Source organism: Silene latifolia, chromosome 11, assembly GCF_048544455.1.
Source record: "Silene latifolia isolate original U9 population chromosome 11, ASM4854445v1, whole genome shotgun sequence".
NCBI lineage: Eukaryota > Viridiplantae > Streptophyta > Magnoliopsida > Caryophyllales > Caryophyllaceae > Silene > Silene latifolia.
In genome coordinates this window covers 96,567,568-96,639,656 of record NC_133536.1, presented here as the reverse complement: position 1 = coordinate 96,639,656, position 72,089 = coordinate 96,567,568, and the positions used below count along the sequence as shown (strand labels likewise).

The 72,089-nt window shown below is 35.6% G+C and overlaps 3 protein-coding genes and 1 long non-coding RNA gene across 4 annotated transcripts; 2 read left to right on the top strand and 2 right to left on the bottom strand.

Annotated features, from left to right (window-relative positions):
- Positions 1-25,660: 25,660 nt before the first annotated feature.
- LOC141614991 (uncharacterized) lies at positions 25,661-27,288 on the top strand. The gene is made up of 3 exons (XR_012529527.1): positions 25,661-25,868; positions 26,042-26,366; positions 26,494-27,288. It is a non-coding gene; the product is annotated as an uncharacterized LOC141614991 (long non-coding RNA).
- Positions 27,289-42,041: 14,753 nt separating this feature from the next.
- LOC141613695 (uncharacterized) lies at positions 42,042-42,899 on the bottom strand. Its single transcript, XM_074432440.1, has one exon. The coding sequence runs from the start codon at positions 42,897-42,899 to the stop codon at positions 42,042-42,044; it is 858 nt and encodes a 285-aa protein (XP_074288541.1).
- Positions 42,900-42,932: 33 nt separating this feature from the next.
- LOC141613694 (uncharacterized) lies at positions 42,933-50,252 on the bottom strand. Its single transcript, XM_074432439.1, has 9 exons — positions 50,204-50,252; positions 49,177-49,268; positions 47,499-48,358; positions 46,871-46,939; positions 46,693-46,728; positions 46,489-46,559; positions 45,607-46,356; positions 45,477-45,521; positions 42,933-45,373 (listed from the first exon to the last, which is right to left on the bottom strand). Exons 1-9 carry the CDS (start codon positions 50,250-50,252, stop codon positions 42,933-42,935), a joined length of 4,413 nt encoding a protein of 1,470 aa, XP_074288540.1.
- A 10,533-nt stretch (positions 50,253-60,785) lies between these two features.
- LOC141613693 (protein FAR1-RELATED SEQUENCE 5-like) lies at positions 60,786-61,922 on the top strand. Its single transcript, XM_074432438.1, has 2 exons — positions 60,786-61,330; positions 61,436-61,922. Exons 1-2 carry the CDS (start codon positions 60,786-60,788, stop codon positions 61,920-61,922), a joined length of 1,032 nt encoding a protein of 343 aa, XP_074288539.1.
- The last annotated feature ends 10,167 nt before the right edge of the window (positions 61,923-72,089 follow it).

Genomic DNA, 72,089 nt, shown 5'->3' with positions numbered 1-72,089 from the left:
ACCCATCACCCTGGTTTTAAGAGGTTGTGATGTTACAAAGACTTAGGTGGAATTGAGTGGTGGAATCGAAGGTGTAAGATTGAGAGAGTAAGTAAGTTGAATTTACGATTGGCTTTCGTAATCACTTTGGATATGAGGGTTTTATAAGGTATATGTTACCATATGAGAAATACAAATTTTGGGATTATTAGTTGGTCTAAGTGAGTGATCTTAATTACTACTTGAGGTATGGAATGAGAGTGAGACTAAGCTACATTGTTGGGAAATCTTAGCACTTGTTTTAGTAACTAGAAAGGATAATGGTATGGTTGACGCCAATTGTTAAGTTGAAGGACATAGTTTTAATTTATGGTGTTAGAATGTGGGAATTTAGAGATTGGAATTAGGACCCTTGATTGAAGATTTTATCATTTTGAGAAACCCATGGTTGACACTAGTTGGATATGAGTATAGCTTTGTTGGAAACCCTGACCTTGATCTTGTGGAAGTTGTTTGTGGATGTTTGAGGGTTTGGAGTGATGATATCACACTTATAGTGGAGTACCTTATTTCACGGAATTGCTTAGGATGAAGTAACATGAGTGTTTTGAGGAAATCCTTGGGAGTGTTTTGGTCATAAGTTTTGTTGTTGGGAAGTTTTCGGAACCGTTTAGGCTGATGTTGTAATTTGGGATTCGAGTACCTGGCGTTTCCTTGTTGTCTAATTTCCTTTCTTCTTTGACCATAAGCGTTACCGTTCATACCTCCTTTCCTCGCTTCATCTTGCTCATGATCTTGAATTAGCCGCCGTGGTACATGCCTTGAAGACATGGAGGCATTACCTTATTGGAGTTCATTGCCGCATTTATACCGATCATAAGAGTTTGAGGTGTATCTTTACCCAGAAAGAATTGAATATGAGGCAAAGAAGATGGCTAGAGTTGGTGAATGATTATGATGCCGAGTTGATTTATCATGAAGGGAAAGCAAATGTGGTGGCCGATGCTTTGAGTAGGAAGACTAGTCACTCTTTGAGCACTATCCGCGTGTTACCTGATGAACTTACCACGGAATTTCAAAAGTTAGGGATAAGCCTTGTTGGGAAGGGCTTTGACTATCTTAGTGCCTTGAGTGTAGAACCCGACTTTTACCGTGAGATTCGTACTTGCCTGCCTACCTGAGGATGCTACTTTCAAGTCCATTCAAGCAAAAATCCAACTTGGGCAAGCTAAGGATTGTGTGGTGGATAGTGATGGATACCTTCGTTACCAAGGTAGGATGTATGTTCCGAGAGTAGCCGAGTTGAGGAAGAAGATCCTTGATGAGGCTAACCTTTCTCGTTACTCTATTCATCCTGGTGGTGACAAGATGTATAAAGACTTGAGATTACAGTTTTGGTGGCCTAGGATGAAGATTGATGTACTAGAGTATGTTAGCAAGTGTCTTACCTGTCAGAAAGTGAAGATTGAGCATCAGAAACCCGGGGGTTTGCTACAACCTTTGGATGTCCCCCTTTGGAAATGGGAGTCCATCTCCATGGACTTTGTGATGGCTTTACCTAAGACTGCTAGCGGAAAAGATGCGGTTTGGGTGGTTGTAGATCGATTGACCAAATGTGCTAGGTTTATACCTATCAAGGAGACGTGGAGATTAGATGTCCTAGCTGAGGCCTATGTGAGGGAGATAGTACGCTACCATGGAGTGCCTAAGGATATAGTTTCAGATCGTGACCCTAGAATCTGTTCCCGTTTCTGGACTGCTTTGCAAGAGGCCATGGGTAGTAAGCTACTGATGAGTACCGCTTTTCATGCCGCTACAGATGGACAGATTGAGAGGACTATCCAGACTTTAGAGGACCTCCTCCGTGCTTGTGCTTTAGACTTCCACACTTCTTGGGAGAAATGTTTACCTCTTGTCGAATTCTCCTACAACAATAGCTATCATTCCTCTATCAAGATGTCACCTTATGAAACTTTGTACGGTAGGAAGTGCCGTAGTCCTGTCTGTTGGGATCAAGTCCAAGATGCTCATGTGTTGGGACCCGATTTGGTGACTGAGACCATCAATCAGGTTCAGATCATTCGAGAGCGTATGAAAACCGCTCAAGACCGACAGAAATCTTATGCCGATGTCCGTCGTCGATCACTTGCCTTTGAGGTTGATGATCGAGTATTCCTTAAGGTGTCACCTATGAAAGGGGTGAAACGGTTTGGCGTGAAAGGAAAGCTGAGTCCCAAATACATTGGACCTTTCCGTGTGCTTGAGAAGATTGGGCCCGTTGCTTACCGTTTAGAGTTGCCCCCGAATTTGAGCAAGGTTCATAATGTCTTCCATGTATCTCAGTTGAGGAAGTACATTAGTGATCCGAGCCATGTTACTCAAGAAGAAATCCCAGATTTGGAACCTAACTTGACTTTGGAAGAAAGGCCAATCCGAATCCTCGAAAGAGCAAACAAGTAACTTAGAAACAAAGTTGTGCCCCTAGTTCGTATCCTTTGGCGTTGTGGAAATGTCGAAAAAGAAACTTGGGAGCCTGAATCTTCTATGTTAGCTAAATACCCCGAACTTTTCTCGTGAGGTAATCCTCTTTCCTTTATCTAATTCTTGTGAGTTTTAGCTATCCTTTCGAGTGTTCCTCTCCTTCTCTTAAATACTCTCCGCGTTAGTAGTCCTTGCCTAGTTGTTTAAAAGTCGTAGTTAGAGTTTGGTCATAGCTAGTGGAGTTATTATCCTTATTATAGAGGTTCGGACTAAAGATTTTTGAAAATGTTTTAATGTTTTCCACTGGTTTTAACGTCAATGAGTGGTAAAGTTCGTTATTGGAGACGTCCGATAATTGGTTTTCTCATTTGTTGGTGTAAAAATATATATTTTTATGTCTTTGATTTGGAATGTTGATGTTCTTGAACGGCCGACGAGGATTTTCCGTTCCATTGAAAAGACACTTATACTTCATACGTCCATATTTTGAAGATTTTGTTTACTTGATTTTAAGGAGATAGACCTACATATATACAATGTTCCTTCTTCTAAGTTTCGGGGACGAAACTTCTAAAAAGGAGAGATGATTGTAACACCCCGTAAATTTGAAGACCTTTATTATATTTTAAGAGTAATATTTTAATCTATTTTAATTTAATATTAATTTATTTGAAATAAAATTTATTTGATAAAATATAACCTTATTTTATTTTGAAGAAATGTAATCATTTTTGATAGTTTAGAAATGTTTAAAAGTGATTTAAACTATATTTAAACTTTTTCCTTTGATAAAATAGATTTCGGATAAAAGTCGTAAAATTGGGATTTTCCCATTTCTTACGGTCGTTGGGTAAACGAGTTTGGATATTGGGCATATGAGTACTTAATCTTTTAGTAAAATCGTGTTTAAGAACTTTAATTTTCTCGGAAATCGCGTTCGACGAATATTTCTAATTTTCGTCGAAACGAACCAAAACATAAACAAATGACCCATCTCCCCATGCCTTTTGGTTGGCCACCTACCCTCCATTTGTCCCCTCTTCCAATTTTCATTTCCTCCATAACTCAATCTATCTCCTCCTTCTCTCAAACACCAAAAACCCACTAAAAATCCTCCTTACAATCCCTAAATCCACCATAAATCCTTAATTTCTCCACCAAATCTCATAAAAATTATATATTTGGAATCCTCTCTTCAATCATCATCTACTAGTAAGCTTTATTTTCATTTCCCCCAATTTTTGTTTAAGACACTTTCTTTTAGGGTTTCGAATTTAAGCTTAATAATTGTGTTTTTGTTGTTCTTATCGGTGAAGAATTTGAAGATGAGTTAGGTGACTCATATGTTGTTGAAGATGAAGAGTAATTTTGTGTTTTAGAAGCTTTCTCAAGTTATTACTTGTCTCTTTGCTAGCTTAAGGTAACTATTCCGAGTTACTCTACGAATTAATGTCACATTAGTAGTTGTATTTGTTGTTTGTTGTTGTTTGTTGTTGTTTGTTGTTGTTTGAGACGATCTTGTTGATAAATGAATGAATGGAGTAAGATGAGTATGCTTATGTTTAATTTATGTTACCCATTTGTATATTATTGTTTGGAACAAATTTGGATGAGGAATTATGTGTTGTGACAAATCCGCGTGTTGGCTGGAACGCGTCAGTACCGGACCGAGACGGTTTCCAATGTTTCCAAAAATATGACAGATTGAACGGCATCGAAAAATTAGATGGTTTAGCCACTTGAATCCCTCAATTCGGAGTCCGTCTGAGAAAATGGCGTCGTTTTATCGATTAAAATTTATAGAAAAGTTTACCCTTGTGTGAAACGGTTATTTATGCTATTTTATTATTCGAGAATTTTATGGAATTAGTTATTTTGTAAGTTAGAATGTTTTCTTTATGTTGATAGTGTTCACATGATAGAAATTGGAAATAGCATGAGAATGATATTGTGATGAATTTTGTGATTTGGGCCAAAGTAGGCCAAGACTCTGAGCTGGGCCAGATTAACCGAACGAGTTTGGTCAAACTAGGTTTAAACCGGTCAGCCTCGATTTGACCGATGACCCGTCGCGGGACTCGGGTCGAGGGTTTGTCTTTGAGGTTAGATTGGTTGTTATTGGATGTTTTATGTTTATGCCTTGATATTTGTAATTATCATTTCACATGTTGGTTGTTGGATGCTTTGGATGCCTTATGCTTGAGTCTTATTGCCTCTTTGCCATTTTAGCTTGTTCTCATGGATTATGGTACTGTTGGTTAGCTGGAATTTGGATTATTATTGATATTGGAGATATTGTTGGATTGTCAGCTGAATATGCTCTTGCGTAGTCTTTCATATGCTAGGGTGTGTATGATCATTTGTGTGTGTGCAAGTTTGGACTCTTTGCCCCTCTTATGGTTAATTGGGTGTCCTACTTGTCTTGTGTGGTGTGGGCTAAAGTATTCAAGCTGGGACTAGGTCCTAGGTGAGTATTTCGGCCTTCGTCATAGATAGGCCCTTATAGTCTTTGACGAGTGTATGTTCACCGCTTAATAGCCTTTGTGTCTTAGCTTGGTGGGCTTATATCCAAGTTAGGGCATGACCTCCTGACGTACTCTTAGAAGTATGTGGTCAGCTTAAGTACTAGCCAACCCTTTGGTGGACTCCTTAGGGGTACTCATGTGTGTGATCATGGGTCTTGGATGCGGTATTTTCCGCATGTCGCTAGGTCTCAAGCAGGTTTAGGACTAGGGTGTTTACCTTACTTCGTGGTATAGACTCGAGTTCTGAGTGACTATTGACCGTCCTAAGAACTTATGCCTGTCTCTAGATATATTGTCCTTTCTTGTTTGATGATTCTATGAATCATAGAAGGTGAGATGCAAGCCGGCTATGGTTGATAGAGTTTGGATTCCCGGATGTTATGTGATTCACATGATAGTGTAGTATGAGTCGGTCTAGTATTCACATGCTAGGACTATGTGTTGTTATATTGTTGTTCACATGATAAGCACGATTGTCTTGCATTTGTATGCTAAGGCTATGTGTTGTTCATATTCATATTCTTATGTTTACATGTTATATTAACTATGACATTTCGTGGCTGGGAGAACTCGGAGTTACTCCCCACTGACTGTGGCTTTCGTATTTGTATAAAATGCAATTGACAAGTAGGTGATGCTTATATGGGGTACATGGACGAGCTAGCGAGCAAAGTAACCTTGGGACCTAGATTGGCTTTATTTTATTGTGACCCTTAAACACTTTTTATGTCATATATTTTTTTAGGGACATATGTCTCCCTTTTTCATATTTGGGTTGTATAACTTTGTTTCGCGACTTTAGCGATGTTTTATTTATGAGATTTATTTTAGACCTTGCATGTTTGACACCTTCCCATTTGGATACTTTTATAACAGGTTCAGGTTTTAAAAATTACAGGTTTTTACTCAAATGAACCTATTACAAACATATCCATGCAGTTTTATTCTAGAATTACGTGTTTATTTTTCCGCAATGAATGAGGGTGTCACACTGTTCCCATCAGAGTCAGTAACCGTTATAGCAAGGGGACCCTTTTGAATAATGACCCAACACTTATAATCCGTACTTTTGACGTAGTGTTCCATACGGTGCTTCCACCAGGAGTAGTTATCCCCTTTGAAGATAGGGTACTTAGTATGTTTCTCGTCCATGACTATAGGATCAACTCACTGGTAGTTAACCAGTTATCAAGAGCACAAGGCTCTGATACCAATTGAAGAGTCACGGACGAGGGCACCTAAGAGGGGGAGGGAGTGAATTAGGTGTCTATTTAAAATTTAAGCTTAATGAAAGCTTCTTTTAAAACTCTTAAACACTTTAAACAATGCTTAGATGAAAGGAGAAGTCGATACTTAGAACTAGAGAGTTAGAAGTATTCAACAACGATTCAGCAAGCAGAAGTTACAGTGTACTCAACAGTTGATTCTGTAAATAAAAACGTGAGTAGAGTGTGCAGCGGAAATAAAACGAAATAGACACGACAAACGAGGTTTTTAAAAACTGGTTCGGTCACTACTCCGCGACCTAAATCCAGCGCTATTTTATTAAACGTCTCAGAAGTAAACTCATACAAACTAAGACCACCCTGAATAATAAAACAACTCCCCAACCTACTCCGGTTGCTAATGCTTAAAAGTTACTCCGCTTCCAAGACTTTTGCTTTGGGCTACTCCGCCGAAAGACTCCTTGCTTAAAGCTACTCCGCAATAAGACTTTTGCTTTGGGCTACTCCGCCGAAAGACTTCATGCTCAAAAGCTACTCCGCTTCGAAGACTTCATGCTTAAGGATAACTCTATCCTAAGACTTTTTGGTTCTACCCGTTTGTTACAAGACCACTTATCTCAATGTTGTTCACTTAATTGAACGGAGGAGATAAAGTTTAAGTACAAAACACGGGATCCTTGAACACGACTAAAACGACTAGGTGCAACAACAAACTCAAGTAAAAGACTCAAAAGATAAATAAACAAACTTGCAAAAGATTCAAAGATTTTAAAATGATAAACGGTTTTGCAAAGTTAATTTACTCGATTGAAAGCTTAAGTCTTTTTCAGTTTAAAACTCGTTTGTTGCACACTTGTAAAAATGAATTAAGCAAGCTATTTATAATGTTCAAGTAGTATACTTCACATTAAAATATCTTACACTCATAAGCATAAGTGATTAAAATATTGTAAGTAGTTTGCTTGGGCAACATGCAAAGCCAACCGAAATCTTCTCCAAGAAACCGAGTATTCTTCCTCAAGAAATCGGTGCCTAAGATTGCAAGAAATCAGGTTGTGCACACACACAAAAATAGGTTGGGTTTTTCAACAAGAAACAAGCATAAATGGTTGTGTTTATGGGAACCATAAACATTTCCATAAATGTAAAAGCAAACAACCTATTTATAGTAAGTGTCTTATTGTGCAAGCAAACTCCTTAACAAGTCATTGAAAGCTCAATTTTCTTTAAAAGACTTCAAAATATTTCTAGAAAATATTTGTGAACATTGAAAGCATATTAACAAAGATTCAAATATTTTCGAAATATTTCTTTCAAAGACGAGCCTTAATTAACTGTTGACTCAACTGTTGTTTTTGCACCTAAACGTAAATTCGTGTTAAACGATCACCTTACAACACATGACTTTAGCACTAATGACAATCTTCATCTTTGATCTTTATGATGACATTCTTGATAACCTTGAATTGACAATTGGAGCTTCATGCTACATGGTTAAACTTATGAGGCACACAATTAAATAACAATGAGATTAATTTGTCTTAAGGCATCATCAACACTAACTAATCAAATTGGGTCTCTTCAATAAGTCTCACATAAATTCTTCAAAAAGAAAGGATTACCATCATTCGAAGTAGCAGACCCGAAACAACTACCAGACGAAGGCGATTCCATAGGCCGAAGAATCGCACTGATGATCACAGTTCAACATCATTATCACCATCTGAATCATCACTACTGCTACTACTACTACTCTAAAGCAATTCCAATATCTCATCACTCTCAGTCCTACTGAGCTTTCAATTGCTAGAATTTAACTCCTCCTCTGAAGCATTGTCTAGTGCTGATTCCGATTCGTCGTCTCGATTGAAGAAATGAACGGCGGTTGTCTCGGCTAAGCTTACTCTTCTTGCTCGTTTATTGTGTATCGTTTCTTCTTCCATTTCGTTGTTATCATCGGGAATTTTTGCCAACATTGTCGGTGTGTTGAGTGATTAGGGAAGAAATGGAGTGGAAATTGGGGATTTATTCAATTGGGGATTAAATTGGGGTTTAGGTTTAGGATTTAAGATTTATTTAATTGGAGATTTGCCGACATTGATGAATAAACTTCAAGGATTTGTTTTGGATATTAATTGGAGATTTGCCGACATTGTTGAACTCCAACAATACACATGTTTATTTTTTTATGGTTTTCTTATGTTTAGGATGACTACCCGTGTACTGTTGGGCCGTGTTTGGTTTTTTTTATATAAATCTGAGCCATCTTTTCATCTCATCCAATGGCTGAGATTAGTGAGCAGATACTCACCATAAGGACCAAACTCACGAGATCCCGCCTATATATATATATATATATATATAAGGGTTCTCATGAGTCCTTCATATCATATAAGTCTTTAAGTCCTTATAAGGGCTCTTGGATGAAGGGAATGGAGGGATGAGATTACATCTCAATTAAGGGCCATAAATCTCCCTCCCTAATCCTCCATACCTCCTTCCTAATCCTGTATAACTCCTTCCTCATTCTAATTTCCCTACTCACTTTCATTCTCATTATTCATTCTCTCACACTTCTCTCATCCCCTCATTCTCTCAAAAAAAAAACCAAACCAAAATTAACTAAAACAAAAAAAAAACCAAAAACCTAAACAAATCAAATCTAAACAAACCAAAAAACAAAAAGAGGACAACATCATTCATCCTTCTTCCTCTAGCCGGCAACAACCACCCCCACCTTCCTCCGCGCGCCACCGCCTACCTCCTCCCCTTCTCCTTCCTCTCGTTTCTCCGGCTTCCCTACAACAACAAAAGCACCGCCTTCCTCTCGTTTCTCAGGCTTCCTCCAACCGGCAACAACATTCATCCTTCATCTACGTCCTCTCGTTTCTCCGGCTACCTCCAGCCGGAAACCACGCGCCTAACACCAGACCACCACAGCCGCCACACCAGACCACCACACGTCGCCACTCCCTGACGTCGTCGACCCCATTAACACCCACAATACCCTCTGCGTCCAGATCTGGGCGCGTCACCACCGCCTGCTGCCGCAACGACCGCCTGCTGCCGCCACTTCTCCTCTGAACCGCACGCACCAACACTCACCACCACCATTTTCGTTTTTGAATTTTTATTTCAGATTTCGTTTGCTTTTTTCGTATTCGTTGATGTCGTTGGTGTTGTAGTGGAGGTTGTCGACTGGTGGTGTCATGGAGGTGGTCGTTGGTGTTGTTATTGTTGTCGGTTTTTCATGGTTTTTAAGATTCGTTGATGTCGTTGCTTTTTTCAGATAGTTTCACTACTTGTGATGACTAAAGTTATATTAATTTGTACTAAAGTTATACATAAACTTGTCTTAAAATTTAATAAATTCACTCTCAAGAAATAAAGTTTTACCTGTAAATTACAAAAGTTATACAAATTTGGACTAAAGTTATGCAAATATGGACTAAAGTTACACAATATTGACTTAAAATTATACAAATTAAATTTATATATTCAAAATCATGTAACTCTAGTCTTTAAGAGTGTAACTTTAGTCCTTAATATACAAATTAAAGTTACACAATATTGACTTAATATTGTAACTTTAGTCCATAATAGTGAAAATTTAGTCCTTTTCTGTATAACTTTAGTCCAAAATTGTGTAACTTTAGTCCAAAATCGTGTAACTTTAGTCCAGAATTGTATAACTTTTGTCCAAATATAAATTCAGATTTGAAACTAACACAATAACAAGATGAGATTGAAGTTGCACAAAATGCCATTAATGCCCACTAAAGTTGCACATAATGCCAGTGAAGTTGCACACAATGTCATTGAAGTTGCACATAATGTGAATTGAAGTTATACATAATGTTAGTGAAGTTATACATAATGTTGATTGAAATTATACATAATATCGGTGAAGTTATACACATTGAAGTTTTAATACTAAATCGGAAAATTTTATATAACAACACGAAATTTAACAAGACGAGATTTTAAATAATTTATAAAACAAGAGGTTGAAGTTATAAACATTGAAATTTGAGAAAATAAATAAATATACATTGAAATTTAAATACTAAACTGAAAAATTTATATAACACAACGAATTTTAACGAGACGAGATTTGAAAAAATAAAAAACAAGACGCTATTTGAAATGACAAAATATGAATTATAGTAACTTTAATATATCTAAGATTAATATTAACAAATAGAAATAAAACAACTCCAAACAACAAATTTAATACAAAATCTGAAAAAAAAAAAAAAAAAAAAAAAATAGAGAAAGACGATAAAAAAAGACACAATCTGAAGGAAAAAAAAACGTTAACTTATTCGCGGTGGTGGTGGGACGGTAGGTGGTGGTGGTGGGTGGTGGTGTCGGGTGGGGTGGTGGTGTATGAGGAAGAGATGTTTTTGATTTGTTTAGATTTTTTATTTTTTGGATTTTTTATTTATTTCGATTTTTTGGGTTTTTTTATTTATTTGGGTTTTTTGGGTTTTTTATTTATTTGGATATTTTGGTTTTTTTTATTGGGGGTTTGAGAGAAGAGAGGAGTGAAATGTGTGAGATGAGAGAGAAATGGGTGGGTGGAAAACAAATATATAGTAAATTATTGATTAATTAGGGTGGATTAGTGAGTGTGTGGGAGAGAGTGTTAATTAGCCTTTTTATGACTTTTGGTGAGTTTATCTAATCCCTCCATCTCCTTCCATATAATGGCTCATAATGGACCTTATGGACTTAAGGGTCGTTTGGTTCAAGACGGTGGAATGGAATGTATTAGAATCTCATACCATATAGGTATGGATTGAGATCCCCACACCACTCTAAACTTGTTTGGCATGTTTATTTTTTACACTATGAGGGAATGAAGTTGGAAACTTGAGTGAATATTTAAGTATGAGATTCTAGGGGGTTGGAATGGAGTTAGAATCCATCAGGTATCTAACTCCATTCCAAAACAAGCCAACCAAACACTAGATTTGCCCAAATCCATTCCTATCCATTCCAAACCCCTCAACCAAACACCCCCTTAATATATATACATGGACTCACTTGATCTCTTCTCTCTCTCTCTCTCTCTCTCTCTCTCTATATATATATATATATATATATATATATATATATATATATATATATATATATATATATATATATATATATATATAGAGAGAGAGAGAGAGAGAGAGAGAGGCCGGATCCGGTGAGGCCGCTAATTATGGCGAGGCGGCCGGCCTCACCATATTCCTTCATGGACTGATTTTCAATGTTTATTGGGCTAGAAACTTAGGGTCATTCATAACTTTTCTTTTGGCCCAAATATTTTCTCACACACAAAAGCCCAAATACTTTACTCTATGTCTCTAAAATATAACAAAAAAAATTCTTAAGCTACAGCTTGTGAGACTACTTGATTTATCTAAGCTTGGACCTGATTTTGTGAACCCTATGCATGTTTTTGTGAATCTTGGACCTTATTTTGTGAATGTAAGACTTGAATAGGTGACTTTAGACATACATTAGCAATGGTAATTATTATATAATAATCGTATATTTATATTTATTCATCTATGTGGGTCTCGAACCCACACCTTGCGCAATAGCACAATGCTCTACCTTTTGATCTAATAGATGATATTGTACCAAAATTAAATTATGCATCAACAAGTAACAAAGACATGAAAACATTAGTAACTTCATGTACATGTGAAACATGACACATTGGCTTATACAAGTATTTCTTACTATGAAATTAACCAATTTAAGTCCTACATTCACAAAATCAGGTCCAGGTTTCACATAAACAAGTTTCACAAAATTAGGTCTCGAGTTCACATAATCATGTCTAGGTTTCAAAAAATCAGATCTAGGTTTCACAAAATGAAATCCAGGTTTCACAAAATCATTCTTCACAAATCAAGTCGAGATTTCACATTATCAGGTACTAAGTTCACAAAACTAGCTTCAAGGTTCACAATATTAGCTCCAATATTCACAAACAGTGAAAATACAAGGTTTATGATTCACAAAATAAGAAAAAGAGCAAAATAGGTGAGTTCGAACATTTTATGACCAAATTTTACAATATTACCTTCTAGTTTCACAAAACAAGCTCTAAGATCCACAAAATAAGGTATATGATTCACAATATAAGAAAAAGAGAAAAATAGGCGATTTTGACCATTTATGACCAAGTTTCACAATATTTAGCCTAGGATTCACGAAACAAGGTCTATGATTCACAAAATAATAAAAAGAGCAAATAGGTGATTTCGACCATTTTGTGACCAGATTTCACAATATTACCTTCTATTTTCACAAAATAAGCTCTAAAATTCACAAAATAAGGTATAGGATTAACAATATAATAAAAGGAGCAAAATAGGCGATTTTGACCATTTATGACCAAGTTTCACAATATAAGGCTTAGGATTCACGAAACAAGGTCTATGATACACTAAATAATAAAAAGAGCAAAATAGGTGATTTCGACCATTTTGTGACCAAATTTCACAATATTACCTTCTAGTTTCACAAAACAAGCTCTAAGATTCACAAAATAAGGTATATGATTCACAAAATAATAAAAAGAGGAAAATAGGCGATAGGATTCACGAAACAAGGTCTATAATTCACAAAATAAGAAAAAGAGCAATATAGGTGATTTCGCCCATTTTATGACCAAATTTCACAATATTACCTTCTAATTTCACAAAATAAGCTCTAAGATTCACAAAATAAGGTGTATGATTCACAAAATAAGAAAAAGAGAAAAATAGGCAATTTTGACCATTTATGACCAAGTTTCACAATATAAAGCCTAGGATTCACGAAACAAGGTCTATGATTCACAAAATAATAAAAAGAGCAAAATAGGTGATTTCGACCATTTTGTGACCAAATTTCACAATATTACCTTCTATTTTCACAAAACAAGCTCTAAGATTCACAAAATAAGGTATAGGATTCACAAAATAATAAAAGGAGCAAAATAGGTGATTTTGACCATTTATGACCAAGTTTCACAATATAAGACCTATGATTCATCAAACAAGGTCTATGATTCACAAAATAAGAAAAAGAGCAAAATAGGTGATTTTGACCATTTTATGACCAAATTTCACAATATTACCTTCTAATTTCACAAAATAAGCTTTAAGATTCACAAAATAAGGTATATGATTCACAAAATAATAAAAAGAGGAAAATAGGCAATTTTGACTATTTATGACCAAGTTTCACAATATAAGGCCTAAGATTCACGAAACAAGGTCTATGATTCACAAAATAATAAAAAGAGCAAAATAGGTGATTTCGAACATTTTGTGACCAAATTTCACAATATTACCTTCTAGTTTCACAAAACAAGCTCTAAGATTCACAAAATAAGGTATATGATTCACAAAATAATAAAAAGAGGAAAATAGGCGATAGGATTCACGAAACAAGGTCTATAATTCACAAAATAAGAAAAAGAGCAATATAGGTGATTTCGCCCATTTTATGACCAAATTTCACAATATTACCTTCTAGTTTCACAAAATAAGCTCTAAGATTCACAAAATAAGGTGTATGATTCACAAAATAAGAAAAAGAGGAAAATAGGCAATTTTGACCATTTATGACCAAGTTTCACAATATAAGGCCTAGGATTCACGAAACAAGGTCTATGATTCACAAAATAATAAAAAGAGCAAAATAGGTGATTTCGACCATTTTGTGACCAAATTTCACAATATTACCTTCTATTTTCACAAAACAAGCTCTAAGATTCACAAAATAAGGTATAGGATTCACAAAATAATAAAAGGAGCAAAATAGGTGATTTTGACCATTTATGACCAAGTTTCACAATATAAGACCTATGATTCATCAAACAAGGTCTATGATTCACAAAATAAGAAAAAGAGCAAAATAGGTGATTTTGACCATTTTATGACCAAATTTCACAATATTACCTTCTAATTTCACAAAATAAGTTTTAAGATTCACAAAATAAGGTATATGATTCACAAAATAATAAAAAGAGGAAAATAGGCAATTTTGACTATTTATGACCAAGTTTCACAATATAAGGCCTAAGATTCACGAAACAAGGTCTATGATTCACAAAATAATAAAAAGAGCAAAATAGGTGATTTCGAACATTTTGTGACCAAATTTCACAATATTACCTTCTAGTTTCACAAAACAAGCTCTAAGATTCACAAAATAAGGTATATGATTCACAAAATAATAAAAAGAGGAAAATAGGCGATAGGATTCACGAAACAAGGTCTATGATTCACAAAAAAAAGAAAAAAAGCAAAATAGGTAATTTCGACCATTTTATGACCAAATTTCACAATATTATCTTCTAGTTTCACAAAACAAGCTCTAAGATTCACAAAATAAGGTATATGATTCACAAAATAAGAAAAAGAGGAAAATAGGCAATTTTGACCATTTATGACCAAGTTTCATAATATAAGGCCTAGGATTCACGAAACAAGGTATATGATTCACAAAATAATAAAAAGAGCAAAATTGGTGATTTCGACCATTTTGTAACCAAATTTCACAATATTACCTTCTATTTTCACAAAACAAGCTCTAAGATTCACAAAATAAGGTATAGTATTTACAAAATAATAAAAGGAGCAAAATAGGCGATTTTGACCATTTATAAATAAGGTATAGGATTCACAAAATAATAAAAGGAGCAAAATAGGTGATTTTGACCGTTTATGACCAAGTTTCACAATATAAGGCTTAGGATTCACGAAACAAGGTCTATGATTCACAAAATAAGAAAAAGAGCAAAATAGGTGATTTCGACCATTTTATGACCAAATTTCACAATATTATCTTCTAGTTTCACAAAACAAGCTCTAAGATTCACAAAATAAGGTATATGATTCACAAAATAATAAAAAGAGGAAAATAGGCGATAGGATTCACGAAACAAGGTCTATAATTCACAAAATAAGAAAAAGAGCAATATAGGTGATTTCGCCCATTTTATGACCAAATTTCACAATATTACCTTCTAGTTTCACAAAATAAGCTCTAAGATTCACAAAATAAGGTGTATGATTCACAAAATACGAAAAAGAGGAAAATAGGCAATTTTGACCATTTATGACCAAGTTTCACAATATAAGGCCTAGGATTCACGAAACAAGGTCTATGATTCACAAAATAATAAAAAGAGCAAAATAGGTGATTTCGACCATTTTGTGACCAAATTTCACAATATTACCTTCTATTTTCACAAAACAAGCTCTAAGATTCACAAAATAAGGTATAGGATTCACAAAATAATAAAAGGAGCAAAATAGGTGATTTTGACCATTTATAACCAAGTTTCACAATATAAGACCTATGATTCATCAAACAAGGTCTATGATTCACAAAATAAGAAAAAGAGCAAAATAGGTAATTTCGACCATTTTATGACCAAATTTCACAATATTACCTTCTAGTTTCACAAAACAAGCTCTAAGATTCACAAAATAAGGTATATGATTCACAAAATAAGAAAAAGAGGAAAATAGGCAATTTTGACCATTTATGACCAAGTTTCATAATATAAGGCCTAGGATTCACGAAACAAGGTATATGATTCACAAAATAATAAAAAGAGCAAAATTGGTGATTTCGACCATTTTGTAACCAAATTTCACAATATTACCTTCTATTTTCACAAAACAAGCTCTAAGATTCACAAAATAAGGTATAGTATTTACAAAATAATAAAAGGAGCAAAATAGGCGATTTTGACCATTTATAAATAAGGTATATGATTCACAAAATAATAAAAGGAGCAAAATAGGTGATTTTGACCGTTTATGACCAAGTTTCACAATATAAGGCTTAGGATTCACGAAACAAGGTCTATGATTCACAAAATAAGAAAAAGAGCAAAATAGGTGATTTCGACCATTTTATGACCAAATTTCACAATATTACCTTCTAGTTTCACAAAACAAGCTCTAAGATTCACAAAATATGGTATATGATTTACAAAATAATAAAAAGAGGAAAATGGGCGATTTTGACTATTTATGACCAAGTTTCACAATATAAGGCCTAAGATTCACGAAACAAGGTCTATGATTCACAAAATAAGAAAAAGAGCAAAATAGGTGATTTCGACCATTTATGGCCAAGTTTCACAATATAAGGCCTAGGATTCACAAAACAAGGTTTATGATTCACAAAATAATAAAAAGAGCAAAATACGTGATTTCGACCATTTTGTGACCAAATTTCACAATATTAGCTTCTATTTTCACAAAACAAGCTCTAAGATTCACAAAATAAGGTATAGGATTCACAAAATAATAAAAGGAGCAAAATAGGTGATTTTGACCATTTATGACCAAGTTTCACAATATAAGGGCTAGGATTCACGAAACAAGAGATGACAGAAATTGTGAAAAAAATAAAGTTCAGGTTTCACATAATCTATTGTTTTATATTATAATATCACCCATTATGCTACACAATATCACAGCTTACAGTATCACACGTTATACTAAACAATATTACAGTTGAAAAAAAAATCGTGATATTATTTTGTAATACAATATCACACGTTATACTAAACAATATCACAGTTTAAAAAAAAAAAAAAAAAAAAAACTTTTTCGAAAAAAAAATAAAAAAAAAATTTCGAAAAAAAAATTTTGAAAAAAAAAAATTTCGAAAAAAAAAAATTTTTCGGAAAAAAAAAATTTCAAAAAAAAAGATTCGAAAAAAAAAAATTCGTGATATTGTTTTTTATAGTGCGTGATATTGTTTTATGGACTCATGGACTCAAATATATAGGTGGACTCACCGGATCTTGCCTCTATATATATATATATATATATATATATATATATATATATATATATATATATATATAGAAATTAAATCATGTGAGGCACCCTTCTTAGGGTGAGGCGGCTGTACCTATTCTAAACCGTCTGATCTAATAACTATAGACTCACCAGATGATGCCACGTGTCCCGATATATTATCCCCCACATGCACAGTTAACATCTCGTTTACTCAACTCATTTTACTGGTTTCTTTCTCTCTCTTCAACTCAGTTCCACCTTCTATGTACCAAAAAAAAAACTCAGCTCCACCTTCTCCCTCTTCAACTCAGCACCAATGATTCGAACTTTGAAGCAAAGGAGAAATAAGGCGGCATTTTCGTTCAAGTTTTGACACGCACCATCGCCATGGACGACTCAAGCTCAATTCTTATCCAAATTTCGACTCTCAAGGATATGCTTGACAAGGTTTACTCTAATTTTCATCTCATTCGATTCCTATGTTGTTGAATGTCGTAAATTATTGCAAATAATCGAAGATTTAATTCTATTTAGGTTAACGATGAAATCGAAACGAATAATCGAAGTTTCTATTTCATTATTGTTAGATGATGAAATCGAAGCAATTATTCGAAATTTTAACCTTATTTGATTGCTACGGACCTACGGTGTTAATGCCGAAGTTTATCATTCCCAAAACATGATCGAAATTCCTTTTTTTTTTTAGGTTAATGATGAAATTGAAGCGAATATTCAGATTACAAGGCAAATTGAGTCCGAAATTATTAAGTGTGAAGAAATTGAGGCCGCGCTTGCTGCTCGAGAGTCGGAGTTAATGAAGCCGGTGTATTTCTCAAAGTTTGAATTGCGCGGTTTGATCGTCGTCACTGGTAATTTCTTTTGAATTTATGATATTTGATTTTATTTGTTTTTTCGTTCTATGATTATATGATACGAGTTGATTATTTGATCTCTGACTGTTTGCATTCATGTGCAATTATGTTGTTTGTTACACACATTTTCACTTCTGTCTAGCCCTAGTAAATGATGTCAATTTGTGAAGTAAACGATTATCATAATTCCGAGGATAGAAAGGTCTAAATTGGCGTCTATTTGCTCTGTTTAAATCATATTGCATCCGCTCAAGCCAATTCCATACGTTTGTTCTATGTGACTGTGGGATGTGTATTTTATCAAACGTATCAAATTCGCTTGAACTGAGAAAGTACTATATTCTCTTGGCTTTCATAAGAGTAACTCTTTTACTCCCTCCGTCCCGGTGAGTGCATATTTGTTCAACTTCTTTTAACGAAAAATCAGATATTCTGACAGGATTACTAATAAGACTTAGCTAAGCAATGTCAGAGTGATAGTGCATATGTGGTTAAAATGCTGAAACATTGTGGTCTATGACTTAAATTTTCAGTGCAATTCATTGCATTAGGGTCTTAAGGTTAAGGTTGAGTACATTATGGAGCCTTATTGATTTGCTTAATGAGTGTTCATACCGTTTTGATCCATTTACTTTGGAGCAGTTTGAGTGCAACTGTGAGGAGAAGGAGCAATTGGGTGCTATATGTCGTAGGATTGTATATGATTGGGTCATATCAGGGCAGGACGAGTCATTACGGGGTTGTATATGATTCGCGCGTGTTACCATCAAAGTTCTTGTCAAATTAGTCAATTGGGTTTAAGGCATTTAGAGCCAAATTCAGATTCACCTGTTTGAGTCTGGATACGTTTGGTCATTCGAGTTGGGTCAGTTTTGCTAGGTCTTGTGTCCGTTTGCCAGTTGAGCTTAGCGTAGTTGATTGTTTCTCCCATAGTACTTAACTTGATTGTTATTCTCTAGGAGTCTATGCAGTTCCCTTAACCTAGTATTTTTCTTTGTGTTGGACTTTTCTTTGTCTAGCCCGAGGGTTACTTCGAGACTCTGAAACCTGAAGATGTCAATCCTCATGTCACTTTCCATCATGGAATTCCATCTGCTGCTACTACGTTAGCTTATGATCCCGTTCAGAAGATACTTGTTTTGTCAACCAGGTTAGTTCCTAACTCCAATGCTTGTTTACTTTATCAAAAATATTCATATCAGTATTGCTTAATTCAATTGCATGAGCATATTGCTCTCTGATCTACTTGTGCTGAAGTTATAATTATAAGCAATTTATTTGTCATTGCTTTTCAATGTGATGCTTGAACACCATTGCCTATGGATCTTATTTTGCTGTCATCTGAGGACAGTTCAAGCCCAATCAAATGACTTGTTTAGTGGATGGTAATTTGCATGCTTTATCACATCGTTCTTATAAGTACTAAGTTGCAGTAGATTTGTTAATTTCACAGGCATGGGCAAGTCAAGCTGCTCGGTAAAGATAACTCGCAAGCGTTATTGGAGTCTGATGATGAGCAACCTAGCAAGTTCTTACAGGTTGCTTTTTTTGCCTTCTTTGCTATCTAGTACTCTTGAAATTTTATATGCTCAGTTCTGTCACTTCGTGTATTGCCTTTCTTTGTTCACCAGTTTCTTATAATAGTGACTAATTCATGGCTTTGTGTAGTTCATTCCCAACTCTGGCGTACTTTTCAATGTCACTTTCGAAGATAGAATTGAGGTAGCTAAAACCCAACGGTTAATGTGTTCTCTTTTTTTTTCCTTGTTTTTTTACACTCATGTATTCTCACCTGTCTGTTTCACAAATAGGTTTGGAACATCGAAAGAAAGATCTTGTGTCACGTTCATAAATCCAATGAACAGATCACATCTTTTGCTGTACTGCGACAGTTCATGTAAGCATTTTGAATTCAAATATAATTTTGAAATGTTGTTATGATGATGCCTGATGTGCTTCATTTAGTGGTCAAAGGAAACTGAGAGCAAAGGAGATGTACTTGGAGTCTTGGACTAAAAGTGAATATTCGCAAGCCTGTTATTGAGACTTAACTCATTAACTGGCTCTTTTATTTTACTTTCTTGACAGATTTGTTGGAGAATCTACTGGTACTGTAACTATATGGAAGATTACTCAAGAATCATTTCACATCGAAAAGATGAAGTACTGCATCCCCTACTCAGCTTCACATGGTGAGTTCCCTGACTTGTGTGATTTTCATCTATATAAATTTAAAGCCTCTCATTTTTACCATATTTTAAGATTAAATACCCAAAAGGGGCCATTGAAGCGAGTGGCAATTGCCTTCACTAGGAGGCTCCTTTAGTTGACTTTTATTCCAACATTGAACGACAATCTAATTAAATTGTAGTATCATTCAACTCTAATCCTCGGGCTGGAATATTGAGCTATGTTTTGCTTTGATGGTAATTAAGGATATGAACATATGATTCATCTACTCAAGGATCGAGAAATGCTACTATATACTGTGGGGCAGAAGTATTGTCATTTGACTGGGACTGTAAATCTGATCGCTTGGTACCCTTTATCTGTTTTTACTTTTTTCTTTCGTTCTTGTTTTTCTTTTTTCTTTTTTTTTCTTTCGAGGGTGGGGAGGGAATGGGTGGGACATTTTTCTGCTGTAGGCTTTCCTTCTCATAATGTTTTCCTTGAAAATTCTGAATGCTTGTTTTCTCCTTGATAAAAGCTTCTGATAGGCACTGCTGAGGGAGGCATCAAAGCATGGAACGTAGATGCAAAAAGATTTGTGTGCGATCTAAGCACTGGTCAAACATATAGAAGGTAGTCACTGCCTTAAAACTTTTCCATTATCCTTCTTGCTTCAACTTTGTGTTGATTTTTCTAATTGTGACGTAGCAGCTGTTGGAATATTAATCTAGATATTTTTTTTTAGCAACTGCCAATATACATTAGCACTTACTAGTGCATTTAGCGGAATTTCTAATCTAGTTTCTTAGGAATCAGATTACCCCTCTTTGTATGACAAGCTTCCTTACTCTCATGCGTTCGAGACGTATAGCATATATGATTTTTCCTTGCAATCTATGTTGTGTTGCAGATATATCTCACTTAGCACAAACTACAAAGGATACAGTTGATATATTACTCAAAGGAGTTGATGACAGAAGTCTTGTCGAAGAAATCAAGCATATTCTTGAAATGGTTTGCATTGCTTCTTTTTAACTTATGCAGTTATACCATCTAGATAAGCCTATATATGAGAATTAATTGATTGGATCATCTCTTAATTTTATTGAAGGCTAATCGCGCGTCACTGAGAAGAGAAATCCTGCACACAAATTTTCTTACTCCTCCAACATTGAATGAGGCTATGGCGGTTTTGAATAAATTAGTTGATGTGAATGTCTAATGGAGGATATCCAGAGGTGAACTCTCTCTGAAAAATCGATTCTGGTCTTCATTGTTGCTGAAGGTCTTCTTCTAACACATTGTTTGCTATTCTGAAATTTGTAGGCAGAAAGGTGTTGACTTTCAGTTGGACACGCAGAAATTCTTATTACACTTCCTGATACAATTGCAGCTTTGAGGTAGGCTGTACTGAACTTAATGTCTTTAACCTTTTTATTTTTACATGTCTCCACAGTTTCTCTACTCAAACCTCGACTATGTTAGTGTATGTCAATAGTTTTTTTCACAATTTCTGTCATTCTAAAGTTTGATTATGTGAAACCTGAACTTTATTTTGTGAAGTTTGGACTAGATTATGTGAAACCTGAACTTTATTTTTTTCACAATTTCTGTCATCCCTTGTTTCGTGAATCCTAGCCCTTATATTGTGAAACTTGGTCATAAATGGTCAAAATCACCTATTTTGCTCCTTTTATTATTTTGTGAATCCTATACCTTATTTTGTGAATCTTAGAGCTTGTTTTGTGAAAATAGAAGCTAATATTGTGAAATTTGGTCACAAAATGGTCGAAATCACGTATTTTGCTCTTTTTATTATTTTGTGAATCATAGACCTTGTTATGGGAATCCTAGGCCTTATATTGTGAAACTTGGCCATAAATGGTCGAAATCACCTATTTTGCTCTTTTTCTTATTTTGTGAATCATAAACCTTGTTTCGTGAATCTTAGGCCTTATATTGTGAAACTTGGTCATAAATAGTCAAAATCGCCCATTTTCCTCTTTTTATTATTTTGTAAATCATATACCTTATTTTGTGAATGTTAGAGCTTGTTTTGTGAAAATAGAAGGTAATATTGTGAAATTTGGTCATAAAATGGTCGAAATCACCTATTTTGCTCTTTTTCTTATTTTGTGAATCATAGACCTTGTTTCGTGAATCCTAAGCCTTATATTGTGAAACTTGGTCATAAACGGTCAAAATCACCTATTTTGCTCCTTTTATTATTTTGTGAATCCTATACCTTATTTATAAATGATCAAAATCGCCTATTTTGCTCCTTTTATTATTTTGTAAATACTATACCTTATTTTGTGAATCTTAGAGCTTGTTTTGTGAAAATAGAAGGTAATATTGTGAAATTTGGTGACAAAATGGTCGAAATCACCAATTTTGCTCTTTTTATTATTTTGTGAATCATAGACCTTGTTTCGTGAATCCTAGGCCTTATATTATGAAACTTGGTCATAAATGGTCAAAATTGCCTATTTTCCTCTTTTTCTTATTTTGTGAATCATATACCTTATTTTGTGAATCTTAGAGCTTGTTTTGTGAAACTAGAAGGTAATATTGTGAAATTTGGTCATAAAATGGTCGAAATTACCTAGTTTGCTCTTTTTCTTTTTTTTTGTGAATCATAGACCTTGTTTCGTGAATCCTATCGCCTATTTTCCTCTTTTTATTATTTTGTGAATCATATACCTTATTTTGTGAATCTTAGAGCTTGTTTTGTGAAACTAGAAAGTAATATTGTGAAATTTGGTCACAAAATGTTCGAAATCACCTATTTTGCTCTTTTTATTATTTTGTGAATCATAGACCTTGTTTCGTGAATCTTAGGCCTTATATTGTGAAACTTGGTCATAAATAGTCAAAATTGCCTATTTTCCTCTTTTTATTATTTTGTGAATCATATACTTTATTTTGTGAATCTTAAAGCTTATTTTGTGAAATTAGAAGGTAATATTGTGAAATTTGGTCATAAAATGGTCAAAATCACCTATTTTGCTCTTTTTCTTATTTTGTGAATCATAGACCCTGTTTGATGAATCATAGGTCTTATATTGTGAAACTTGGTCATAAATGGTCAAAATCACCTATTTTGCTCCTTTTATTATTTTGTGAATCCTATACCTTATCTTGTGAATCTTAGAGCTTGTTTTGTGAAAAGAGAAGGTAATATTGTGAAATTTGGTCACAAAATGGTCGAAATCACCTATTTTGCTCTTTTTATTATTTTGTGAATCATAGACCTTGTTTCGTGAATCCTAGGCCTTATATTGTGAAACTTGGTCATAAATGGTCAAAATTGCCTATTTTCCTCTTTTTCTTATTTTGTGAATCATACACCTTATTTTGTGAATCTTAGAGCTTATTTTGTGAAACTAGAAGGTAATATTGTGAAATTTGGTCATAAAATGGGCGAAATCACCTATTTTGCTCTTTTTCTTATTTTGTGAATTATAGACCCTGTTTCGTGAATCCTATCGCCTATTTTCCTCTTTTTATTATTTTGTGAATCATATACCTTTTTTTGTGAATCTTAGAGCTTGTTTTGTGAAACTAGAAGGTAATATTGTGAAATTTGGTCACAAAATGGTCGAAATCACCTATTTTGCTCTTTTTATTATTTAGTGTATCATAGACCTTGTTTCGTGAATCCTAAGCCTTATATTGTGAAACTTGGTCATAAATGGTCAAAATCGCCTATTTTGCTCCTTTTATTATTTTGTTAATCCTATACCTTATTTTGTGAATTTTAGAGCTTATTTTGTGAAAATAGAAGGTAATATTGTGAAATCTGGTCACAAAATGGTCGAAATCACCTATTTGCTCTTTTTATTATTTTGTGAATCATAGACCTTGTTTCGTGAATCCTAGGCCTTATATTGTGAAACTTAGTCATAAATGGTCAAAATCGCCTATTTTTCTCTTTTTCTTATTTTGTGAATCATATACCTTTTTTTGTGGATCTTAGAGCTTGTTTTGTGAAACTAGAAGGTAATATTGTAAAATTTGGTCATAAAATGGTCGAACTCACCTATTTTGCTCTTTTTCTTATTTTGTGAATCATAAACCTTGTATTTTCAGTGTTTGTGAATATTGGAGCTAATATTGTGAACCTTGAAGCTAGTTTTGTGAACTTAGTACCTGATAATGTGAAATCTCGACTTGATTTGTGAAGAATGATTTTGTGAAACCTGGATTTCATTTTGTGAAACCTAGATCTGATTTTTTGAAACCTAGACATGATTATGTGAACTCGAGACCTAATTTTGTGAAACTTGTTTATGTGAAACCTGGACCTGATTTTGTGAATGTAGGACTTAAATTGGTTAATTTCAAAGTAAGAAATACTTGTATAAGCCAATGTGTCATGTTTCACATGTACATGAAGTTACTAATGTTTTCATGTCTTTGTTACTTGTTGATGCATAATTTAATTTTGGTACAATATCATCTATTAGCTCAAAAGGTAGAGCATTGTGCTATTGCGCAAGGTGTGGGTTCGAGACCCACATAGATGAACAAATATAAATATACGATTATTATATAATAATTACCATTGCTAATGTATGTCTAAAGTCACCTATTCAAGTCTTACATTCACAAAATAAGGTCCAAGATTCACAAAAACATGCATAGGGTTCACAAAATCAGGTCCAAGCTTAGATAAATCAAGTAGTCTCAAGTCAGTAGCTTAAGAATTTTTTTGTTATATTTTAGAGACATAGAGTAAAGTATTTGGGCTTTTGTGTGTGAGAAAATATTTGGGCCAAAAGAAAAGTTATGAATGACCCTAAGTTTCTAGCCCAATAAACATTGAAAATCAGTCCATGAAGGAATATGGTGAGGCCGACCGCCTCGCCATAATTAGCGGCCTCACCGGATCCGGCCTCTATATATATATATATATATATATATATATATATATATATATATATATATATATATATATATATATATATATATAGGATCTCGTGAGTTTGGTTCTTACTGTGAGTTGTGAGTTTGTGTGCTCAAAAATCTCAGCCATTAAATAAAGGGAACAGATGGCTAAGATTGAATCTAATAAAAATTGTAATAATAATAATAATAATAATAATAATAATAATAATAATAATAATAATAATAATAATAATAATAATAATAAAAAAGAACGCTGAAAACAAACTTACGACTGCAAGTCCAAGACTTTTACTCTTCTTCGTCTCCAATTTCTTTGATTAAACATTCAAAATCGCAGATCTCAAAACGTAATTCTCTCTTTCTCTTCCTCTAATCTTGATTCGTGACATTCGCCAACGAGAAATCGATGAACGATGCGATCGAAGGAATTAATGGACAAGATCTCGACGGCCGTAGCATTACCGTCAACCAAGGTCAATCCCGTGGATCCGGCGTTGGAGGCGGTGGTTACCGTGGTCGTAGCGGAGGAGGAAGCCGAAGATATGGCGGTGGAGGTGGTAGTGGTGGAGGTTATGGAGATCGTCATGAAGAAGGAGGAGGTGGTTACGGTGGTGGAGGTGGAGGATTAATAGTGGTTGTATGTAACGTGATGGAACTGCAGATGGTGATGACGGGATGATAGTGGGTTCATGCAAAAACCGTGGTGAATCTCCGGCATTGAGCACAAAAATAATATCTCTGGTTCTTGTGAATTACTTTTCGGATAATCCCAATTCCACTAAAGCTTGCTTGGACAATTCAGCCCCCTTGACTCAGATGATCAATACTTGTCTCCAACAAGACGGAAAACGATGGCCTAATTTCATTGTTGTCGATTACTACCAGGTAACATTGTTTTACATCCCCCTGTATCGTGTTAAAAAAAAATCCCACTCGCAATCCAATAGTCAATTGTTTCACATTGATCTCGCTCATAGTATTCTAACTGATGACGATATTGCCTCAAAACACTGTTAACAGCAGCTCTCGGTACTTACAATTTTTGGTTTTTGATGCAGAGGAGCGACGGTGGTAGTGCTTCAGAGGGAGGATTAATGGTGGGTGTGGGGGTGTTTGAGGGAGGATTAATGGTGGTTGTACGGCGGTTAAAGGAGTATACAACAGTTTCTAGTGATTCACTGATGGCGAATGGTGGCTGGAGAGTGGGCATATGATTCCGAGTCAGGCTGTTGCTGCTTGTGGGAAGGAAGGTTGTGCTTGTGGTGGTGCGTCGACTTATGTTGTTGATGCTTGTTTACTTGATCGACCTCTTCATATAACAGGTCTGATGCGGCGTCGTTTTGGAGGAATAGACTCTGTAACAAACTCGTGCTATTTCACAAGGCAAGTTCCTGGTACCCAATACAAATGGCCTGTTTGCTATTCATTTCGGTTTTAGAAAAAAGAGATGAGTCGGACAACCATATTACTTGCAGATTTCTGATTTCTAATGCTGTGTTCATCTATGCAGCTTCCAAAACATGACATTACAGTGGATGCAGCTTGGCCTGAATTGTATGTCGACCAGAATGGAAAATATTGGAATGTTGCGAAGTCGGCTTCAGTTGCAGGTTGCGGAGTAGGGGAGAGCTGAAGAAGAATAAGGAGCAGGTGGTGCGAATTGATTCCTCTTTTTATCATCGATTTGTTTGGTGTTGGAGTTGGACCTGCTGGTTGTGGGGTTGCAGCATGAGCCAAGTCATCAAAAGTGTCATTCGATGCGACGATTGCTGTTATGGGTGGCGCATCAATTAGCACCTTGTCTATTGCGTGGCACCTAACCGAAGATCCAGTGATACAAATATCAGGGCGAACAAGCTTAGCGTTATTAAGAAAGAAGCTCCTTCTTCCATTGTTGGAGACCCTAAGCATGAAGTCGGGCTCTGAAGATGGAATTATGGATCCCGTTGGGAAATGGTTGATATGGACAAACCTAAGGGGAGACGGAATCAAGTGCCTTAGAAGGAAATCAAGAACATCATTATCTGGGATTACGGCCTTTACTAGCACCCGATTGTTGGGCATCAAAAAAGTGATATTGGTTGAGATTTTATTTGAATCAACCAGGTTCAAAAGCATCACAAACGCAAAATAATTAGCGTTTTGCATCTCTTGAATACCAACGCTCAAGTTTGGTTCATTAAAGGATTATCATTTCCTAATATGGCTGTACAAATTAATGTAAACACTAGAAGCCAAATGACAACATAGATAAAAAATGTATTGATATATATTTGTCTGCTAAATTTTCCACCAATTTATTTATTGATCCTTTTAATACCTTCTTGTTTGTTCAGTGATATTCTGTGTGCTTACTCAAATAGATATTGAGTAGGTAATATTGAATAACATAAGAGTAACACGGAATAACAATGGGGTACATTTGAATAATGAGAAAATTAGAGAAGGGTGAGAATAACAGAAGAATAACATCACAATAACAACACAATAACACTACAATAACAGCACAATAACACGGAAAAAAAGAGTAAAAAAATCAAAGTAGTAAAAAAAAATCAAAGTGACACCGGAATAACATCACAATAACAACGGAATAACAATACCACCAGAATAACAGCACAATAACACATGGTAAAAAAAGAGTAAAAAAATCAAAGTAGTAAAAAAAATCAAAGTGACACCGGAATAACATCACAGTAACACCAGAATAAGTAAAAAATCAAAGTAGTAAAAAAAATCAAAGTCACACCGGAATAACATCACAATAACACCAGAATAACAATACCACCAGAATAACAATGCAATAACACATGGTAAAAAAAAAGAGTAAAAATATCAAAAGTAGTAAAAAAAATCAAAGTGACACCAGAATAACATCAAAATAACACCAGAATAACAGCACAATAACATGTGGTAAAAAAAAGTAAAAAAATCAAAAGTATTAAAAAAAAAAAATCAAAGTGACACCGCAATAACATCACAATTACAGCAGAATAACAATAACACCAGAATAACAGCACAATAACATGTGGTAAAAAAAGTAAAAAAATCAAAAGTAGTAAAAAAAATCAAAGTAACACTGGAATAACATCACAATAACACCAGAATAACAATAACAACACAATAGCAGCACAATAACACGTGGCAAAAAAAAAAGAGAAAAAAAAATCAAAGTCGTAAAAAAAAATCAAAGTAAAAAAAAGCACAATAACACGAGGTAAAAAAAAAAAGAGAACAAAAAATATAAAGTAAAAAAAAATCTGGTACAAAAAGAAAAAGAAAAAAAGGTAACATAATGAGAAAATTAGAGAAAAACATAAGAGAAAAAAAATCAAAGACGTAAAAAAAAAAGCACAATAACAGCATAATAACACGAGGTAAAAAAAAAGAGATAAAAAATATCAAAGTAAAAAAAAAAGAGTAACACTAGAAAAAAGAGAAAATAAGTAAATGACAGTGGTTTTATATGACAGGTAAGATTAGATCTTGGACATTCATCTCTAATATAATCTAGTGGCTGAGATTTCCAAGCACAAACTCACGACTCACCATAAGAAACAAAACTCACAAAAACCTAAGAGAGAGAGAGAGAGAGAATTGGGATCTTGTGAGTTTGGTTTCTTATGGTGAGTTTGTGCTCACATGTTATACTATTGTTATTCTTATGATTTTATGTTTCTGTAGTTTTTTCATTATGTACCCTTTAATTTATTTTATTTTTGTGTTAGCACATATTATTCCAGTTTTTTTTTTGGTTAATACCTGTTATTCGAGTGTTATTTTTCTTTTTTGTCTTTCTTTTTTCCTTTTTTTTGTTACACTAAAATAACACTACAATAACACGTGTTATTCTGTTGTTATTGTACTGTTATTGTAGTGTTATTGTAGTGTTATTATAAGAGAAAATTGTTGATTACAGCCTTTTAAAAATCACTTTTTGAAAGTTACAACCTTATATAATTTTTTTTGTAAATTACAGCCATAATATCACTTTTCTTTGAAAATTGCACCACGATGACGTTTCCGGTGAATTTTGTCAAAAAATGACCGATATACCCTTGCCTATTTGTTTGCATACTTACCCAGATTTTTTCACTTACTATCATTTACCTCTCAAACCCTCTCATCTTCCTCACCTGAACATCATTTACCCAAGCTAAAAGCATAATTGTTGTTCATCATCTTGTGTATCTCGTTGACATGTTCCATAACTTTCTCGGTCTCACGCTGAACTTCCGTTCCTTTTGTCTTCTCATGCTCCACCAGTAGAGACCGAATTTCATCATTACTAGCAAGTTCAAGCGCTATTTTACGAGCCTTGGTCTTGGCATTGAGTTTCAGGCCTTTCTTTAGCATGTTATGAGTTGTTTTTCAGCTAGCTTCACAACCGAAGTTGCCAATTGACCAGCTATTAGTATTCCAGATTGAATGTTTGCCTGATTAATTTGAGTATGCGAGTGTAAATAGCATTATAAATTTGGGGAAAATCGATGATGAACCCTAATTACTTTCAGTTGGGGAAAATAAATTTGGGGAAAATCGATGATGAACCTTAATTACTTTCAATTTGGGGAAAATAAATTTGGGGAAAATCGATGATGAACCCTAATTACTTTCAATTTGGGGAAAATTGATGATGAAGATCACTAATTAATTTTAAGATACAATGGAAATAATAGAATTAGAATTCAATTAAATTGATTAGGATAGAATTTGAATAAAAAGAGTGAATTAGATTTAGGTGATATTGGTGAAGAAGAAATGGAGAATTAGAGAGAAAATGGAGTTGTGAATTTTGATGAAGGGAAAGAACATAAGATGAAGGTAAGGGGTATTTTCGTCCTAAAAAATGAACTTAAGTCACAAAAATTCAAATTTGTCTCAATTTTCCAACGGAGTAAGAATTTTGGTTGTAATTTCTGATCAGAACTGTTATTATGGTTGTAATTTACAAAAAAAATTATATAAGGCTGTAATTTTCAAAAAGTGGTTTTTAAAAGGCTGTAATCAACAATTTTGTCTTATTATAATGTTATTTTGGTGTTACTGTTATTGTGGTGTTGTTCAACTATTACTCTACATTTCTCATTATTATTAATGTGTTACTCATATCGCAGACCATTCTCCTTGAGGCAAAAAGGAGAATATTCTGAAATGAGAAAATAAAATGAAGAAACCTGAAATGACAAAATAAGAAAAATTATAATTGGAACGGAGCGAGTATATTATAAGAATTCAACATTAACTAATATAAGCTATAAGCTACACACAAATTCTTGCCTAATACCGTCTTAAGATAAAACGGCAGTCACAACCGATTTAATTAAAGCAAAAATAAAAGTAGTATGAGACGTCTGAAGTGAAGACGGTTTTAGCTAAGATCAACTGTTAGCTATAAATCACGATTCATTTAGTTGCCAAACAACAGAAAAGAAAGGAGAGAGAAAAGTCTCTCAAAGTACCAAAATCTTTAGAAATTTCTAAGCTCCTTGGCCTCCTAGTCCAACTCTTCTTCTTCTATCTCATTTCTTAAAACTAGCCTTACCTTCTTCCATCTCGATATACCAATGCGAGAGATCCCCTTTTTTATTTCTATTTGTAATAAGTACTATTTTAATGGAAAATTTTTCAGTCTTTTTCTTGATTTTTTACCTTCTTAAAGACTTGACTATAATTTGCTCTCTAATTTAGCCTAAGAGAGCTTATTAAGTCGTTTGTCTAAGCTAAAGAAGGTTCTAATCAAGGATTTAGTCAGAAACGACTATTTTTCTCTTAATTTGCTTATAGCAAATCTGTGTTAGTCACTCTAATAGTTTATACACATTAGGGCTGAGCAAAAAATATCCGATCCGATTTTTTTTCCGAATCCGATCCGAAATCCGAATAAAAAAATCCGAATATATGGATACCATTTAAATTGGATATCCGATCCGGTTTTTTCCGAATAAACTGGATCGGATGTGGATTGTGATTTTCTTAAAACCGGATATCCGAATCCGATCCGAATTTTAAAAAATTATATATATAAAAAAAAAAGAAACTTTATGTTTAATTTATGCGGTTTTTAGACTAGTTTTGAAATTTGTAATAAAGACTTGTAATTTATGAAATTAAGACTTCTAATTTATGCGATCGAGACTTGTAATTTATGCGATCAAGACTTATAATTTATACGATCGAAGACGTTACCTTTTTTAGTGGGTTGCAAAATGCAAAATGAACCGAAATTGCCTTTAGTTTTAGTCTGCCAATAGCCCAATACCACCAGCCCTGGTGTAATTTTTACTGTAAATTTAAATCTGGATCGAATCCGGTTTCCGAAATCTGGATCTCCGAATTTTCGGATTCCAGATTTTCGGATATCCGAATTATTCGGATCGGATGTGGATCAGGAAAAATGATAATTTTAAATTCGGATATCCGAACCGGTTTTAAAATCCGGATCGGATATCCGGTTTTGCTCAGCCCATTACACATAGTTATGTAGTTTGATACCCTCTCATTGTAGAGGATGAAGCTCTAAGATATTAAGTTCCTATTCAAAGACCCATCGGAGTATATTGTTTTTTTGTACTTGGATGGTTCTTTAAAATTATTTCTCAGATTTTTGTGATGAAGCTTTTTGTTAAGATGCTTTTTAGATCTGTTTTTGATTGAAGCCGACTGATCAAAATTTGTAATCTCAGTTTGGGAGTACATTTTTTTCTCATTTTCCCAGTTTAGTTTTTCTTTCATTAGAATGTTGTTGTATTTTTGAAGGGGTTTCTCTAGTTTTCTTTTTTGTTCTGTGGTTTTCAAAGTGTAAGACTCTTGTGAAAGAGTTGTCTCTTTTCGGCCCTCAATTTTTTTTTTCACCTTCATGGTAATTTGAAAGTCTTTGATTTTCGTTGCCTTTCTCATCCGAAAGGATAGTATAGGTTGAATTTTTCAACCTAGTTTCCTTACCTAAAAAAAAAACTCGCCTAGTCGACTCAGTATAAGATGCAAGTCGGCATAAGAAATAAGACCATTATTATCTTACTGAACCACCACGCACACCCTCCTACTTCACCACCAATTCAACTTTTTACTCGGTTCTGCTATGTCTCGCACATCAGAATCGAGCCCAAAGCAACCCAGGTCAGACCACTATGGGGCTACTCCCTGCTCCTCCGAATTTGCATCACCCGCTCTTTCTCACCTTCAGCGCATAACAACCACCACTCATTACTCGACCATAGCCATACTCGTCTCCCTTGCTCATTTTCGCCAGAGCTAGCTCGAATCCAAAACTGAGTGCAAAATAGACCCACATCCACCACCAGCAGCGGCACCAACATCCCTCACTCACCTCCACAGCCACCACTTTCGTCCTCTTCATCCACTCGGTATTCGCCATCAACAAATTCATCACCAATCCACAACCACCTTCATCCTCCTTTATTAAATTCTGTATAATAACCATCCTCCACCATATCAATCAAAACAAACATCATCTCATTTCTCTTCCGCATATAATTAATCAACACTCGTCTTCGTCCTCCATCGTCCCCTCTTCATTTTCCACCGTTTCTTGCTTTCCAGGTACCTTGTTTCCGGTTTACCATTAATTCTCGTATAAGACGGTCTCATCTTAATCATTCCTTACTTTTATTCATACTAGTTGTTGCACCGCGCCCTATTGGGCGCGGTGCCCCAATTTGGTTGAATCGTTTGGCTAAGTGTGCTGGTATTTGTCTGTTGACACAATACTTTAGTAAAACATTTCCATTTATATATAAAAGTGTGCGTATAGCACATACAAAAGCAAAAGCGTGTTGCTTTTGAACGTTACATTTAGCTTTGTAAGCATGTTTTTTTTGTTGTCTTACATTACACATAGCTACGACATGGTGCATATCGCACATACAAAAGCAAAAGCTTATTGCTTTTGAATGGAACACCCGGCTTAGTAAGCATGCATGTTCCCAAAATACTGCAGCGTTATATAGGTATTATATAGATATTATTTTACATAGTTATTATTCAGCATCGTCTTCGTTACTGATATTATGCTGCTGAACTTCTTGGATTATGTGACAAGGTATTGTCTTGCAGTGGTATGGTTGTTTGCTTTGTCCCTTTGTCTGGTGTTTTTGCCTTTGATCCTTCAATTTTAACTTGGATAAGCTTTGACACTTGAACCGGTGTTTGTGCAGTGGAGTTATCTGGTTCTTTTTCTATGTTGGCATTCTCTGGTGTTGAAGTGGTGTTGTCAGATGTTGTAGTGAAGGTAGTTTCTGCATTGTCTTTGTCTGAAGTTTCTATGGAACTGGCCTGTGCGCAGGAAGAAGGGTTTGCATTCGGGTTTGTTGCTGAAGTAGTTGGTGATTGTGGCAGTTCTTCAGTAATATCAGCAACTTTTTTTAACACCCAATGCAATGCATTGTTCATCGACAACATAGTGTTTGGGGCTACTTCAATTGATATTGAGGAAGTCTGGAGTTGGGTTTTGAGCAGCTCGAATCTTGTCAAGTCCTCCTGTTTTCCAGCAATGAAACTAATTAAAGATTGAATAAACAACCTAGAGCTCTAAAAGAAAGTATATTGCATCCATCATCATAAAGCGAAAACATTTGGCAGTATTCTTTGGTACAAGTATCCAGGATTCAAGTTTATTAAGCAAATTATATCTATTTGCTTATGTTTCGTGAAATGCAGTTTAGCATTCAACCAATAGTAAATCTACCCCAATACTCAGTGCTTCTTCATCTGACAAATAGTTTGCCGACATACACACCCTTACCCCCAGTATAGTTAACCTAATGGTTTTGTTTTTAGGAAGCAAGCCGACAACAAGCCAATAATCAAATCTACCAACGTTCACAAATTCCTACAAAAGATCAAATTGTTGCCACTTGCAAAAGGCACAGCTCACAATTTTGAAGGGTGCACGAGTATCCTTAATCATCATACCTCCCCCTGCAACATCTAATCATAATGACTGATTATGTGTGTTACTTCATTCGACTTCCAAAACTTGATACGGGTAGCATGAAGCTCCAGTATACCTATTGCCACTAAGACACTTCTATTGAACCATATACATGTGAAAACTCCCGAAATTGGAATCTGTAGCTCTTGGAGACAACCAATATCCAATGCTTAAAACTCAAGTACAACTAAACAAGATAAGACATCAGTCACACCACTAAGCTTTTCAATTCCCAAAATTTGAAGGGCACTCGAGTATACTTATTAATCACGGCTCCCCCAGCAACTTCTAAGCATAATAACTTATTATGTGCCTTACTTCAATTAAATTCCGAAACTTCTGATGGGTAACTCAAAATAGAAAGAAGATAATAAGTCGCTGATGCCAATAGACTGCATCATAGTACTGCAGTTTAATAATCAATCGGATTACTAGCAGAAATATACATGCAAAAAATATGGAAGACACTGTCATGACCTATATTCAATATTATGTAGAAATAAACGCACTATCCCTTCGGTTGTATCTATCAATTTGTACAAAATGATCGAAAACTAATCATGGACTCACATATCAGGGTGTGCTATTAAAAAGCTAAAAACATAATCTTGATTTTTTTTGTTGTACATTATCATATTTAAAAATTTAAATGGCTGTACTATTGTTCAAAACAGTCTCACTTGTATTGTCACAATATATAATACTCAAGAATTGCTTGTAAAAATATACTCCTCGCAAAAAATTTCAATACTAACTTGTAACTTTCTCACTTGAAAAAGAAGCCTTCAGCTAAACTATTCACCAATTAACAACAACTTACAAACTCATTCAACAAAGAAACAATTGCTAGCAGCACTACCAAGACCTACTTACTACTTTTTTAATTGGAAATATACCATATCGAAAAAAGTAAAAAGGTTTTAGGGAGGTGGATGAAGGAGACGGTTAATAGCAACAAGCGCAAATGTTTTTGAGTTAAGAACAATTGTTAATAGTTACATGAATAGAAACGTTGGACCACCTAACTATGTTATTGAACTACATGCTTATATATGATAGCTGAATTGTGAGAAGAAAGTGGAAAGATGTACCGAATGTTTCATTCTGAAAATATCTGGGGCAGGCATGTTAAAGATTTTCTCACTATCGGTAGTGAAAGCTGTTATTGGTAGTATGCCAGTTCCATCAGAAACTTCACAGTTAAATGTCACCCTGCAAGGCGTGGATTTAAATTGTGTTTTCAGTGTGTATTTTAGTCCATATGTGCATATATACATGTAAGAAAGGTTTGTAACTTGGAACGGATTTTGTTCCTGGTTTTGAACATTGTGGACAGATCATAGATTTTCCAACAGGAGTGTCTGTGCATTTATTGCAGCTTGAACAACCTAAGTATGCATTGATTTTTTGAAAATCTGGTTCTGGAATTGTTACTTGCAATGTATATTTTTCATCTTGCAGAGTAGTATGTGCCTGCACATTAGATAACCGTATGGCAATTTTATATTACAAGTGCTACATAAATGGTACATAAGTGATTATTTTGAAATTAAAAGTAGATATTACCTTCTTCATGCGCAGTGCAGCGATTGTTATGCTTTGCTGGTTTCCCATTAAGCCTTTTAATGTTAAAATTCGTGCCTGGATGTGACATAGTTTGGTTTTGTGGTTAGCAGTCCTGCATCATTAGAAAAAAGATATTAGGAATCGACATTTCTTTAACATATAAACGAGGCAACTTAAGCATCTTGGTTGTAACTGTTTTGGTAGGGTGAGTAGGTTACCAGTCTTCCAGAGCACGTGGCTTATCACCGTCCGCTGAATGCACAATTGTTGTAGACATTGTTGTTGTCATAGAGAAGCCTGTAAATGTCTGTATATTAAACATTTGAAAGTTGGATATGCAATGTAAAATTGGAAGATGGGATATGAGAGTACCTCTGTGCGGTGAGACCTTGAGTGCAGTGAAACCAACTACTTGAAGTTGCTCTGCTTTTTGTATTAACAAATCACATTCATCCTCAGCTAAGTCGTTCCAAGCGGAAATAAGTAATGGTTGTTCAGTGCTGGTGTTTTGTACATAAAAAACATTTTTATATTAGTAAGTACCTTATATATGCAAGCATTGTTTTCAAGCAAGTTAATTACCTGTGATCAATTACCATAATTTCCCGAACACATATTACTCGGCCTTCATCTCTGGGGATTCTATGTGCTTCTGCTTCTACAAAGAGAACTACAGCGACAATATCTAGACATTTATGTTAAGGTGTTAGATACAACGGTTATAGATCATAAGTAAAGCAGTATGTATATGCAGTAGGCCTTTTCGGGTTCTTACCATATTTGTCGTTCGGGTCAGCTGTTTTAGGAATTTGTGCAATGTTTCTATATTCGGGCATGATGATGCCTTGGCTACTGTCAACTGGTTCTACAATGGCTGGTTTTCCAAACTGCATTTGGTAATTTAAATCTGATGCAGATACTCTCCATTTCTCGTCGCAAGGTTTGATAGGTGCGTTAGCAATTTCATATTGACCATTGTACATTAAAACGTTCTTATACCCGTCAATTTGTTCTCCAAAGAGGGTGCCGCGCATTATTGTTCCCTAAAGTTGCCATAGTCATTGTTAGAATAGAATCTTATTATAAATAAAGTTGACCTGTAAATTATTGCTAACTCACAATAGTATTAAAAAGTAATCATACCTTTTCATCTTCTAAAAGTAAGGTCTGGTAAAGCGTACCCTTTATAGGGGAACGTTTAGGACGACCCTTTTCAATTACGTGTACCTTAACTTTGTAATTCTTGCTTGATGTTGTTAATTGATTAAGATATACCTTATTCGGCTTCATCCTGCATGTATTGGAAATTGGTTTTAGTTAAACATGTGTTATTATTAACAACCAGCAACATCTTCTCTGTCAGTAGAATAACACATAACATCTATCAGGGTCATCCATGTTAAGTGCAATAAAATAAAATTTAAGTAATAAAGGAGATGCTAAGAATGACATGAGTCCATGGGATACGTTGCGTAAACAGGATGATAAGCAAGGTGAAACAAGGAAAAGATGAGAAGACCATACTACAGTAGGAAATAGGCAAGGCAGATAACAGCTTTAATGCAAGTTAATAAAAGATCACAAATTCAGTTAACTGTTTTTCACCAGATTTCGGACGTTTTTCCTTTTTTTGAGACAAAAGAAAACTGCAGTGACCTTTTCATAGTGAGAGACTACTTGGGTGACTCCCAAAGGTTTCAAATTTAAAAGAAGACGGTTCATTAGTCAACATCTAAACTGGTAGACAAACATAACCAGTTGTCATATTAGATACTCTCTCTATTTCTTCATGGTCTTTTAATTTTTCAAAATATCCGCCATTTATTTTGCAAAAAAGGAAAAATATGATGAAAAAACTACTCTTTTATGAAGAAAATCAGATCTGAAAGCGCAGAAATATATAGCACATATAGGCAGGCAGTAACTGAGGCAATCAGAAAGACATCCAACTGCTTTACAGTCTTTTTGCATTTATAGTTTAACTAAGTTCCTATAGACTTAGAAGAAGAGCCAAGGCCACAGTTTCAAGTCAAAAACCTGGTTATACATATAAATATAAACCTATGGTTTGCCGATAATCAGGCAAAAAATCTGCTATTCAGTTATGCTAGACGAAATCAGCTATGTGTCATGATAAATGATAAAACAGGGGTAATTGCATGCATAACCCATAAAACTCCTTTTTATATTTTATGAACATTCCATATCAATACCATCAAATCTCACACACATATTCAAAATTAGAAGATAAATAAAAAAAAGTAAACGATTAACTTTCCCCTTCAAAATTTCTACTCTAAAAGTCTTTACCAGTAGTAGAAAATGATTAAGCAGTCAACAATCAATCCACCAAAGACACCCTTTGAGAGTTTGAATCAATGGGAGTCACAACACTTGCATGCAACATGACCCGAATTAGACAAAACATCAAACACTTGGAGTGCATCCCCTAAAAACGAAGACAAAATGATTGAGCAGTAGATCGAACACGTAAAAAGCAAAATTTAGATCACAAAAAAAATTATATAAGATACACACAAACAATTCAATTTAGCATCAAATAAAGTACATGCATACATACTGCAAGATTGATGAACATGCAAATATAAAGACCATAATATTTTTTGGAAATATATACATGCAAACTGAATTAATTATATTTTGACAATGTGCATGCATTGGATGAAGGAACAAATTGTTAGAAGAAACGCATTTGCCATAAAAATAAAGAAATAAAGATTAAAGAATTGGAGTACATGCAAAAATCAAGAATCAGAACAATAAGAATGAAGAATATGTACCTACAAAGAAGGAAGAAAAGATGTAGTAGAGGAGATCATATGCATGCAATTAGATCTACACCATAAAAATTTGATGCATAATAATAAGGAAATAAAAGTTAGAGATGAGTGGACATACCTTTTAAGCTGAAATTCTTAGTTGTTTGTGCTTATCAGAATGTGGATGTTGGTTTTGATTCACTTGTCATTATGTGTAATGTAGCTCTCCTTTTATAAGTGGTAAAAGGTTAGGCAGAAAATGCATTGCCTTTTAAATGGTACAAGAAAAGTAATGTAAATAAATAATGCATTTACTTAAGGAAAAATGTCTTATTCTAGTATAAATTACTATTATTTGTGGTATGATAATGAAATATTTTTGAAAGTAATATTTCTGATTTGTGTGAATCTGTTTGTATTGAATTTTTTTACGTGTAAATAATTTGACGATGTAATGTAGCTAGTGAGTTGGGCTTTTTTTTGGGATTTTTGCTTGTTAAAGAAATCTCCGTCCATTATAGTAAAAATTAATATGGTATATCGGAAACAGACTGTCTAACGATGTTGAAAACCCAATTAACGGGGAGCATGGCTACACAACAGAAAGTGACGGTACCTACTCTACTAATGAATCGTCCATTTCCACTAATAGACAATCTACAATTAGCCATTTAAACGGATACTCTTATTCTAAACCTAAAAGGTTAGTAAGACTGTTGGCTAATCCACGACAATATTTTACGAGTATTTAAATATTTGTGCCATTAATAGCCAAGTTGTCGAGCTAGCACACTTTTGATGACATAAGACCTTGTAGTATTTAATGTGAAAGATTGAAATCCATCATCCAAAATCGTACATCAAATTTGATATAGAAGCTTCATTATTGCCGAGATCAAGAACATAGAAATCTAGCGTTATAAGTTTACATAGCCTTCATTTAAGTTGATGTAGACCATAAAGATGTATATAAGAAAAATAAGAAACATATATATTTTGCCCACGGAAATAGATAAACAAAATTAGAAGCATACATAGAAAGACTTTTGTGTGTTCATCAAAATGCCAGGTCCTTTTTTATTATGGTAATATGCACAATATACCAACTTTTTTTTTGTTTGCAAGGATTTTTGGTCCAAAACTCTAGCTAGGACTTGTTCTGGCTGCGAGGACAATTGCATTTCTGTTGATCAAAGAGCTACAAAACAGAAATATAAAGCGTACATCAGTATAAACCTTGGTTTTACAGGTTTGGTAAAATTATTTAACGGGAAAGAAACAAAAAGGATGATAATAAGTTACCAGTGGAAAATAAGAAAGGCGCAGCGAATAATTTATCGGTAAAGTAGAAAACACTTTGCATGATGAAAGAGGTGAAGGTCGATCTGGAAATGAAGAAATTAAAGGAGAAATTAGGGGGCAAAATGGAGAGTAAAAGGCCAAATCAGGAGATGCAAAATGAAAGGAGAAAGTGTATTAGGAAAGGCAAATACATTGAATGACATTGGCAGAGTAGTATGGTTATAGACTTTAGTTGGGAGCAACTAAAGTAAACATTAACAAGACGCACAAAAACCGATGGTCACAGGTTTCAATATCCTCTAGCTACGAATAAAGAAAAGGAGTTTTTGGGATATAAGTACTGCTCATAGCCCCTCTGTCACAGCTGTAAGCGAAAGACAGACCTAATTCCTCAACACTTCATTTTAATCGTAAAACATGAAAAATTTTCCACAAATAGCTGCATCCAATACTCAGCACTGTCCCAAGTCCACATTTACAGTCAAGTAGAATGTCAGGTTCACATAAAAAGCCAAAAATCCTCTAAAATTATAAGATGTACGGAAAGAAAATATCCAGACTATGTTTTTTATATTATCGAGAACACACTCCAATTTTCATGAGAATATAAACTTAAGCCTAAAAATGAGATTTGGATGCTAAAACTCTAGTAATTGTGTGTTTAAATGGCTTACAAGCAAGAACTCCTTACAAGAAACATGCTAAAAACAAAGTTCCAAGACAACTTTAAGATCGTACATGACCTTAATCTAGAATTGAAAGACTGTCATTAGACATCAGGTGAATCTTTTGGTCTTAGCAACAAAATCGAATATGACAAAAGAAGACTGAGATATGAGAAGTGAAGTGTTGCACTTTAGTAGCATATGAGTGGAACTTTTAGTGGCAATGAAACATCTATAAGTTTAATTAGATCGTGTTCACTTACAAAGTCACCAGAAAACAAGCAGAAAGACAGAATAAGCAATGGGATTATTAACTTTGATATGATTATTAACTTTGTGTTTTTTTGTCAATGGGATTTCGAAAAGAAATGTATTGGAGTTATGAATGTTTATTATGAGTACTACACATAGTTTTAGAATCAGGTCTTAGAAGCTTGTGAAATAAGGGTATGGGTGTGACAACACATTTTCATAGACATTTGAAATATTTAGAGCTATAATGAAAAGTTAAAGACTTACTTTAGACGAGGCCTAAAACCATTATAATAGAAAAGGATACCATGTTGATCTTATCCTTTACATAGGCAAGTGTCTACTATGAACTCTATACCCATAGCCTCGAGTGTCATATCTGAGAAGGGTATGACCTTAAAATTAAAGAGTCGAAGTTACAGACGTGGTTAGAGGTTTAGGGACATTATTGTCTGAAAGTGGTAGGGAATGTCATCATAAAAATGGAAAGTGTCTTTATAGTTGGCTGATATGTAGGGAAGAGATTACAAATTAAGAATAAAGATCTAGGAAAGTAGGTATGAGATTAAAAATGAAGAATAGAATAACCATACATTTGTGCTATTTACATGTGATTTATAATTATACAAAGTAAGCGAGTTAAAAATGCTTCAGTGGTTACCATTACTGCATTTTAAAGCAGTATATATTTATCGTACAATGACTGATATCTAGTCACAACGGGTGATTGTAAGGATTTACTACTCTACTGACTCTTTAAAAGATACGTTAGCCATCCAAAAAAAGCTTTCTACCTTAAGAGGAGTTTAAGAGCAAAGGAGCATAAATTGTGATTACTCCCGATCTCATGGCAAGTAAAACCGAAAAATACACACTTAAGAAAATAGAAAGAAATAAATGAACCTTAAATGGCACGTTATAATTTATAGTTTTCCACTTGTAGAGCTTGATCTCCTGTACATAAATACAATACTAAAAGTCCAAAGTAAAAGGGTCAAGAGTAATGCTGGCAGTGTTCTGAACTGTTAGAAGTAATTTACAAAAAATTGGCTGTTACTGATCAATAAGAGAGAATAAATTACCTTGCAAAAGCACAAATCTGATACACCTGGCACGAAATAGAAGAACTTTGATTACATAATCCTTAGAAGTTATAACCCATTAGTAATACTGAGAATCTTCTTGATGCAAAGCCCTGGTTCAAAAGGTTGGCCGCTAGATTTAGATTAAAAATCAGCACATAAAACTCCAAATCATCTATGGTTGGAAAAAAAGAGTAAGATTGTAGAGAATAAAAGAACTTACGTTTTTGGTTTCATTTGGGCACCCATCTTTCAAAAAACAGAAGAAAAGAAGTTGAATGAAGAAATAACGACTTTTGTTGCTTGGTAGGCATGAAGCTATATCTCTGGAATTGTAGTTACCTCTTAACTGGTAAGATTAACAGGCAAAAAAGGCAAGTCATTTAACTTCTTCAATATATACATACATATATACGAATCTTTATGTTTGTTTGATGGAAACTTACAAACTGTATTCGCTATACAATGATATTGGCAAGCCGAAGAACTGTGAAGGATACCATATTTTTTACGTATGTATCTGCTGTAGAATTGGGCTTCTTGTTTGACACAACTGTAAATTGCTTGGATGTCCTAGCACGGGATAGAGCTACGTACAACTGTCCATGTGAGAAGCAAGGCTTAGGGAAGTACACAGCCACTTGGCTCAGAGTCTGACCTTGTGATTTGTTTATTGTCATTGCAAAGCTAAGCTTCAATGGAAACTGATTCCTCTGGAATTGAAATGGATAGTTATCTGACGTTGATGGCCGCAACTTTACCCGTGGAATGAAAACATGCTCCCCTTTATGATGGCCAACTGTTATGATGCATTCAACTAAGTTAGGGAAAAAACGCTTGCAAAGTAGTCGTGTTCCGTTACAGAGGCCAAATGATGGGAGTATGTTCCGTAACAGTATAACCGGACAATTCTCCTTTAAGACAAGCTCGTGCGGACTCATGCCTCCCGGACAAAGTTTGTTAACAAATTCAGCAGGATATATATTACACTTGTCGTCTAGGACTGTGTCATAGCTCTTGTACGTCACAGCTTCTCCTGGAAATTTGTTTATCAACACAGAGTTGATTGCATCGACATCGTCATTGATTTGTGTAAGGATTGCGCGAGTCGTAAAAATGTCTGAATTAAATTCAGTGACATCAAGCTCTGGAAATGCAACACTTGTTATTTCATTTATAGGATCTGGCCCACCTTCTGAAGAACGCCGAACAATCTCACTTGGGAGTTGTACGTATTCATTTTCTTCTGTTTGCAATTCTCCATTTCCCAGAGCCAATAAGAATCTACAGTAGTCAGGATCTTCTCGTGCTCGCATATTTTCAGTTAATCGGAATTTGATAAACCCTGACTAGAATATGGAGTTAACTAAGCTCGCTTCTACTGCTTCTCGTTGGGTTTTATGAGGAATTACTGGCAGTACTTGTCGGAAATCTCCACCAAAAACAATGATTTTACCTCCAAACACAAGTTCAGGATTGCACAAATCTCGAAGCAATAGATCAAGAGTTTCAACGTTAGCTTTTTTTGCCATTGAAGCTTCATCCCATATAATTAGACTGGTTTCTCTTATTAATGCAGCAAGGCTACTCTGATTTGGTACGTCGCATGTCAGCGATCCATCAGTATCAAGAGGAAGTTTAAATCGAGAGTGTGTTGTTCTTCCCGAAGATATATTAGCAGCAGCTATGCTAGAAGTAGCTGTAGGTAAAACAATTTTCCCCATGAGACGTACTTCTGCATATAATGCATTATAGAGGAAAGTTTTACCCGTACCCCCCGGGCCATCAATAAAAAATGCTCCAGGCTTTCCTTCTTTTACATGAGTCACTATAGTGTCAAATGCTTCCTTTTGCTTAGCATTTAACATATAGCAACAATCAATACACTCCTGGGGAATAGGACTATCAAGTGCGTCGATAATGTCCTTTGTTCTTCGGATTTCATCATCTTCAAATGCTACTAAATGCTCTAAGTTGAAACTCTTTAAAGATTTACCCATTGCTTCCAGAGAGTTTTCAACGGAAGAAGCCGTGAGATGACTTACTTTATTGGGTTCATTTGGAAATTTGTGTTGGAAATCCTGAGACAAATGTGGGTAGTATTTTGTCCACGGGTCAGCTGGATCTTTTGGTTGGCAAAAAATGAGCAACACTGCAAAAAGATGTCTCAAGGCACAAGGCATCTGAACTGTACATGCTTCGGTTAAACACATATCAACTGTGTTGTCTTCTTCAATTAAGTGACGTTGCAAGGCAGCCTCTTGAAATGTTGTGTATGTATGTCCATTAACAGTACGCAAATCTTCAAAATACTTAGGTCCGCGTACGTGAAGAAGTAGTATTCTGAGAAAGTAACGTTCCCCTTTTGAAGGTGAAACAAAAACAATCCTGCCAATGACCACAAGTTTTGTTCTCCTCTTGAACCACCTTTTCTGTCCCTTATCCCACCTATATTTCTTTGTAAAGTTACCATATGTCAATTGTTCAGCACCTTCCTTTGAATTTTCTGCAAAAAATTCTGTAAGAGGAGTTCGAACACGTTTCTCATTGGCAAGAACTGTTTCTAAATTTTCCTCTGTGTTCAAGCGCAATGACTGCATATTTTGCAAATGCACATGCAACACAAAAACAGGTGGTTGTGTTTCAAACAAATCAAATCCATAAATACGCCACATTGCTTCGCATGGTGAAACCCATCTACCAGATTGATATTGCTCAATTTCATCAACAGGTTTGGGGTCGCTGCTTCGCACAACATTGAAAGAGATTTTATCATGCCCTTTGTATACATATTTGTATAAATATTTAACAGCTTCAATTGTTGAGCAGACTTCCATATTCAAATGACAGTCGAACATTAATAATAAATATGGGTTATATGGTATAACCCACCTGTTGTCCAATTTTTCCTTACGAACAACTGCAGTTTGTCCATCATTTCGTCTTCTATATTCTGGATAGCCATCTAAATTGGTCGTCTTCTCATCTGTGAAGCTCTTTGGGTAGTTGTATTTACACCGACCCATACTGTTTTTTTTCTTCATGCATTGATATTCAGGATTGAAGTTACCACAAGGCCCATGCATCATATGTTTCAACACTAATGCACGTAAGGTTGGATATCCTGAATTAGGTATTTCATCTGATACAAATTTATCGAAAGTATCAGGTGAGTTAAGCTTGTAGGCTGGCTTTAGGATGAGCAACATGTGCGCGTGTGGGAGCCCCCTCTTCTGGAATTCAACCACATAAATGAAAGCTGCAACTTCTCCAAATATATGTTTCTCCATTATCTGTTTCTTCAGAGCTATTAACTTAGCATGAAAAACCCTTACTACAATATCTGGCCGATTTTGAGCTTCTTCTCCAGGTCCAAGTTGCTCTTTAATTTCTGGCCAGCTTGCATTACATGTCATTGTTAGAAACAGATCAGGTTTTCCATACTCCTGAACAAGTGACATAGCATTGATATATCTTTTTTTCATGTCACGTGGTCCACCTATATAGGTTGGCGGCAAAATAACCCTACGTCCAACATTAGCAGCACAACACTCTCCAGCATCCACAGTATCTAATATACCTTGATACAATTCAGCCCGAATGGTTTCCTGATTATTTCTAACGAAATCCAGTCTTGTATTTTCAACTTTCACATACATATCAACAACATATTGCTGGAGACATCGACCCGCCCTTAATAGCATATTCCCAGGTCTATTTTGCAACTTATAACAATAATATTCCCGGTAAGAAACCTGCTTTTCATCTTCATCATGTGCTGTTATCGTACCTATCAACAGAGGAATATTTAATTATAATTATAATATAAAAGTGTACATATTTAATGAATATAGTTTCATAATTAAATAACAAGGAAAAGTCAATATGCTCACGTGTTTCTTTGGCTTCTAAAAGGGCCTCAACACTTTCAACAGAAGCTGAAAGTGGTGTTGGTTGAGTGTTAACAGGTTGAATTTGCTGGGTTTTTTTTTTTTTTTAACCCTTGTCTCCATCCGGATTCACCAGAGGGAAACAAAAGTGGGTATTGCAATGGATCATAGCAACCGTAATAATGCATGATCCTGTGACTGTCATTTTCCTTTCCAGAAACTGAAATGTGGGGTCCTTCAGATAGACTTGATGAAGAGCTATCAGACCAAATCACAGCAACTTCATCAGAAGAAGGTGCGTTATAGACATTTTGGTCTGCACGAGGATTTTTGTTTATCAAAATTTGCGTGGTCTCATCTACACTTATATCTTTCAGTGACCGAAAGAACCGTGCATATGGATTTGTCTGTGTCACACGCATAAGGATATCTATAACATATTGCCTTAATTCAGACAAACAATTAGCACGGTTTTCAGCCTCGTGTTGGCCATCATAAAAATAAAGTTGCAGATACCTTGGTTTACCATCGGTAGGTAATAAATTAGGTACATGATGATACATTTGTCCTTGAAGTTTGAAAACATAAATGCCTTTTTCGGTTTGGGCGTCAAAGTCTCCACCAATAGAGCTAAAAGCAAATAAATTATTGTACACCCTAGCATACTTGCGAAAATGTATTGCATCCTCCGTATTGGCAGTATATAATCTTGCCAATTCAGAAGGATATTCATGTTGAGGAATTTGTATAGTACCATCTCTAAAACAAAAGTTTTTGGTCTCAAATCCAATTTTATATGCCAAGCATTTCTGGCATTGCTGAAGAGATGGCAATCGCAAAGGTGCCCGAGGCAAAGGTTGGCCTATGGTTGCAATAGGTATTCCTAATGGAAAGCCAAAATAAAATACATTGGCAAAAATAAATAACATGTCAAGGAATAAATAATAAAAACCAGATTAAGAAATAAGTATAAAGGAGACACTGCAAATAAACCATGAAAAGGACTACAACTTACTATTAATTTGAGTTATAGGATGCCTTGTCCGAGGTTTTTTAGGTTGTCTAGCAACAACGCCACCCATTCCACTTTACAATTACAAAAGAAACAAAACGTTAAAACTGATTAGCAAAACAACCATTACCCATTAGAAAAATGGAACTTACACAGATGTCGGTACTTGGGACTGCAAGGGAGCTTGGCGCAAACGTTTAGGCCTACCCATCGCCACTGTCTCTGTATAATAAGGAAAAGTATCTACATTTTGCAATATAAATGTTGTCAAAAATCTCAAAGTTGTGAATGATATTTCTATTCTCTTCTTAGATACATAATAATGATAAAATATTAATAATATAGTCTATTGTAATTTTTTTGGATCTTAAATGTGTAAACTTACCCATCAAAATAACTTTTACCAGCACTTGAGGCTTGTATTTTTCTGAATTTTCGATCAAATAATATGATGCTGTGAAGGATAACAGGCAGTTAATCCAAAATTTAAATGAAATTTTGTTTATTAAAGAAACTTATGTAAACCATTAATATCATGGAAACAGAAGCATTTAGCATAAATCATATTCTAGAAGGGAAAGCATAATTTACAAATATTCATACACATGTACAAGCAAATTTTCATTTAATATTACATAAGAAAATTACATTCGAACTTTTCAAAAACAAAAAATAATTCCCATTTACAAATGTTCATAAGAGTAGTGTACATGAACACAAGATCTTACATCAAAGATGCCTAAGCAAAAACAAAATGGCATAATTACATTATGCTATAAGAACACCCAATACCTAGGTTATATAGCTTAACAACATTCTAGGGTAGCTAAGACATGGCTAAATGCATAAGCAGTCTACTTATGCTTGAGCAAAAACAAAAAGGCCTAAATACATTATTCTAGGATAACAACCAGTGCCTAGGTTTTATAGTTGAACACTATTCTAACGTAGCAAATTCCTGGCAAAGTGCCTAAGTAGTGTAGTTATATTTTGCCCTTTTGAAAACTAGAGACAGCGCTTGAGGAACCTTGAAATTTTGCCTCTGTCCATTTTCCATTTTGTTCCTAATAGACAGCAGCATTGACGATCTATTCAAGGTCCTTTTTTTAGGTGGAACTGGAACTGAAATCATAGTAGGAATCTTAAGCTCTTGCTCTTTTGATTTGGAACATTTATGCACAGGTAGCAATCTTGAAGTTGCAGTTGCAAGTTCCAATCCTAAAAAGCGCTCTTTTGCAGCTATGTTACTTTCCATTTCTAGAGCACATAAGATAGCCGAATATGCTGTGAGTCTTGGATTATAATTTGCATCGATAATTTCCAGGTTGTACAAAGGTATGAGAAACTCAATTACTTGTTTGCCCAAGCTATTCTTTGCATCCTCAATATGATCACAGCAAATACTGTAAAATGTTTTACTGTTGTAGCCGTCTTTTGCATAAGTGATCATGCCCCAAGCAGTATATTTGGAGCGACCATGCGAAACTATTTCTAATTCAGAGCTTTCAATGCCACATTTGCTTACAATCAACCTGAATATAGCTGTGTAATCTATAATCACCGGTTCACTACCAATAGGTGCACCCCTACCTAGCTTCTCAATTAAGGGAAGACCTACAAATCCCTTACTAAGATGACGTATTTCTTGACGTTTTAACTTGTACAGACCAGCACAGCGCTCATATTCGCGCCTTTTCGAAACAGATATATCTTCAACCCACACATTAAACCTATCCATTAAATCTTTAACAGCGAATTGTGCAGCTTTTTCACAAGATTTTTCTAAGCTTGAAGATGGGCCACCTACAAAAGTATACACTCCTGGCCCACTATCAGGGAAAACTAACACAGCTGCATTGTTTTTTTTGGATATCTAAGAACTCATATTTCGGGGCAGGAAAGTGAAGGTATTGAGTAATCTGCAATAGCAAAGGTTGGAAAGGGATCACTATTTGTGTAGCCTAATCTGATCCAGACATTTCCATACCCCTCTTAACATGTGCAGTTGTGCAACCGCGTAGCATCAACTGCATGAAAAAATGGCTAAGTCTTTTAGAATTTCCAACTACTGCATAAATCTATCTACATGCTTACATTTTACTGACAAAGTAGCTTTATACGTTAGAAAAGAAGTGGTGATCTAACCACTATCGACTAAAGTAAATAGTATATAGAATTTTCTACTTTTACATCGTCGTCTAACAAGTAACAACTACCTCCACTTTAAAACACCAAAATACAAAAACATTAAGGATTATGGTATTTCTAATTTCATCAATACGCATTATCATAAAAAAAAGGGTAATCTAATCACTATGAATTAAAGTTAATTGTATGTAAACAGACAACACTTTTGCAAAAACACCTAATAACCAGTAATTAACTTCACTTGTAAAGACCACAATAACCAACATGCAAACCTTTACACTGTCTTTCAATCATTAACAAATAAACATAATATAATCTACACTACTTTTGCATGCACACATAACAGTAATAAAACAACAATTAAAACGACTGTCCTTCAATCATTAACAAATAAACATAATATAATCTACACTACTTTTGCATGCACACATAACAGTCATAAAATAACAATTAAAACGACCTATACTATGTAGAATAGAAATTTAGAAATTGTTGAATGGTACCAGTGATCCTCAAAACCAACATGCATGCATATTGACAAACCCAATTTAAAATAAGAAACCTATAAGTTGTAAGGAAGATTCCTTTGAACTGGACGATAGCACTGGCTCCAAATTCTGGCAAGCAATATTGACCTTGAACATCAAATGAACAAACTCAATGTTAAAAAGATAGGCATATTGCTATATATATAGGATAGGAAATATTGATATACTAACACACCTAATTAAAACTCATATAAACTACAAAACATATATATATATATATATATATATATATATATATATATATATATATATATATATATATATATATATATATATATATATATAACAATAATAGACAATAATTAGTGGCCTGCCATGTGAACAGTGGTTGATTACTATTCATCAAATTACTTTACAATAAGACTAATTCCTGCCTAACCCACTTTGCCTAGAAATTAGCCCTCATAGGTGAAGTATAGTTCGTCTGAAATCTAAACAATTTATTTTTGAATAAATTTAGTAAACAGTTATTTCTTATAATTTTGTTCTTTTTTAAAAATCTGCAGTTAGCAATTTACTTGCGTTAAAAGTAACCGTCACAGTTGATCTTCCCTGGTTAAATGGTGAAGCACAGAGTAAGCGCAAATTTGTAGTACCAGATGTGTGACCAATATCAAATTATCAGTTAACTTTAACGAAGTAAGCAATCACCAAAACGAAATAGGTAATCAAAAGTATTCGCTATTAGGCAAACGATACCTATATTAAATAAATGGCCGATTTTGTGCAATTTTGATGAATTATAATGTTTATGATCAACGTCTTGATTGAGAAGTACGCTTATGTAAGTCAAGTGCTTCGGATATTCATTATGACACATTTTTTAGATAAAAGAAACGATTAGAAAAGTAGCAGAAGTCACCAAAGTTTCCAAAAGAATACATAGAAACTTTAAATTTAACGGGACCACCTTATGCTTATACACAGACACGTTATTCTCTTCCAAAACAAATTTAAAAAAATACAGTAATTCTTTCCCTATAAGTACATTGTGAACATCTCAGAAAATTGAAAACATAAACCTCCATCCATTAACTCCTCTATTTTTCTGTCTCCCTTTTCTGCCGACATCTAATTGTGTTATTGCCTTGGTAAAATGGCATCAAACACTTTTATAGTCAGACACATACAAGTTAAGATTAATACAATAGTTCAGGAAAGTCCTCAACTATTTAGGCGCCTCAACATAGTCATGGTTGATAATGCAATCTGGGCTTTATTGAATAACGAAAATCCCACTTTAGGACGGCTTAGACATCTTATTGTTGGTGATAGAAGTCAAATCTCACCAGCAATAACATCTAATTACGTGTCCGACGGTAAGCCATATTATTGTGTAAATATGATAATGGGTCACCAAATTTTCATTCTAATTTGGCTATGTCGATTCTTTCAGAAGCGGTGAACAGGAAGCGGCAAGAATTAAAAGACCTCAACAATGAAGTTATTATACTCTTTCAAAGGCTGCAAACAGTTCTAAACTGGCATGTGGTGGTTGACCTCTGTTCTCGAGGAGGTCAAATTGTGCTGAGGCCACAAGAAGAACAAGGTGAAATCACAATGCTGGGTATTTATACAGATCATGTTGAGGCAGTAATTGATGAAAGGCAAAGGGAACAAAGACGAAGAGAAGTTGAACCTTCCTCCTCTTCTAATGATAGCTGTAACTTGGAAATATGGTAATCAAAGTTATCTTATAATATAACAAGCAACAAACATTGTATGAACACCACAGACACTACGTTCAATTGGCAAGAATAAAGCTTTCCAATTGTCGCAGCTCTGCTACCTATGCATGTAATAAAAGAATCTTTCTTAAATAAATTTAAGGTTTTATGTGTTAGCTAGCAGCAGCAAAAGCAAAAAATAAAGTGTAAACTAAAAAATCATCATACCTTACACTTATGTCTTAGCCATCTGATAATTCGTAAACCGCGACAATCTTTGACAACCCAAGAATAGTGGCCCAAAAATCAAGTTATCTGACACTGTTCAAGCGAAGACGAACCCATTCCCTCATTGCTACACTCAGAGGACCAAATAACCTGCACACACACATTGCAACTTCTGATGAAATTTCAGTTTGACCAACAGCCTTGTCATCGTCAAAGATAGCATTTGCATGATACTTTCAGAAAAACTTATAAAGCAGGTCACATTGATTCATATTCATTTGTAGGCAAAAATCGACAGGGAAGTATTAGTGAAATCATCTTCTTTTAAACTAAATCATTAATCTCTTATCGTAAGATAACAAGGTTTAATCTTAATGTTAGCAATCTATTCATGCTTTGTTCATATAACAATTTATGGTAATAGTTGCTTTGTTCATGTAACAGATGACAATTAAGGTAAGTTGCCTACTATTTTATTTCCTACTCTAAACTTGCAACAACTTGAAAATGTGAATAAAGAGTAAATACCATGTACTCGCCAAGAGGAGCTTTAAGAGCCAGCTGATTTATGAAAAATGAGGCATTTACCACCCGCCTTCTTAATGCGAGCATGAGCAGTCTCGGTGAACCTCAAAGCACACACCTTGACTGCCAGAACCTCATAAACTATAACATCATCAGTGCATCAGCAACTCAGCATTTATAAACCAGTCTTTGTTCGTACACCAAACTAACCAAATCAATCCCACTTCGTTCCTCTAAGTAAACCAAACTCCAACCACATGCACAATAATTGACTAAGCAACACTCATGTGGCTTCACAGTAGTCAGGCATATGAAGCAGACTTGCTGCAATATGACAATCAAAATCTCAGACAGGCATACAATTATTGCTACATATACTCAAACAGAACTTGAGAATGTACTGCACAATATATAGCACCATTAATTGAATATGCTAATTAATCAGCATTATTTCCCCAATTATATTATTTTCTAGATGTTTATTAGCCAAATATGGACCTCTCAATGATTTGCTTGAGATAACGAGATCATAAGTATCTAGTGACATTTCAAACAGAAAAAATTCGTCTAGAAAGCATCAGAGAAAGGACAAGTAAAAGAAGGAAAGCTAGCCGTCATTAAAAAACTGATCGAAATGGCACACATTACATTATAATAACCACTGAGACAACTACAAAGAGGAGACCTACAGGGAAAAAAAATGGCAGCCGCTACATCCATATATATAAGGCACACTACAACAACATCCATAACAACAGAAGCAATAAAACCTTAAAAAGGCAGACTACAACAGACATTATTCAAGGATAAATAGAACGGATAACCGCAACAACTGCATTATACACGTCATGATCTTCAGCATTCGCATCAACTTCTGCCTCAAACCTAACAGCATATGGAACCTGAACCCAATCAATAGGCCTGGTAAAGTAATATTTATCATCATCACTAATACCTACCCAACCATAAGGGTTACGACCATCACCCACATCTTGCATAAAGAAATCATCACGAGAACGACCCTTAAGTGCAAACATCTTCGCAAGTTTGAAAGCAGCATGACAATGGCAAGCCTGAGTACCGAACTCCACCAATACGACCTTCCTAAACCCCTCAAGACCCCATACAGGCTTCACTCTAGCTACAGGATAACCCATTTCAACTAAAACAGACTTAAGCCTACTGAAACTTTTACATACTGCTTGTCCACCTTGCTCATGAAAAGGCATGTTTGCAAAGACACATGTATAGGGACGAGCAAAATAATAAGAAGGCATGGTACATGTGAATTGAACTTAAATGAAAATAATAGAATAAATGTTACCATGTCAGCCTTCTCAGACTTAGTCTTCCTTTTCTTCTTTATCTGGGCAGTTTTCCCATAATATTTCGTTACTCCAACCTGTAACGGGACGCCCCTCAAACGACCTGGATGTTCGGGTCGGCCGATCGCTCTAGCAAGAACGTCATTACGACCACTGGGAGTGAATTTCCCTTCTTCTACCTCTTTCAATACGTTGTCCTATAATATATTAAATAAACTTCAAATTATATTTGTGACTAAAATAATAAAGTTAGTAATGAACTCGTCTTAATAAAATAATGCTTACTATGTTGGCCAAAACTTCCTCATCATATTTGTCACGCGACGACCGGGATCCTTTAGGCGTGTGCCCTTCTTTATTAGTTACATGCCGATCCACCTCTTTCACTCCCTTTGCCACCTACACATTAATATGGTAACATTTATACACGTAAATGTGTATCAATGCAAGTCCAAGTGTGATTAAAAAAATAAAGTCTCACAGGGAATAATGCATGCTACTTACGAGGTCCTCTTCTATCTTTCTCAGAATCGCCTCGAGAACCATAGAATTTCCCCTTCTTGCATGAAATGTTAGCACGATTTCTTCTGCTAACGGCCTTCAAATAATTATATAAAAGTGCAAGTAGATGAGATAATAAAAAGATTATATAAAGGACTCATTAATTAAAAAAATGATAGGTAAATCGTTAAAAGGCGAGGATATTTAACCCAAACTTCTCGCAGTTCTCATCTTTTTGAAAAGATCCCATTGTTCCTGCTTGATGGTGGGACACTTGTTTTCCGGTGGGCTCTTACGCATCTCCCCCGTTGCCTTGTCCACATACAACCAATCCCTAGCAACGCCACACCTCCACTGCCTATGGACATCAGCTGCCTTATGCATTAAATACTCATCATGGCTTTTATCGGGTATAATAAAGCTTTCCTTTACACGAGCCAAGTATAACTCCGCCAATTTTGGATTCAAAGTTCTGAAATCACCTAAATGGATAGGCACAAACTGTCTTGTGCAAGTACTAATCCAACTGGAGAAAAGACCCGCATTTGGACCAAAAGAGGGAAACCCATCTCACTCCATGTTATTTGGAACTACTGCTTTTAGCGGCTATAGCTGCAAGGACTTTCTCGGCACTTCGTAGCATCCCTCTCACCAGGCTTATTATCACCAGGCTCATTATTCTTTTGACTTCTTTTACGTTTTTCACCCATGATAATCCTAAAACCCAAATATGAATGATATATGAAATGAACAACTTAACAACGTACATGCAGAGTATTATCTAAAACCCTAAACCCTAATAGGAATGAAAATTTAAAACAACAGATTGAGCTTCTAAAATCCTAAACCCTAATAAGAGGAGTGAATTAGATGATGCGGGATGATAAAGATAACAAAGAAGACGAAAAACAAACAGATGTATGAAAAAGAAACAAGATGATCGTCTTAAAACTCTAATGACGAAACACAAAATTAAAGTGAACATACCTGTTGATGATGATGATAAAGAGAACGAGCAGGATGATAAGGGAAGGCAACGGAATCAAGGCGTCGGAAATCAAGCGACGGCCGCAACGAGAATGTAAAAAGCGAGGAAGAGAGAAGAATTAACATAGGATACCAACGGTTGAACTAATAATGTTGTGTGTGTTTGTGTATGGCATGCTGTATGGGTTTCTATATTAGTTTTTTATTAAGACAAACTATTGACAACGGGTGCTCAAAGAAGAACCATTGTTATATGTTAATAACAACGGGTCAATAAAAGTCAACCGTTGTCAAAAGTTTATTACAACGGTTAAAATATACCCGTTGTAATATATTTTCACCAAATTTGCGCCAAAATGAAATATGTCAAAAAAATCATTGACAATGGGTAGAGATACTACACCCGTTGTTGAAAGTATTAACAACGGGTAATTTAAATATAACCGTTGTTATTGTTGAACGTTTTTTTTTTAAAAAATTATCGTAATTCCATTACGGTCAAACTCAGAACAATACATACTCGAATAATGAGAAGCACCATATACTTTGCAACATTATTCAATTTTCAACACCAAAGATCCACATCTAATAATAAGATCAAGAAAATAAGACAACACCAAAGATGCATGCATATACCGTGTCCCGATGGACTATCTCGGGATCGGGGCGCGTTTCTTGGATGTCATAGTTTCTTCGTTAACCCAAATACCTTCACCATGGTCATCACGCATATAGATGCTTTCGGTGTCCTCATGATCAGTGTCAACATCGTCGAAATAAGATACAGTGGTAGACTGATCCATTCCCTCAAAAACGACATCCCGATCATCATCACCATTATCGGATGGACTACTCCTTCTACTCCTTATAGACAAAGACAACGACCACTTCTTATCCATAGGATCGGTGACATAGAACACTTGTTTAGCTTGGGATGCCATTATGAAAGGATCATCCTTATTATTGCCAACCTTACCCAGCTTGACCAACGTAAATCCCATCTTATCCTTTCGGACACAATGGATGTTGTTATCAACCCAATTACATCGAAACAAAGGCATTGTGAAATCAATGTAATCTAGTACCAATATTTCTTGAATAACACCATAATAAAGGCATTTTCCCCAAATAGGCTTTTTATCTTTTGAAGTAGCAAAGTGCATTGCCTCAAATTCCGAACTCACACCACTATTTTGCATTGTGCTCAACTCATCTTGCTCGCCGGTGTAAAAAGTATATCCATTAATGGCAAAACTGTTGTAAAAGGTGACCCTGGCATTTGGACCTAAACCAAGACGTTGTAACCTAGGAGACATGTCATCACCAGTTTGATCAAGACACGTAAGACAATATTCCTAAACCACTCTGGAAACGTCTTCGTATGCTTGTTCGCAATCCACTTCTCGGTCTTGTTTTGGTGATCGTATTTGAGCTCATCTTTGTGTTGTTGAATATAAGGTTGCACCTCATATTCGTTGTTTAGCACATACATGTGTGCTAAATGCAACATTTCACGTGTCACAATTTTTTCAACCCGCCCCTAATACCTTTTCCGGTCATCCAGTCACTATGACGATTCTTAGGAACGCCAATCAACTCCTCGGGGGAGAGATGAGCGTAACAATATGAAAGAGCTTCGTCTAAAATAGCGCGTTCAAAGAATACAACCTTCCTGGACGATACCGATTAGATGTATAGTCCTTGTAGACTTTCATCAATCTTTCGAAAGGATACTGGTATCTCAAGTACACGGGCCCAAGGTACAAAATCTCCCTAACCAAGTGAATGGTCGGATGAATCATGATAGTGAAGAAAGAGGGTGGAAAATACATTTCCAACTCGACAAAGAGAGGTTACAACGAGGTCCCGCAATGAATCCGCGTCATCGGGATCGATGACTTTCTCGCATATGGACTGGAAGAAGAGACAGAATCTAGTTATAGCATATCTTACCTTTTCGTAAAATGGAATGAATAGCCACGGTAGTAATTGTTGCATCAAAGTGTGACAATCATGTGACTTTAACCCGGTGAGTTTTAGGTCTTGCATCGACACTAGGCTTTTGATGTTCGACGAATAACCATGTGGCACTTTAATTCCATTCAAGCATGCACATAACTCTTTTCTCTCATTCCGTGAAAGGGTAAAAGTCACTGGCGGTAAAAATGTACGATTACCTCTCTTCCGTGGTGCCAACTCTAGCCTAATACCCATCATTTTCATATCTTCCCTAGCTGCAGCGTTATCCTTTATTTTACCAGGAACATTCAGAAGGGTATTGATAATATTATCACGGACATTTTTCTCAATGTGCATGAAATCGAGGCAATGCCTCGACCTCCAGTCGTGCCAATATGGAAGTTTATCAAAAAATATGGATCTTTTCTTATACCCACGAGTAGACAATTTAGAGCCGCTCTTCTTCCCATAATCTATCTCAATATGCTTTACTTTCCGATAAACTTCATGCCCACTCAAAATTCTAGGAGGTTGACGAAGTTCTTGTCTTCCATTGAATGCTTTCGCATCATGCGATAACAATGGTCATGATACAAGAACCTCCTATTTCCCATATACACATACTTACGAGAAGACTTCAAGTATTCGGACTCGATATCCTCCCCACACAATGGACAAGCCTCTTTCCCATGAACTGTGTGCCCGTAAAGGTCGCCATAAGCCGGATAGTCGGTTATTGTACACAATAACATCGCTCTCAAATTGAAAGTTTCGTTCTTATATGCATCAAATACTTCTATCCCACTATCCCACAACAATCGCAAATCATCTAGAAGAGGTTCCAAATAGACATCTATATCATTTCCAGGTTGTTTAGGGCCGGAAATTAACAACGACAACATCAAATACTTTCTTTTCATGCACACATATGGAGATAAGTTATAAATAGCCAACACTACTGGCCAAGTACTATGTTGGCTACTCATGTTTCCGTGTGGGTTCATTCCATCAGTGGACAGCGCTAGACGTAAGTTTCTAGGTTCATTGCCGAACTCGGGATACTTAGCGTCGAACGATTTCCATTGCTTACCATCTGCCGGGTGTCTTAGCTTTCCATCATTTATTCTTCCTGTTTCATGCCAAGTTAACATTTTTGCATCATCGGGATTCGCATAAATCCATATGACTCTTGGTATCAATGGAAAATACCACAACACCTTAGCCGGGATCCCTTCCTTATCCTTATAACGCCACTCCAAACATTTAGGGCAATTGGTTAAGTTTTGATATAATTTCCGATACAATATGCAATCATTTGGACATGCATGTATTTTCTCATATTTCATACCCACTCCTCTTATTAGTTTTTTCGCCTCATATGTCTTAACAGGTAGAACATTACCATCAGGAAGCAACTCCTTTATCAAGGCTAAAAAATTAGTGAAACACGTGTCACTCACCCCATTTGCCCCCTTGATATTATACAACTTCACCACAGTAGACATTTTTGTGAACTTACAACCAGATACGAGAGGTGCTTCGGACTCACACAACTTCTCATACATGTTGTTAAGGTCATCCCAATTACTAGTGTCATCACCTACATCTTCAAAAGCAATGGACTCATCATCATTCTCTTCATTATCTATAGACCCAACATTCAACTTCTCTACTTCCAACTCTTCCAACTCAAAAAACTCGGCAAACTCAGGATCATCAGTTAGCCTTTTGTGTACCTCAACAACATCTTCTTCAGAGTTATTCTCTTCCTCTAATGATTCCCCATGAAAAATCCAAAGTGTATAGGATCGACTAAATCTCCACTTTTCTAGGTGTATTTTAACGTCCGGAAAAGCCATATAGCTAATATTACCACATCTTTCACAAGGACATGCAATACTAGAAGAACCTTTCAAATTGTTCGAAACGAATTCATAAAATTCAGCTAAACCATCCTTGTAGGTGCGGTCACTCATATTTGCATCAATCATCCAAGTTCGAGTCATTATTCTACATTCGTAATAATAGGCAACTAATTCAGAAAATACAATAATAGGCAAACAAATAAACGAAATTCAGGAAAGCAATTAAGCTAAATTATCAACAAATTAGATAATAACCCAAAAAATCCTATATCTAGTTATAAGCGTTGCTAAGAAACATATATATACCTGATTGATAAACACGATGAGGGAGAGAAGACGTGACAACAGTGACGGAGATGAAGACAGAGAGACGGTCAGGGAGGAATGGAGGATGATATAGTAGTAGTATTAGCTTGTGTTTGTGTTTGTAGCGTATAGCAGAATAAAGCAATATGTTGTTCTTAAGATTTTCATAATATTAATAACAACGGTTATTGAGTCTACAACCGTTGTTAAAACGTATTAAAAACGGGTTCTAATATAACCGTTGTGATTACTTTTCACTAATTTGGCGCCAAACCATTAACAACGGTTAAAATTTAACCGTTGTTATTAGTTTTTTCATTAACAACGGTTGTTTAAGTATGACCCGTTGTTAAAACCAATAACAACGGTTAACAACACATAACCGTTGTAATTAAGTTTGGTAAAATTCGCGGAATAAATTCTACAACGTGTTTTGATGATTTTCGTGAATAAGCGTTGTTAAAGGGCCGTTGTGGTTGCCTGTATTTGTAGTAGTGTTTGGTGAATCTCAGACCTTGTTTTATGAATCTCAGACCTTGTTTAGTGAATCTTAGAACTTTTTTTGTGAAACTTAGTCATCATAAGTGGTTAGAATCACCTTTTCTGCTCTTTTACTTATTTGGTGAATCTTAGACCTTATTTTGTAATTAAAACATAAGTAATATTCAGCAAACTTAAAAATCTCGAATTAACTAAACAACAACATTCAAAAATAAAATAAAATAAAGCTGCTAATTAAATAAAAAGCTGAAAAATTAAGCAAGATATGATATTTGTTTAGTTTATCAAGTACCCCTATTTGTTCGAGGCAATGCACATAGAGCAATATTGATATAGCTATAGGTGCAACATTCATCTGCATCAGCGAGTGATTTTCCTGCGTGTTTAGATGAATATGGGACCTTTTTACAAACTGGAGTGTAGTTAAAATATTTTGAATCAAGCCTAGATGCAACCCATAGAAAGGGCCCCTGAACTCGGGAATAGGTAGCCAGCCATTCAGATCTAGTCCGCCCAAATTGCTCGAACTTCTCCCGCAACTTAAAAGCCTGTTTGCAGCTAGTTTCATTTGTGCCAAATTGAATTAGTACTAATCCCATAAAATGAGAGGTCTGCCTGCACATAACAGGCACCAAAGACTCTATCTCATAACCTTGGCTTGTTAAACAATCAGCCAATTTAGAGAGGTCACGACAAACATACTGCCCTTGATCCATATAACCTGGAACATTCGCCAAAACACAAGTATAGGAGAAGACAAATAAATGAGACATTGTGTGCAATAGGATTTTTTGAAATGTTTTATTGAAGAGAGAAGAGAGGTTATTGGGATATAATATTAGGTTTCAGAAATTAGATATTCATAGGCCTGGTATTTGGCACAACTGTCAACAGTGCCTATTCGCATTACCCATATATTAAATTTTTTGATTGAATGCTTGATTGTTCAATGTCCTTTTCTTGGGAATGGAAGTGTTATTAACAAATCATCAAAATATCCTGATACATACAACCTGACCTTTTCTTAAAAGTGAACTCATAATCTTCACCAAAAAATCATTATTAAAAGTGAACTAATAATCTGAAACAAAAATCTTTTTAACTATTTAAAATAATAATCCTGATACTTTATTTAGTGAATCTCAGCCTTTATTTAGTGAATCTTGGGCCTTGTCTTGTGAATCTTTGTTGGTAAACGTTTGAATTTGTTTTAACCTGTGACTCAATCATTTTGTCCTGGACTAGAAGGTTACTGATGAAATTTATTTTTTCCTTTTTCTGTGAAGCAGAGACCCTAGTTTGTGAAACTAGAAGGTTATTTTGTGAAACTTGGACACTTAATAACTAATAACTAATATATACAACCTGGGAAAGATTAAAACTGAACTAATAATCTGAACGAAAAAGTGGACTTGTGAATCTCAGTCCTTGTCAATGTGAACCCTTCTTTAGGAATGACCTATTTTGTTCTTTTTCTTTATTTGTGATTCTCAGACCTTGTTTTGTGAATCTTAAGGCTTAATTTGTGTAACTCGAAGTTAATATTCTGAGACTTTATTTCTGAATCACCTATTCTGCTCTCTTCCTTCATTTTGTTATACTTCCTTCATTTGTGAATCACAGACCTTAATTAGTGAATCTTAAGCCTTGTTTTGTGAATGTGAGATGTGACTTTGTGAACCTTTTATCTTCTTAGGTGTTGATTCAAATGTCAACAACAACAACTCAGAGGGTAGTGTGATGCCTCGTGTCAGTTGTGGTGAGGTTCCTTGCTCTAATGTTGGTTCTGGTCAGGGTGGTGAGGGTTCTACTACTGTCTTAACAACCCCTACAATGCCAACTATTTCCACACCTACTACTCTGGTAACTTACACACCGGGTGGCACTGAGCAATGGATAAGTAGGATTGAAGAGAAGTTTAAACCCGTGGTTGGCAAAACATTTGTGGACTTAGAGTCAGCGATGTTGTTCTATAAAATTTATGCTATTGCTTGTGGGTTTGAAGCAAGGATGTCTTCAACCAAGAGGTTTAAAGATGGTATTATTCGAACAAAATGCATGGTTTGCCATCGTGAAGGTTTTAATAAGAGGAAAAGACGTCCTCCCCAAGCTGATGCAAAAACAACAACCGTTGAAACTGGTGACAAAACAAAAGCTGATGCAATAAGTGGAAACAGAAAAACAAAAGCTGCTAAAACCAGTACGAAAAAGGGTGGAGTTGCAGGTGATGAGGAGGCTGAGAGTTCCAATAAGCAAAGTGGCACAAGAATAACTAAAATTAAAAGGTGGGGTTGTGAAGCAATGATAAAATTCATGTTCCATGAAAAAATGTACAAGATTGAACAATTCCGTGAGGGTCACAATCACCCAGTGACGCCGGTCAAAAATAGGGAATTTGAGAAACTTGCAGACAATATAAATCATCTGAATGAATATCATAAACAATTGATCATTCAAAATTCGATATTGAATGTCGGGGCTAGTTTAACATACAACTTATGCAAGGAACAAGCAGAGGGTTTCGAAAATGTGGGTGCTTCCCTTATGCAGTTCAAGAATTTCCAAAGAAATGTAAAGTGTCTACTTAATGGTAAGGATGGACATATGTTCATCTCTCGTTTAGAAACCCTTAGAGAAACAAAAGGGTTGGTATTTGCATACGAAACAGATGCTGACAATGCTTTGACAAGAATTTTTTGGACAAATGTGGATTCCATCAGATGTTACGCATTGTTTGGTGATGCTATGTCATTTGATCCAACCTATGGAACGAACAAATATAACATGAAATTCACGCCTTTCACTGGGATTGACAATCACAAAAAGTCAATAACATTCGGATGCGCTCTTTTAGACCATGAAGACGATGACTCATGATGCGTGCATTTTATATAGGTATTTTGTACTTCATTTGCACACATTTCTATGCATATTTAGTAGTGTTTAGCTACAAATGTCCCCCGAATCGTCTACTTTGGTTTGTCTTGTATTATTTGCAGGTATGAACCGACGATGAGCATAATCAAGCCTAATACATGTCCCTACGCATGCATTTAGGAGATGAGTTGAGTCGGAGCTTGGAAACTACTAATTGTGATGCGCAAAGAAGTAAGATAGCTAGGCGAGCAAAGGAAGAACATCAAATTGCTAGTGCCTACTTTGAAGAGCCATATCTCGAGTTATACAACTGATGTTAAGGTGATTCTAGGGAGATGAAAGCTTGTCCTCTTAGCTTTCCAACGCCACCGGGAACGCCCTGTTTGCCCAAGTAACGAAGAAATGGCAGCCGTTTGAAGTTCATCTGCGCGCGGAATTGTCTTATTGGAAAGTACTCGATCGAGTACAATTGTGTTCGATCGACTCCTTTTTCTACTCGATCGAGTAGTTGTATTTTAGGGGTTACTCGATCGAGTAGATTTTCTACTCGATCGAGTGGTTTGAGCTTAATTTTGTTCGATCGAGTGATGTAAAGTTACTCGATCGAGTGGTTTTGATGTTACGCGGGATTAATTAACCCGTGTTGGGCTTAATTTCGGGATAGACTTTTGTTTTCCTATTTAAGCTTTCATAATTAGGTTAATAGGGGTTCAAATCTTCTTAGAACGCAGCTCTTACCCTCTTAATCTCTTCATTAAACTTTCTACTGTAACTTTACTCTTGGATCTCTTTTGCTTGGATTTCTGGTTGTTCTTTACGCCGGAATTGCTTGTGAGTGTAATCTTCTTTATCCTTTTAATCTTAATCTTTTTATTTCCTTGCTTTAATCTTTGCTTTTTCATCTTAATTATTCTGCCCTAATCTCAGTTTATGCTTAATTTCTGTTATTTCATTATGTCTTTAGTTAGCATATTCATTGTTATTAATATTGACAACATTAGTAATATGAGTAGCTAAGCTCTTTTATGTTAGGACTAGGGAATCCATGGTAGGATTGTGACGATGTAGCGAATAGGCTAGATAATTTATATGTGAGAATCTGTCCCCATGGCAATTTAACTGTATCACCAATTTAGTTGAATGCATGCTTCTAAATTATCTTAATTTGGTTAATTTCGTTCCTGGATCGGAATATTGGAATGAACAGACCTGCTATGAACACTAGACTACCCTAATGAGGACGTAAGTTAAGTTAGCGGAAATCTAGGATAGAAAGTGGACCGGAAGGACCTTTCTTGTATCTTTCTCACAGTAGATTGTCTAGGCTATTTGCAGCTGAGTCGATAGACTACCATGGTGAACCGAAATCCTGACATACCTCTTTTATCTGATCACTTGTCTACTATTTTTCTGCCTTATTGCTCTTTCCCTATTTCTCTTTCCCTTAAACCTTTTGTAGTTTAGAAAATCAATTACAAAACCCCCATTTGTGACTTAGATAGACGGACTATAGATAGATACCTTGCCTCCCTGTGGAGATCGACCCTACTTGTTGCTAGCTTCTGTTAGTTGTATTTAGGTATTATTTTTGGTACAGAAACGACCGTATCAAATTTTGGCGCCGTTGCCGGGGAGGCAGCGTAGTTTTATCTGTTTTTATTTAGTCTGTTTCTTGTCTCAAGGAACCTCGGTTCCTTGAGACCATTCTCATGTCTTTCGTTCTTGACTTGCCGCAGAGAGAGAATGAAAGTTTTGGTTCTTATATAGACAGGTGGGAGGAGTGGCTCGAACCAAGACGAGGAATGCTTTCGGGACTCCAAATATGCCAGTCTATCATCCGGGGAATTAATGCCCCTACGCGAGCAAACCTCGAGGCTAATGGTAAGCGGGATTTCGAAGGAATCCCCGTAAAAGAGGTATTAGAATTTTTTGAATGGTTTGTTACTGAAACTTTTAAACCCAATTTCTCTCTTTATGTTGACTCAGATGAGGGGGTGGGTTAGACCTTGGAAACCGTTTTAGGAAATACTGACGGGGAAATAGAGGAGACCATTAATGTGGTTGATAATCCCTTTTATAAGGATAATTTAGAACCCCTCTATGATTCTTGCACAGATAGTGAGGACGACTGGGAAGCTCTCTTTGAGAACTTCCCTAATGACGAGTCTAGCTATAAGGAGAGTGAGGAGAAAAGTTTTGACGGTCTTGAGGTTAAATGGGATAGTTTTGATGATATTATGGATGAACCTATTATTCAGGACCCAATTGACCCAATTGACTTTACCGTCCCTTGCATTTAGGATGAATACCCACCTTCCCCTTTAGCAGACCAGATGCCTTCACCTTACAATACAAACCCGTCAGTGCATCTGGATTATACTCGCGTTATTTTTGAGTCAAATGCTCATGAGCTCTCTTATTTTCCACTCGCGGTTAATTTGAGCTTCTATATTCCGCCCTTAGCTGGAGGGCAGAATTATTTTGTGGATAAATTTGGGAGCTGTCATAGGAAATTCGTTAGGCTTAAACGGATGCACATTTCAATTTCCTATATTATTATTATATTATGGTGCTACTTACAGTTTTGTGTAGCACATGCGCAGTTATTTGATCGGCTGCTGCGTGCTTTGAGTTGTTTTGACTGAGCTCAATTAGAGTAGCTGACTGAAAGAAACGAAGGTCGAGCTGAGACCTGTCTGAAACTAGCGCTGTCCGCGAGGCAACCCGAAGTTTAAATTCTTAGCTGTTTTACATTTCAGTTTTGTGTGTGTAATAAATGGTTTTGCAACCATAGACTCTGAACAATTTAGGCTTGGTCTTGTGGGATTTATCTGTATGCATCCCTTTAATTTGAAGGATTATAACGAATTTATAAGACGATTACGAGTCATAAAACTAAATTGCATAAACAAAAGGTAGAGAATTAAGGAATAACCTTCGGTCCTAGCAAAATCGGCCTAAGAACAATATCGCAATGATATTCGCCTATTAGTTGCACCCAAGACGGTATGAGAAATGCCCTTAACTTGTTGCTAGAATCGATCCCTTAATTTCTGTAAAAACTGCTTAGGGTTTTCGTTTTTGTGTTTTTAGATGAGAGGCAAGAATGGGTTAGAGAAAATTAGGTTAGAAAAAAATAAACTCCCCTCTCCCTTATAACCGTGTATTAGGGAGAATTAGGGTATTTTTTTTCTTTTAATTTTCAGCCCAATTACCGAGACAGGCATATCAGTCGATCGACTGACACACCCGGTCGATCGACCATGTATATAACGCATTATTTATAAATTGTCATTTATATTATACCGCATTAATTAATACGGGTCAATAATAATTTATTATGACAATATCGTATAATTTATCATTAGCTGATTAAATATAACCGATTACACTTAATTACGAATTAACATATTAATTCGTCCAAGCTAACATTATATACATTAATTAAATATAACTTATTATATTCAATTTACGAATTTACAGTTAATTCGTCTCAACTAATATTATTTACTCGGCATTAAATAATTGTCTCAAAAATACATTGACTAACTGTTTAGTCATATAAGGCATCAATGTGATTACATTTTTATAACCACATCTCTCAAACACATCCTTTAGGTGTGACTTTTAGGGACCAGTTGATCACCGCCATCTGTATGATAATAACGTCAAACTCTCTAGCAAGCCAACCGTTATTAGGTAATCGTTAATCAACTGATAAAAAATACGAAGTATACCCTTGTGAACCTGTAAGAGATTTACAAATGTTATCACACTAATTTGTGGAAGACACAAGCTCCAACAAACTCCCACTTGTCCTCACAAGTGTATGTGCGATAACCGATTCTCATATCCTAAAATTTCTCCCACTCAATGTAAAACAATTTGCAAAATCTGTAGTCACAAAGGTCGTATTTTACAAGTGATCTATATCAAGAGTGGTTTCCCCGACTAGAGAGTAACTTAACTGATAAACGAATCATCATTCGAGCATGGCCATGCATTTCAGTTACAACTCCTCGAGTGGCCCAGAGAAATAACTATACCTGATAAAGGTTGGATATTTTCCTCAACTCGAATCCTGCAGATGTAAGCACAGTATGAAATGACCCAGAAAAAATCTACTTAGCCTCCAGTTACGGCAGACCGTGAGAAAGAAACCAAAGTCACCCAAAAACTGCCTTAATCTCAAGAGACAGTCGATAGTCAAAAGAATCGACTCTAGGAACACAATGGATATCCTATCCACGACCTGACACCGAATGTTTTTAAACATTTAGGACTCCATTACGTTGTCACAAAAATTTGTCCTACGAGGTATCGTTATAATCTCGCATTTGTGATCGATCAGTCAATCGTTTGACTTATGACTCGTTGAACCCACCATCAATCGACTGCACAATATAATAGCCAGAGTTATCACCTCATATGGGCGATTACGGACCAAAACAAAATATAATGTAATTCAGTTCACTTTGTGGCGTTCAATGTTGTCAGTACAATCCACATGAAAAACAAAATATTATATAAAAACGATGAAGTTATAAATAGAATATGAAAAAGATAATGTATCAAATCCATAATCAACTACTATAACTCAGGAACACGTTTAATTCCCATGGAAATAACGTGCCCTACATGCTTATCATAATTCAACGGTTTAGTGAGAGGATCCGCGATGTTATCATCCGTCGCAATCTTGTCAATCACTATCTCCTCTTGCTCCACGTAATCACGGATCAGGTGAGTTTTCTGATGTACATGTCTAGATTTGTTGCTAGACTTTGGCTCCTTAGCCTGGGAGATGGCACCTCTATTGTCACAATAGATGGTGATCGGGTCATTCGAACTAGGAACTATCGTAAGTCCTTGTAAGAATTGACGCATCCATATAGCTTCCTTAGTTGCTTCCAAAGCGGCATAGTACTCGGATTCAGTAGTAGAATCTGCTACAACACTCTGTTTGGAACTCTTCCAGCTGATCGCAGCACCATTAAGAGTGAAGACGAACCCGGACTGAGATTTTGAAAAATCTCGATCCGTTTGGAAGCTAGCATCTGGGTAACCGATTGCGCATAGCTTAGTATCTCCACCATAAGTCAACACCCAATCCTTAGTCCTCCGTAGGTACTTGAGGATGTTTTTAACAGTTATCCAGTGTGTTTCACTTGGATTCTTTTGGTACCGACTCGTCATACTCAATGCATATGCCACGTCTGGATGTGTGCATATCATGGCATACATGATTGATCCTATTGCAGATGCATAAGGAACACGACTCATGCGCTCAATCCCTTCAGGCGTCGTGGGTGACTGAGACTTGCTCAACTGCATCCCAGACGTCATTGGAAGGTTCCCCTTCTTGGAGTTGGTCATGCTTAACTTCTCAAGAATCTTATCCAAATAAGACTCCTGACTAAGTGATAAAGTCCGTCGTGATCTATCTTGGTAGATACGGATTCCCAAAATGCGTTGTGCCTCACCCAGATCTTTCATATGGAAATGGTTCTTTAACCATTATTTAACCGAAGATAGGAGAGGAATGTCATTCCCAATCAAGAGTATGTCATCGACATAAAATATCAAGAATACGATCTTGCTCCCACTCGACTTGATATATAAGCATGGTTCCTCGACCGATCGAGTGAAACCATACTCTTTTATCACCTGGTCAAAACGATGATTCCAACTCCGAGAAGCTTGCTTAAGTCCATAAATGGAACGCTTAAGCTTGCATACTTTCTTAGGATGTTCAGGATCTATGAAACCTTCGGGTTGCACCATGTAAAACTCTTCCTCCAAATAACCGTTTAAGAAGGCAGTTTTCACATCCATTTGCCAAATTTCATAGTCATGAAATGCGGCAATCGCTAAGATTATCCGAATGGAACGTAGCATGACTACAGGTGCAAAATTCTCATCATAATGCAATCCGTGCACTTGAGTGAAACCTTTTGCCACTAGTCGTGCCTTATAGGTATCTGGTTGCGCGTCTACAGAACGCTTTATTTTGTAAAGCCATTTGCACTGTAGAGGTTTTACCTTATTAGGTAAATTAACAAGATCCCATACGTCATTCTCATACATAGAGTCCATCTCGGATTGCATGGCTTCGAGCCATAGTTTTGAGTCGGAACAGGTCATTGCACCTTTATAGGTAGCGGGTCATTACTCTCTAGGAGCAAAACGTCATTCTCCTCGACCATACCAATGTATCTGTCCGGAGGATTAGAGACTCTACCCGACCTCCTAGGTTCCTCAGGAATATTAACCGTATCATCAGTTGGAGGAACAACTTCCTCCATCCGTTCCTCGGTTGTTGGTTCTGGAATCTCCGACAGCTCGAAGGTTCTATTACTCTTCTTGTTCTCGAGAAATTCTTTCTCTAAGAACGTCGCACTAGCCGCAACAAAAACAAGATGTTCGGTAGGCGAATAGACGTAATGACCAAACGTTCCTTTTGGATAACCTATAAAGTATGTCTTGACCGATCGCGGGCCGAGCTTATCCTCGTGTCTCCACTTGACATAAGCCTCGCAGCCCCAAACCCGAATAAAGGACAAGTTAGGGACCGTTCCCTTCCACATTTCATATGGAGTCTTGTCGTGACTTTAGTCGGACTTCGGTTAAGTATAAGAGCAAATGACAAAAGAGAAAAACCCCATAATGAATCAGGCACTACCGTGTGACTCATCATGGATCGAACCATATCAAGTAAGGTTCGATTTCTCCGTTCGGACACACCATTTAATTGAGGTGTTCCAGGTGGAGTTAACTGTAGAACGATTCCACAGTCTTTAAGGTGTTGATCAAACTCATTTGAAAGATATTCGCCACCCCGATCTGAACGGAGTGCTTTAACCTTTCTACCCAGTTGGTTCTCAACCTTGTTCTGGTATTCCTTGAATTTCTCAAAGGACTCACTTTTATGCTTCATTAAGTAGACATATCCGTATCTACTCAAATCGTCCGTGAAAGTGATAAAATATCTATAGCCATCTCTAGTGGTAATTGACATAGGTCCACAAACATCAGTATGTATGAGTCCTAATAGGTCCCTAGCGCGCATTCCAACACCTTTGAAGGAAATTCGAGTCATTTTGCCAATGAGACATGATTCACACGTGCCATATGTAGAAAAATCGAATTCAGGAATAGTCCCATTATCGACGAGTTTCTTCACGCGTTTCTCATTTATGTGTCCCATTCGACAATGCCATAGATAGGTTTGATCTTTGTCACCAACCTTTAATTTCTTATTATTCAAGTGTAATACTTCCGTGGTTTGATCTAAGATGTAAATTCCATTCATGGAAACTGCTTTGCCAAAAAAAATTTCATTGAAAGAGAAAATACAGCTATTATCCTTTATTGAAAATGCAAAACCGTCTTTAGCAAGTACGGAAACAAAAATAATGTTCTTAGACAATCTGGGTACATAGTAACAGTTATATAAAAATAACTCAAAACCACTAGGGAGTTGGATTACGTATGTTCCCTTCGAGACAGCAGCAACTCGTGCTCCATTCCCGACTCGCAGGTCCACATCACCTTTTTCGAGAGGTATGATGTTCTTTAGGCCCTGCAAATGATTACACAGATGAGAACCACAACCAGTATCAAGTACCCAAGTTCCAAAACTTGCATGGTTAATCTCAATCATATGAATATAAGTGACATACCAACAGGAACGACGCGGCCTGCTTTGATGTCCTCACAGTACACGGGACAGTTCCTCCTCCAATGTCCAGTCTTGTGACAATGGTGGCACTCAATGTCACCGCCCTTGCTCTTTGCCTTGCCCTGTGAGCCATTAGTCTCACCGGGCCCACTCTTACCGTTTCCTTGCTTTTTAAACTTTGGCTTACCTACAACTAGGTTGCCATGAGCCTTGCCCTTACCCTTACTTTTATTGGAAATCATGAGAACATCTTGCTTCATGCTCCCATTCAATTTCATATCCTTCTCGGTCTTCACGAGAAGAGAGTGGAGCTCATGAGGACTTTTCTTCATGTCATTCATATAGTAATTTGCCCTGAAAAGGGCAAAACTATCATGAAGTGAATGAAGCATACGGTCAATGACTATGCTCTCACTGATTTTCCAATTAAGTGCCTCCAGCTTCTCGACATTCTCAATCAAGTGAAGAATGTGTGGGCTAACCGGTTGGCCCTTCTGGAGTTTCGCATCAAAGAAGCGACAGGTATGCTCATAAGTAACGATTCTCGGTGCTTTTGAGAACTCGTTTGTGAGCGTGGTGAAAATCTTGTTTGCACCTTGGGCAATGAAGCGTCTCTGCAAATTGGTTTCCATTGCAAAGATGAGTACGTTCTTTATCGCACCCTCTTCCATAACGAAGTCACTATAAGCAACTGTATCATTGACTCTTGCATTTGGGCCTGGGTTTGGCGGTATTGACTCAGTTAAGTACTTGAGCTTACCGTCAGCAATGGCAGCATTCCGTAGTGCTACCTCCCAGTCCGCAAAGTTGGACCCGTCATTTTTCAGACGTGTGAATTATTCATGTTGTCCATAAAAATTTTAAGCCATGACTCGCGTCCAAGTGTGGCACTCGGCATTGGGATTTCGTTATTTCCAGCCATTTGTTGTAACAGTAAAATAAACGTGTTCTACACTGCGAAAAGAAGAATAAATAATAAGCATATGTATCGATTTGATTTTAAGTCTAATGAACTAGTGTCATAACGCGAAGACTCAAAACATTTATACAATTGACCTCCCTCAAGAATTATATAAATGCTCCCAAGACTCAATTATCTGCAAATTGATAAGCTAACCTTTTAGCTAATTCTACCGTTAGAATTCTTGGTCGATAAATTTCTGTAAATTCTATCTTTAGTCCATCATAATCACTAGAAACTCTTCGGACTATGATGTTGAGGTAAACTAAGTCAACACAAACTACTTACCCAACGTAGAAGGGGTCATATTATGCCTACCGACGAAGAAGGGATTCATAGTTGTTTGCACTTATAAAGACTAGTCTCAATTTCCGTTTTAGAGGAAGATCCCATCAACTTTATTTAAATTCATTTTAAGTGAACTAGTATCTAGCATGCGAGAATGAATAAACTAAGGTGATGGCTTAATTGATTTGTGACATCTGCATGTCCATGAAAACTAACATACTACCTATATGTGTCAATTTTCATGCATTTTAGTAGGTGGTTTGGTTTTAGGCGGAATATGATGCATTAACTAGCATGTGAATGAAAAGCAATAAGAACGGTAAAACATAAAACAAAATAAAGTCCTAGTGTGGCCTATCCTATCAAAATGAACATAAATACAACTTTGGAATCCATCCATGGACCCGAGAAGCTTGTCTTGATGTTCCATCTTGATCCATGTAGCGGGAGTGAGCTCCAATCTCCATCTTTAGTCTTCTTTGAAAATTACAATAAATAAATTTACATAATAAACCTATTTATTACATTCTAATTTCAAAACCCAAAAATTAAAGAAAAATAAAGGAGATTCGAGATCTCAAATTACATTAAAAATTATGTTCCCATCATTACGAAAATATAATTTGACTAAGGCCTCACTAAGTATTACAAATTACAACCGATTGCAAAAATACGTAAATGAAACCATTCAACGATGCATTCAACTAAATAATATGCATCAACTAAAAATTAAACATGCAAGACATAATTCTTTAATTATGTAGATTAATTTTCCAAACCACATATTTAATTGATCAAATTAAGTGACAATTCCTCAATTAATCACATTAATTTTAATCTTAATTCACATTAAACTTGTAATATGAATTTAATCCATCAATATTTTAAACTGCTTTAAAATAATTAGGTATCTATGAATTATGAACCGCTTCACAATAAATAATTGGCCAAAATCAAAACCAAACAAAAATCTTTTTTTTTTCTCTTTTGATCTTGGCAAAACGAAAAAAAAAAAGCAGAAAAAAATTCTTTTCCAACTCGGCCGAAAAAAAAACAGAAATCAAAAACAATTTTTCTTTCTTTCGGTAATTCTGCAAAAACCGAATCCAGTCCCTTTTTTTTTCTCGGCTGGATAAAAAAAAAAAACAAAACAATTTTTTTTTTAATTCGGCAATACCCAAAAAAAAAACCAAAAACAGAAACTTTTTTTTCTTCTTTGGGGCTCTCGGCAAACCCT

Excerpts from the sequence above, each read along its gene's own strand:
- LOC141613694 (XM_074432439.1), bottom strand. The coding sequence starts at position 50,252 with ATGTCGGCAGAAAAGGGAGACAGAAAAATAGAGGAGTTAATGGATGGA. Across the intron at positions 46,729-46,870 it reads GGTAAAAGTTATTTTGATGG|ATACTTTTCCTTATTATACA; the intron begins GTAAGTTTACAC and ends TGCAAAATGTAG. Across the intron at positions 45,522-45,606 it reads CCCACTTTTGTTTCCCTCTG|CTTCTGTTGAAAGTGTTGAG; the intron begins GTGAATCCGGAT and ends CACCACTTTCAG.
- LOC141613693 (XM_074432438.1), top strand. The coding sequence starts at position 60,786 with ATGCCTCGTGTCAGTTGTGGTGAGGTTCCTTGCTCTAATGTTGGTTCT. Across the intron at positions 61,331-61,435 it reads AGAATAACTAAAATTAAAAG|GGAATTTGAGAAACTTGCAG; the intron begins GTGGGGTTGTGA and ends GGTCAAAAATAG.
- LOC141613695 (XM_074432440.1), bottom strand. The coding sequence starts at position 42,899 with ATGCGAGCACGAGAAGATCCTGACTACTGTAGATTCTTATTGGCTCTG.